Raw genomic sequence first — 66,250 nt, 5'->3', positions numbered from 1 at the left:
ATTCTGGCCTTATCCCCAAAAATTAGCGGCCATCCGGCAAATTTTTCCTACCACGGATCTTACCAGTGTTAGACCCTTCTTCGGGATGGTGGGAATGTTCCAGTCTCACATCCGCTCCTTGTTACACATCGAAAACCCACTCAATGACCTCAGAACCAAAGGGACATTATTTCCGTGGAATCATGAATGTCAAAAACCTAAATCACGCAAATTGCCAAGCTTTACACGCCGCCGACTCTCTCAATCTTCAATCTTCAATCTAATCTCCCCTCAGATCTGTAAATACATGGACACCTCTGCTCATGCTATCGGGGGAATCTTAGGTCAAGTTGACGATGCTCTAAGCATGCCAGTGTTCATTGCATTTTTCTCAAGACAGCGTTCCCCAGTACAGCAGAATTTTAATACAGGCGATCGAGAACTGTTTCGCACTATCTGATGTCTTCGAAAGTTAAGGTACACAGATCATTACGCGATATCATTTCACCTCAAACTCGAAAAGTCGAAGCTCCTAGTGGCACGGTGGTTATTAGAATTGCAGCAGTACTAGCTGGAAATAAAGTACCTTCCAGGAAGGCCGCATCCCGCGGACTGCCTCTCCTGAATTAAGACCACAAGTCCCCCTTATTTTGAGGACAGGTCCACCAGTATACGATACGTGCTATTACTCGAACAACCGGGCTTTAAGGCACAGTTAGCAGAGGAACAAGCCACAGATCCTGCTTTCTCCAACATTATCAGCTAAATTAAAGAACGGCCTCCCGAAACCTGGCACGAACCGCTTAACAATTACTCTTCCTAATTCAATCTCCTTTACTACACAAATCCGTACACACACCGCCGCGTTCTTTGCGTCCCCAAGAAATGTGTACCCCGAATCTTACAATTTTTTTACGAAGATATGTTCGGGCCCATTTCGGGTATTCTAAGATGCGCCACCATATTCAAAGGCACTTCGACGATATGACAAGACTGCTCAAATTATGGGTGCGGTCCTGCGAATTATGCAAACAACTGGAAAGTAGAACTAGTTATATACCGGGACTCTACGAACCTTTGGCCCTCAATTCCTCAACGACACCGTTCGAAACCGTCATGGTCGACCTTCTCGGCCCCGTCACTCCTTCTATGCCCGGCTGCTAAATTTACATAGCGCTGTGCGTCTAGTGAACTATGTGCCACTTTATCCTCAATCATGTTATACTTAGATACGTGGGCCCAACAGCAATTATGTGCGATCAAGCGTCCGTTAACAAAGCAGATCTCATCACCAACCTATAAAAATGCGTAGGCTTTAACATGCATTACACTACCGCACATATTCACAACTTAAACTTGGCCGAGTTTGAGATATATATAACGACTCTTCAGAAAGCAATAGTATCTCTGATACAATATCAACCAAGAAATTGGCATTTGTTCCTGCAAATCGCGACTCATACAGTCAACACTACCTTCAACGTGGCTCATGGGTTTACACCATTCTATCTACTTCACGGGTATGAAGCCCGCACCCCCTTGATCAATTGTTCCCACCCCCCTTGGTCTCCCCGATGACTATCTCGAACGCCTGAATTCTGCCCGCTCCATCGCTCGCACCAACATCATCCAGTGCCATGAAAAATCTCGCCATCGCTTTAAGTCACACAAACCTGTGACATACCGCCCGGATGATCTTGTTATGGTATCATATCCAAATCTCACTTTGCTAGGCGGTCGTACGGGCTCGCGTAAATTCGTTTTCACCCGAAAAGTCCCTTTTAAAATCATCAAAGCCCTCACTGACTGAAATTACGAAGTCTCCCCTCTCTTTCAAGACGGGAAAAACCAAGTTTTTCATGTGAAATGATTGAAACCGTTCACCCAACGGCCCCCTAAACTAACTTTCACTCCCACAGAAAACCCAGATTTGACACAGCAGCCTCACCCTCGCACGACAGTTGCTGACATACCGGACCCATTACTCTCCATCTCCGTCACCCCCTTACAAACCAACTTTTCATCCAACCCTCGTGGTTTAATATATCACCCCCAAATTGAAGGAATCCTCCGGCGTTTTCATTACCCGGCCCATCGTCAACCATTTTATTTGCTCCAAGCACGCCGATCTTCTTTTACGTCTCCCTATGGTTCACGGCAAAATTTTCTTACGACAAGGTTCAAACAAACTGCCTAATAAACCTAGTCAAGCCTCCATTCTCTCCGCTGTGCCCCTTCGCCCAGCAACTTCATCGACCACCTTAACACTCGGATCAATACCATCTTATTTTCCCTCACCTCTCATCATCTCAACTTTTTTGAAATTTGAATTGGATAAACCTCCAGACGATAGTGACGAACTCCAGGATGATTTCCTTTTCAACAGCGTTACCAACTTTTGACCACGACGACAAATTCTTGTCACGTCCTGCTTAGTTTGGGTTATAATGGGCTTCGCAACATCCTCACTCTTTGGAGAAAGGCCTTCTTTCTTTTTAGCCACACAGACTGATATTAACCGTAAATCCGCCATATCTACCACTCCTTAATCACCAAACTCAATAGACAAGCGGAAAGCAACAGTTTACTGTACATGAGCTATTTGCGGCAGGTAGAGCTTCACTTTTCCCTACTCATTTCAGACATGATACAAGAAATCAGCCGCCTAGCCGACGCTTTTATGTATCAAAGTCTACTTTCATCGTGTCAGCAAAACCAGATCCCCCGAATCTCCTTGATAAACACACGCTCATCAGGGAACTTGTCGCTCTCCAGCAGCATATACACAAATTAGGATTCGACCTCGTTATCCCACCTCCACTCATATCTCCTCTATACTTTCTCCCGATCACCCATTGTCACTTTCACCCAGACCAACTTCAAATGAACCTCATCCTGCACATCCCTATTCGACTGCAACGACAAACTGTCTCACTTCTCGACCTAATGTCCATTCCTTTTAAACTCCACGATCCTTTCTGTCAACTGGAATTAGCCGAAGATGCGGGCAAATATTAGCGTACGCTCACATGCAAAATTGGAGCACAATATTCCTCACTGCCTAGTAATACCACCATTGAAATTCTCTTCTTTCAACAGCCATTTGCTCTGTCCTCTCACACATCTCGAGCCCGATTGATTAGGGATTGGAGAACTATCTATAGTGCTCGTCCTCCACTCAAACCCAGTCAGTCTTACACATATTGTTAGATAAAGCGGATGAGTGTATGGGAATGAAGTGTACGCAATGAGTCGCAAACCAAGATTAACTTTATTAAACACCGGGTTCGGATATTCATACCCGACAATATGTGCAGCCATGCTACTCCCAACTCAGCCACATCAACAGTACACGGATAAATTCATATGAAAATATAGCCACCATGGTTAGGCTCGAGCTCGTCTTTGGCACGATAATATGCATAAGTGCAATGGATTTAGCACAGTAAGCCTTACGCTGCACTAGGTAGACCACAAGTTTTGCTTATAAGATGAACAATAAGCACGATACAGACATTAATTAACATTTCTCCAGTTTTATTCACATCTACAACTCAAAACCAATCCGGAAAAAATATGTAAATCTTACCCAATGCTAATGCGCGATTCTGCTGCCACTGGGCTACAAGTTCTCGACGAACTCTCGAACTTTCCCCATCTGTTAGCAGGACACTTACAGTCCCGGGTATCTTCAAAGGATCCTTGGTTATTACCCGGTAACATGTTATAGCACATCTCCTCATCCTTCGTTCAGGATTTCAGCACACCACCTGAGATTACCTTCTACATGCACTCTCTACTTATCCACCATAACAATTGGACGTAATAGCTCTACTATCCTTCGCAGCTTAAGTTTTTGATATAATGTGTCCGGCAACCTATCGAACCCGACATGCATACAAATCTCCAGATCAGAACATACCACGTGCAATCTCGCAAGGCTTTCCCTCATCTCGAGACAGGTAATGCACATTCCTTACTTTTCGACTTGCTTCAAATCTTCAAAATAGCGTTAAATACCCGTCAGTCACTAACACACTCTGACATTCATTTTCCGCCTAATGACGTTGGACAACATGGGTCCAGTAGTAATGGCGATACTAGATCTAAATATCATTGTAGTGTCGCAGAGGTCGGTTGTACAGCCACACAGAATTTGATCAATGCCAACTGAGTTAGTGACATCACAGGAGTGTTTATTCATTAGGGTGCTCTCTTGGTGAACTCTCTTTGTTGGTGCATCTAAAAATATTATTTATATCCATTACCATTACCCGTTCTTTAGATAAGAATATGCTATGATGCTAATATAAATGATAATTTAGAACGCTGACTAACGTTTATGTATGAACTGGTGCATATACAATCGCCACAATTTTCCGGCAAGTTTGGTTCGATCTGCCATAGCTTTTTCCTGGAAAGTTATTTTCGCACAAAAATAAACCGGCCATCGATTTTGCCCGTTGTGGATGCTGCCACATGATTATACGAATCACATTTGTAACAGTGTATTCCAGTAAGTAACCCAACAAATCACACGCAAGAAACCAAGCAACTTCTTGAAATATATTAATTGGTTAGTTACTACACATGTAGATGGTAAACCCAAGGCCTGACTTTTTGGAATTTTTGCAATAAATTTTACTGCATAGTTTGTGAATCTGGCTTTCAAGCAAAAGATATACTGGTTCATTAATTTGTTAACCCGAAATTTATAATCCAAAAATTTCCATTTATTAAACAATGCAATAATGATGTCAAACAATTAACTCAAGGGACAGGTTAAGCAGGAAATTGAAAAAAATATATACTCATGCCATGGACTGCATTCCTTGATAATCATTCCAATACATTTATTTTACATTTATAAATGTATGAGTATGATGCTTTATAGGTGAGCATGATGAGGATCATAAAATAGGTGTCAAAGCGATAACATTGTTGCCAGCATATGCACATGCTGAACTATGTGCAGTATTGGACAACCACAATTTCTAAAGAAGCATGCGTACCATATATAATTTCGAGAAAAGATCTCGATAAAAGTTTAGGACATGTGCTAAATTCATTGCACACCCGTAAACTTGACTATGGGAACCTAAGTTAGATGACCTGTTGCGATGCTAGCTGGCAGATTGTATAATGAATGGATGAGAAGATGCATACATGCGAACTTTCAATTGCATTCGCAAATATCAACAAGCATTCGCACGGCCTGGGGTTGGTTGGATTGTTTTTGCTAACGGCGTGGTTTTCCATAAAACGCTTGGACGTGTCCATATACATACATAGGTCTCAAAAATGCACGTTCAACACCTCTGACAGATTAAACTACTGGAGAGGAGATAGTTGCGGATGTAGAACTGGCAGCAATTCTGTTGGTTCCAATTTTCATGCTATGCAATCTCATGGAGGAGATTACAATCCTGAGAGATACATGTATGCATCAGGGAAACCAGAGTTTCAACTATTCCATTCTCCTTTAATAGGCAACATTAATTTCGACTTCTTCACACTTTTCAAGCAATATACTGCATACTATACAACGTTGTCATTGATTTTTATAATTCGAAGACAACTTTGTCAATAAATAAACAATTAAGATGTGACGCGTCATTTATCCAATTTATTTGTGTTTTAGAACCATTTAATTAAAAATGGAGTGCTACTTTATTATTTTTTTTATTAGATGCTGCATAAAATATTATTGCATAAATTCTGGTAGTGAAACTGGAGTAATATCTATATCAGTTTATTTTGGTATATAGTTATATATTACAAGTATGACAATAAAAATTAGTCATAATAGTGCATGATTATTTCACATGAAATAATCACTCATTAAGGTTTCACATCAGTCTTTTCTTAACTCCTCTGTAGCCAACTCTTTTCGTTTAATATTAAACAAAAAAATGAAAAAATACTTTTTAACTAAATTAGCAATAATAATAATTTATTAGCAACAAAGGTATCAGCCCCGCTAGTCATGTTATGGGGTCTAACCACCAAATCAGTCTGGAAGTGCAACAACAAGAATATCAAGTGAAAGCGATCCCAGAGAAGAAAGAGAGGCGACGGCCTCATACAACTTATAATTTTTGGGATCTTTATCTAACCTTGTTAACATGGTGTGACCCTTGTTTAACTAATTACAAAACAGTGCTAGTTGAAAGCTTCATGCATTTGTATACGGAAACCGTTGACCAAGGTTTTATTCTTCTGGGGCTTGAGGACAAAACTTGCACACATACACTGGAGAGCAAATGTGAACGCCCAAAACCACAAGCACAATTCGGATCATAGTTTCTCAATAAGTACGGGGAATTTTTGAAAGGTTGTTATCTCATTTTGAAGACAACTTAGTACACAAACCTTCACCAAAGTAAATTTGCTGTAAGATTATTTTTCACTCCGTACGGAACTTCGGCGTCAAATTAAGAAATGAGCATTGGTGCAAAAGTCATCGCCACAAACAATTAAAATAACAGCAGTTTTAAAATTACGAAAGTAGGATAACATCCTTTTTAATTTCTAAGTACACCTACTATTGAGGTATATACAAAATAATTCCTCTCCAAATAAGAAAATGTATGCGAGGAGAAAATGTGCAATAATGAAACAACAATCGTTATTCGGGATCTGGTCATTCAGCATTACGAAAATAGGGGGAAGACGCAAGAAGAATTAGCTCATTTGGTCAAAAAATCTCGTCAACTGTCCGTGACATCATTTCACGTTACAAATTAACGGGATCTATCGAAAACAGACAACGAGGAGGACGTCCACCAAGTTTCATCACGCGCGAGTAGAAAATATTTGCTCGAAAAGTGACCATAAATCTAAAACCTTCGTCTCCCAAGATTTCTGGTGAAATAGAAAATGATGTTGGAAAAGTATTTAGTGGTTGGGCAAGCTGGAGAGTATTGAAAAACAGTGCTCAAAAAAATTATGGAGCCAGGAGGAAGCCTACATATCAAAAACGCTCTAGAAGAAAATGTTAGATTTTGCAAGGCAACACACAAATAACGATTAAAAATTTTGGGAATCACTCTAATGGCTGCTAAGGGTAAACTTAATGTTTTAGGGTCGGATGGAAGGGTTCGAGTATGGAGAAAAGTCGGAGAATCTGACAAATTAAAAAATCACAACGACACCTTGAATGATGGCGGAGGATGCGGCATGATATGGGAGTGTTCAGCTCCGCTGGGGACGGTACGCACGAATTCATCAATTCACCAAGCACCAAATTATGTACCAAGACCTACTAAAGAGAAATGGTTAACAATTAGCAGCAAAACTAGACCTTGGATGGCGCTACACCTGTTAGTAGCACCGCGACCCTAAACGCACGGCCAAGTCCACCTATGAATTCTTTTGACCAATAAGATTAATGTTCTCGAATGGCCTCCACAAGGACTAGATCTCAGTCCTACTGAACATAGGTGCATAGGAACATATATTTAGAGATCCGAGAACGCTAAATTTCAAGCAAAGCTGACGTGAAATCAAAAATCTAAGCCTTGTTGAGTGACGTCAAACCTGGTGTCACTAAGACATTGGTTGCGTCCATGCAACGTCGCTGATAGGCTGTCATATTTTCTAATGGACGTCCAACAACATATTAATTGTTAATGGTTTACTTTAAAATTGAAAATTGCAGAAATATTAAATGTTTTATTCATTTTGGCGATCACTTTTGCACCGGCTGTTTTTACTTTTTATCAAATCTACTCACTTGTGATGAAAACTATAAACGTTTATGTAGACTATTTGATACAAATTTGTTGAATATTAAATTGTCTACAAAACGCAAAAAAAACTTCTGGAAAATTTCTTATTTTAAAAAAGTTACAAGCAATCTAACGGCAAGCTTTCTCTTGGGCGATGACATCTGCTCTCCAGTGTAAATACCAATAGGACAACTCACATCAAGGAGGCAATCCTGGATGAATTGGGAAATGCATCGCATTTCTTTCGTTGGAGCATGTAACGCGTAAGTTTTATTATAATACATAATTACTTAATTTTATTAGTTTTATTTTGCTATTATTATGAATATCAGTTACCTCCAGTAGTAGCTCCGCTTAACTTCATATGGTAATTAATTGTCAATGCTTATTGTTTGTTACACAACACTTTATCAGATATCGAGGAGTATGTACGAATAAATTGTAGTTTGGTTATGCAAATTTTACCTATGATTGAGGTATTTTCTATGTATACATACATGCGCAAGTAATCAACGTTTATTCAAACAAATTATATAAGTTAGCGTAATTTAACTTACGTAGGTGAATTGAGTAATAATAACGACTGTGTAAACACCTGTCAAAACCGTATAAGAGGAACGGTTTATCTACAATTCACATAACGTCGTACTAATTCCGAAAAGACGTAAGTGCACTCGATGGTTAATTCCGAAATAACGTAAGTGCACCCGATGTTTAATTCCGAAATAACATAAGTGCACAGGAAAAACTAGTAAAAAGACATATGTAAGTGCAATTCCGACTACGGCATGTAATATCGATATCGTTTTCGATATTACGATATTTCGATATTCAGATATAGAAATAAAAATATTGCAATTTATGAATTACTTTAATTACTTTTCGGGTTTGCCAACAATTCAGTTTTGGGAACCTTTGGGGGTATAACGAATGCAAATGTCAATTTTGCAAACTTTGTGGGTGTTACCAGGTGAAAAACCACCATTGAGAATTTTGGGGGTTAACCAATTCAAAATTCAATTTTGGAAGCTTTGGGGGGTATGACCATTTCAAATTTCAATCTTGGAAATTTTGGGAGGTGTAACCAATGTAAATTTCATTTTTGAAAAATTAGAGGTGTAGAACCATATTAAAAGTCAATTTTCGAAAATTCGGGGGTATAACCAACTCAAAACGTATTTTTGGAAACTTGGGGGTAGGTTTTAACCAAGGATTAGGGATTGGCCAATCTGGATTAGTTTCAGGATTGGGAATTACTCTCGCTTCTATTTTGTTTTGAACAGTTTTTTATGCTTTCACCTTACACAGAAGAAAATAAAGGAGAACGAAAAATTGAAAGAGAATTTGTTAAACTCATTAATGTGAAATCATTATACAATTACAATAGCACATTAACCAGTTCATCTGACACAGAGGTTAATTGTGCAAACTATATTTAGCAGATGTATTAACCAATATGGATTAATTTCAACTTTAAGGATTTTTTATAAATGTTTTGTTTTTAAATTGATTTTTTAACAATATTTTCATCATTTTACGTCAAAAAATAATGTAAAAGAAAATGGTTTAAATCATTTTAGAGCTGTAATAACAACAAATTAAGTATTTAATCGGTTCGTTTTTGTGTAAACATTTTTCAAAAGTCAAAGCGCTGGGTAATTTTAAGGGAAATTTGAAACACGCAGTTGTAAAACAATTCAAAACTAATCCATGGTGTATGACCAATCCAGATTGGGGATTAGCTTGGCAATATTTTATTGGATGGGGGATTGATTTTAACGAATCTATTTTCGGGATTGGGGATTAGTGGATTATTTTCAATATTTTCAAACTTGGATTGGGGATTAGGGATTGGCTAATCCCTAATCCGGATTACAAATCCACCAATCCCTAATCTGGATTGTCCCAGCTCTGCAGATTGTCCATATTTACAGAACAGCCCTAATGTGGACAATGTGGACAATTATGAACTGTCGATATTGTCCAGACAACATTTCCTAGTTTTATTATCAATTAATTGGTTTTGTGTTTATCTGTATTATCGTATTTGTTTGACCAAGAATGCATAATTATTTTAATACCCTAGGCTGATTATGTGTTATATAATTGTACTCATCTACGCACGAACCAATTGACCAGGTAGTATATATCACTGTTTGGCCAACTTCCCCATTCCGATATTGACCCTTGTCAAAATTACATGTACAATTACACGAAATAAATTTAGTACTACACATCAATTAAAGAGGTTTTACCAAAATGCCCATCAAGTCAGTACTGTTCGTACATCTTGCCCTACTTCTAATACACTGGACGAAAGCCGTAACAAAATAAATATTTCGCTAAAGTTAGTGATAATAGCTACGGCAATTATAAAAGTTAATTTTTAAAGGTTGACCAATTATCTGGAGACCAATTTAAGGGTAAGTAAATTACTTAAAGTAATCCATTTAAAATTAGAGACAGATACACAATAAGGTCAGATATTGTACTGCCACGTTCATAAATTCATAATTATTTAGTCCAAACCCAGACGGAGATCCCAGATGGCTTTTTGTACCTCGGACAATTTGGAACCAAGGCGTATTACTATGCAAAAAGAATTAATGTAATGAACATTATATTTAACTCTAAATATTAATTTTGATATATATTATTCCGAGTCGTATAATCTCACTAATAATCCTCACTCTCCCAGTGTTTCATGCACTAAACATTAAAATGTAAAATGAAATACGCGCCACCCAGCGGCTCACCTACATTAAATTGTACGGAATACCGCTAGTTGGCGCTTACTTGATTCATTTCTTTCACCGTCCAAGTAATTATGCCTGCAATTGTTTCTTGGGATTAGTCGAACGACAGGAAGAAATTTATGAAAAATTGTGCCTTTTACGAAGCATAAACTATGCAGTTCATATTTCATGAATAGTTGACACCAATACGAGCAAGAGAAAAATGCGTCGAGCTTGGCATGAAACTTGTCCGGATTGACAGCACCGAAAAGATTAATTGGCTTAAGGATATGATTAATGCGCCAACAAATAACCGTTACGGTAATGGTGCCACGAGCAAAAATTTCTATGTTTAAGCCCAGTACTCTTGACATATTTTTCATCAGAAGCAGTACATCTCGTAGCGTAATTCTAGCACACTCTTAGAAACCCTGTGCTAATCGTCGCCGAACGGTTGCAAATGTATGAAACTTCACCGCCCGGGAATAATGTTTCCCACCTAATGGTGATAACATTAGCACCAGTTAGTGACCTTTATCACCATTTGGTGACGTCATATATGCACACCGTTCGGTTAGATTAATATCAAATTTTTAAGAGTGTAACTACAACTTAGAAGTAACTTAATACAAAGCAATTTCGCTTCAAACATCCGTCCTGAGTACTACGCTTTAATTAAAGCCAACCACATAACAGTTTGACCCAAGTTGTGAATTTTTTCGTCAGACAACCCCTGGACGGATGGTGAGCTTATCTTAGATACACATTCTTTCCACTGGCGCACAGACCGCTCGTGGCTTTCACCAGATTTACAAATCGAGCTTGTGGACGATTTCTATCTTTGGCTGGAGTGCAATGGAACTAGGTTACACGGCTTTGGGAGGGATGTTCAGGCGGCTACGCTCTGTTATCTGGATATAGGTGGAGAGGTTATCAATCGACGAAGTAATAATGCACCTGGGTTGTCTAAACTATCCCGGGAGGATAATTTCCAAGAAGAGAAGGTCCTTCTTCCGGAGGGTGGAGTTCAAAGCGTGCATGCTGAACTTAATTATGTGGGGACCTACCACGGCAAGGAGTTCTACTTTGGGACTGGTTTCCGGGGCCAAGGGGTAAATTAAGGTTTTTGTTCGCAATCAAAATATTTAAACACTTATCCCTAGATTAATAGATCTCTTTTTCAAGCTCCGCCGGGATTGTCTAAAGAGTTGTCAAAAAATCAAGCCAAAAATTAGAAATAACATGGCGCTTATCATTCCATTGAATGGCCCCTATGAAGAAAAAGATTGGCGGCAAAGTTCAATTTTTTAGTAAATTTTCTCTCCCTTTTTATCCACGAGAAAACCAAGGTGGGTACTTTGACCCCCAGTATTTGTCTTCCAAGGGGCCATTCAACGGAATGATAAGCGCCATGTGATTCCTAATTTTTGGCTTGATTTTTTGATATAACTCGCTAGAAAATCCCGGTGTAGCTTGAAAAAAGGTTCCATTCTTAGAAATCCTGTCTTAAAATTTTGCCCAGCGGTACACATACTTACTAGATACAAAGCCCCCAGGACGGAAATCGTTTCCAAAATTTTTGGCATACTCGCCTTTCAAAAATATATAAAATTTTTCAAAATATATTTAGAATTCATCTTTCCGCGAGGAATTGGAACATGTTTATTTTAACTATTTTATAAACTTTATTTACATGCAGGGTACTCAATCTCTTGGACGACTTGAGTGTGTCGAGGCTGGCATGAATCTTGCAAAGATAGACACGCAAGAAGAAATGGCGTGGCTGACAAGGGACACTCACGACCTGTCGTTTGAGTCCAGGGTACCCACTATGTTTTTTAGAATCTACTAGGACCACAGATGAAGGATTCATTCATATTTCCGTGTAAAACTTATATTTGGCGCCATGGCGTGGCGCCAAATTCGCCAAATTTGAAGGATTTGGCATGATTTTCATTTTAAAACCGCCGTAACTTTTGAAATCCTGGACGGATTTTCAAAATTTTTGACAAAAATCATGACAAGGAGTTCAACTTTCGTATTCTATGAAATTTTTTCCAAAATTATCGCTTTTAACTTTTCGCAAAATTTCGAAATTTCGGGTTCGTCAAAAAAATGCTAAAAAATATCTCAAAAATTAAAATTTTTTATTTTTATTTTTTTCTCTAAAATTTCGACTTTTCTGATCATTTTAAGCATAAAATTTTAAAAATCCGACATAAACTGCAAAAGTTATGGGGGTTTGAAATTGGTCGAAAATGCAAATTTTTAAGTTTGGCGCCACGCCATTGGGCCAAATATGAGTTTTACACGGAAATATGAATGAATCCTTCATCTGGGGTCCTAGTAGATTCTAAAAAACATAGTGGGTACCCTGGACTCAAACGACAGGTCGTGAGTGTCCCTTGTGAGCTGGCTGCTCCCGGCTAGTAAGTATTTTCATGTATACGTATTTCTAGTAAAAGTATGGGAATAATGGAAACCCGAGTTTCTAAAATATTCTATTCTGATTTTCAACTACCTAATTATGACCCATTAAAGTCTAGCGTTTCTTAAAGTTATATACACTCTAGCATACGCAGAGTTAAATGAGTATATAACACCACAGGTTATTCATATGTATGTGACTCTACCAAAGTAACACCGTGCGGTAGCAATTATCACTCGGTATTAGAGTTTGACCATGTCGGTAGTGATCTCCTTTAATACGGGGAAATCAATTCCTTCCTGCCTATACCAAATTTCTTACTGTTTTTTTATTTTGGCGGACAAAAATGTGATCCTTGTATTGAGTATCCTGAATACTCCCTGATAAGAGTAAGAGCTCGTTAGTAACGTTTGACCAGATTTTATGCACCGGGACAATTTTAGTACCAAGTGGTAACAACTATCATATCGAGAAATCAATACTATACCAGTTTTCTAAGAGTTTAACGATCTATAAATAGCCACCTATTGGACGGACGGCGAGGCAAAATCGATGCCCACAACGTATCGCTGGGCGGCAGATAATAGTCCGCTCAACAGCGAACTTGACGTCGGGAGCAGCGACGCTGGTTTAGCCCTGGACATCGGAGCAGAAGTCAAGCTCGTCACGTATGACAAAGTTGAACACAAAATCTGGTATTTGTGTTACCAGCAGTGCCGTATCTGTCCTTGGTCCGGCCTGGAGAGTAAAATTCTGGTCCGGCCTTTTATGTGCAAAATTATTAAAATTGATTCAGCGGATTTTGGTCGCTTATTTCTTATCCACGGCTATCGTCACAAATACAGAGGGTGTCCCATTTATTCGTAGAAGGGTTGAATAATTTTTTTACCCCACAAGCGTATTTTCCTAAGGCGAAACTTGTTCCATATGACGGCCCTTGTTTTTAACTGTAAAAATGCATCGCCCTTTATCCCATAAAAAAACTTCCAAGGACTTTTCTTATTTCGTATATCTTCCAGTCATTATTTTAAGCGTTCCAACGTGCGTGAAAATTCCTAAATCGATTCGAAATTTTCATGATTGGTTAAGTCTATATTTTTGTAAAAACATTACCTTTATCTAGCCACAAATATTCCTAATTGCTGATATACATAAATATTAAATACCCGAAAATCTCAAGTTCATATTTAAATGTGATTTTAAATTAAATTATAGCTTATTACTGTCCGTGACATCATTTCACGTTACAAATTAACGGGATCTATCGAAAACAGACAACGAGGAGGACGTCCACCAAGTTTCATCACGCGCGAGTAGAAAATATTTGCTCGAAAAGTGACCATAAATCTAAAACCTTCGTCTCCCAAGATTTCTGGTGAAATAGAAAATGATGTTGGAAAAGTATTTAGTGGTTGGGCAAGCTGGAGAGTATTGAAAAACAGTGCTCAAAAAAATTATGGAGCCAGGAGGAAGCCTACATATCAAAAACGCTCTAGAAGAAAATGTTAGATTTTGCAAGGCAACACACAAATAACGATTAAAAATTTTGGGAATCACTCTAATGGCTGCTAAGGGTAAACTTAATGTTTTAGGGTCGGATGGAAGGGTTCGAGTATGGAGAAAAGTCGGAGAATCTGACAAATTAAAAAATCACAACGACACCTTGAATGATGGCGGAGGATGCGGCATGATATGGGAGTGTCCCATTTACAAATACAAATACAGAGGGTGTCCCATTTATTCGTAGAAGGGTTGAATAATTTTTTTACCCCACAAGCGTATTTTCCTAAGGCGAAACTTGTTCCATATGACGGCCCTTGTTTTTAACTGTAAAAATGCATCGCCCTTTATCCCATAAAAAAACTTCCAAGGACTTTTCTTATTTCGTATATCTTCCAGTCATTATTTTAAGCGTTCCAACGTGCGTGAAAATTCCTAAATCGATTCGAAATTTTCATGATTGGTTAAGTCTATATTTTTGTAAAAACATTACCTTTATCTAGCCACAAATATTCCTAATTGCTGATATACATAAATATTAAATACCCGAAAATCTCAAGTTCATATTTAAATGTGATTTTAAATTAAATTATAGCTTATTACTGTACTGAGAAAGTTTTTTTAATTCTAACTAATACAAGGCTTTTAAAAACGGTTTGGAACCGTTTTTCATAGAATAGATAACAGGGTTACTTAAATTTGCAACAACTCCATTTCAAACCGGTTTTCAAAATCTCCCGATTTTGGATGTCGCAGAGATGAGACTTGATTGCCAAATTTCACGAAACAGAAATTATTGAATAAGTTATGTACATTAAGACAATTTTGGTTATCGTTTTCAGAATTCAATTTCTACTTGTCCACTGTTTGACAGATGCGTATTAGCATTTGTAACCCCCCACTTTCGTGAATTAAAGCTCCTAGAAAAAAGGTAACGCATGCAAATCAGTTTTTTCGCTCGGAAATGCTAGAACGCATTCATAGATTTTGAGAAAATTAAAGAGGAAATGCTCCTCGCCATTGTTATGAAGACTTTAAAGGTCGTTTAGACAAAAAAATATTTGGTGAAGTAGGGATCATGTATTTACGCCAACATTTTGCATGAGTGGGTCGACACAGATAGAATGGTTAAGTTATTAATGCTCGATTGATAGTGCCACGCCCTTTTCAATTACACATGACAAATTGTTTGATAAGGTTATTAACACAAACTTGAAAATTTTTCAACTGCAGGATTATTTATCTTATGTTACCTCAACCGATTTACAGAAATCGTCACAGAAGGCTTAAGTTTGAGTATTGAATCATTTTGTGAGATCATTGAAACTTTTCAGAAGTGAACAAAATCAAGATTCAATTTATAACTATGTAAGCGTTGGTTTGGGACATTAGGTTCTTTGTATAAGTTAACATGTACTTCGGAGGGTCAATAATATCTAGTGTCTGCATCACCCGGCCGGTACGGCCCTTCGGGCCGTCCGGCCTGGAGAGTGCTCTCCACTTAAAACCAGTGCTCCTACGGCCCTGGTTACCAGTATCGTTTTAAGACGTGATTAAACGAAGAAAAATTTGAAAGGAGTTTAAGTAGCGGAGTCAACTTCATTTAATTTTAGGGTATGCCAGATTGTCGATTATGCAAATGAACGATGGATAATTCAATAAAAGAAATTAAGGTGTGACTAATAATTTGTTTACGGCATCTGAGAAAATGTGTTCTTTTAATATATGTATATACATATTAAATACAGTAGGTTGATTATAAATCAGCAAATTGGGCAAATTAAACGTATGTAAATTACATTTCGCTATGAAAGATGTAAAGCTCAAATTGGGTTTAATGTTTAGTAAATTTTGAATTTGTCTGATTAAATACATTTCGAGATAATCACTTGTGAGATAAAAATTTACGTGGCATAAGAGCATGGTGCTAATGCTTATTAAACAAAGAGCAATCCCAGTATGATCAAAATTTTATTGCATTTTCTAATCTACAGTTTTCCATTAACTTTCATAATTTGCATTTATGTAGCCTTCGAAGTTAGATTCAGCGCCTTTGCGACATCGATACGTCCCGATCCTCCGGCTGGGTATCCAGGACAGAAAATATCCCACAAACTACCCGCCGGTTTCACGGAATTGTCCGAGTTCACCAAACTTTTGACTACTTGGTCGTACGAGTAGTCCGGGTGGGCTGACAGGACGAGGGCGGCCGCACCTGGTTTTCCATATTTTTATTAAAATAGTTCATATGTATTCAACGGTTTCCCACTCTTAAAAATAATCTTCCCATTTTTGAAAAATAAATTCACTCTGTATTAGGCAAACTATACAAAATCCAGAGTGACGCTCACTTGATAAAGAGCAAAGTTTACTCTGGATTTGTATAGTTTACTTTGTATGAAATTGCGAGTCTGTTTACGTCTCAAAAAGGGTAAAGCTATTTCTTAGTGTACAAAATATTCTTGTCAAACTTACCCGCGAAGTGAGGGCAGGCCATCGACGTTCCGGACATTTTGACGTATCCACCAGTGTTCTTGGTGTCAGCAGAGACGATGTCTACTCCGGGCGCGGAAGTTTCCGGTTTCTTCTTGTAAGGTGTTCCTCTGCTGCTGAAGTAGGCGATGGTATCGTCCTATGAAAAATTCAGTTTTAATCAAAATTAGCGTTATCTGCAAGATTTTTCGTAAAAATTCAAATTCTCACTAGCAAAAAGTTGTTTTTCGCATGCATGATTCTTTGAACGAGGTAAATCAATATAACAATTAAGCGCCATCCAGCGAACAATCCGAATAAAGAAGTGACGCTAGATGGCGCGCAAAAATTGCTTATATATTTTTCTATGAGGATTTTTTTGCAGGCCAGTAAAAAATTTGCGGACAAATTTACAAAAATAATAATCATACCGGCCCAGTTGCTCCCACACTGATAAGTTTTGGTCGATCTCCCGGAGATCCGGCAGTATTGCAGAGGGGACCGCTATTTCCGATAGCTAAATAGTGACAAATTTGGTTAATACTTGATTTTTTTTGCTGGTCCAAATTTTTAAACTTGGTAAATTGATTATACCAAAAACAGGGATAATGTTAGCCGCCCGCATGGCCGAGATGACCGGGTCGTACCATCCATTATCACCTGGGGGCTGTCCACCCCAACTGTTGCTGACGATGTGGGGTCTGCCCACGCAACCGTTTTCCTCACCAGATGGACAGATCATAAATTGGCCACAGGCAGTCAAAGTGATGTCAGATCTGTAATAATTGTGTATTTCATCCATAAGCAAGATCAGGCTATTCGGCGAAAACAAAAAAATAGGCGAAAACTACTGCAAAATAAATTAGAGGGTAACTTTTTGAATGATTGCAAAAAATGCGTAACTTAAGCGCCATCCAGCGGACAATCCCTATCATGAAGGATTACATAGTCGCTAGGTGGCGTTAATTTCTTGCATTTTTTTGCATTTTTTTGAAATACAGTGCCAAAAATCTGTGCTATGTAGCACATTCTATTTAAAAATATTTAAAAATCTGACCTACTTATTTGTATATTAACATACCCAGAACCTCGATCGTCCAATCCCTTGCAGGCCATAATTTGCGCCTGTGGCGCAACCCCGATCCCGTTCGCGTCTCCCGCAATAGTTCCGGCGCAATGGGTCCCGTGACCGTGACCATCGTAAGGGTCGGCCTCTTGACCGACGGCATCCTTCCAGGAGTAAGGGCCCCCTCTGTACCGATTGACCAGGGCGACGTGCTGGGCGTTAAGACCAGTATCGATAACCCCAACGACGACGCCTTGTCCCGCAAAGCCAGCCTTCCACACGATGTCGGAGTGAATTTTTGCAACGCCCCATTGAAGGGTCACGTTTGCCGCGCGGGTCGAAACCCGGGTGGCTTCATCGATCGGGAGTGCGTTGACTTTGTACGGGGCGCGAATGGTGAATGCGCCAGGAAGAGCGGCGGCCGCTTGGAGGGGTCCTAGCTCAGCGTCTTTTACTTCAAACATGTTGTTAGCCCTGACAATAAAAATTTATAGAATTAGTCTCGCAAAATTCGAAGAGTGGAGGGATTCGCAAATTTTGATTTTGCACAGGTACGAACCCAAAGAAGTTATTCTACTTTTATTTCGTTTCAAAAAATTTCCTTAATTTCTGACCAACGGAATACTTTTGTAATTTTTGAAAATTTCTACGTTTCTGGGGGAATTTTGCAAAAAATTGAACCAGCCAAGTATCTATTCTAGCGTGCCGGTCTTGAAAAAAGCATTATTAAAGAATCAGTTTTTCCAAATTTCTTGCAAATTTCTCGCACCGTGAAATTCATCTCTTTTTTGCAGCAGGGTGTAAAAATGTGAAAAAATGTGCAAACAATCAAAGATTGACACGACACGTTGCATAAAAATACAGAGGGCGAGCTGTCCATTTCTTGCAGTTTGCAATTTCTACCATTTTTTACAGTAGCGTGCAAAAAATTTGGAAAATTTGCAATAAAATCAAACTCTGATAATTTCAAGAAATCTAGAAACAACCATCCTTACCAGAAAGAAGTAACCTGATCTTCATTGATCCCAAAAAGTCCAAGGGACGAAATAATGGGAGCCTGCATCGCAGAAGTCTGTTCTTTCAGTGAGGACACCATTTTACTCGCCTTATCATCTCCACTCAGCCCGTTCAGCACGCCACTACTGAGCACGTCCCCCATAACGTTGGGGAACTGGAAGACGACGTTCATCTTCTTCGTGCCGGACGTGAAGGCGGAGAGGAGACCCTTATCAAGGACTCCGGCATGGCTGGACGCCACCAGAAATAGAATGCTCGCAATTCGCAACATCTCTCTTCAATTGAAGTAGCTGGATGAATGTGAATTTTTCCAGGGAATCGGCTCCAATTTATATGCAAGGTTTAACCGGATTTTTAAAAATCCAGAAAGCAATTAGTACACACTTTTATTTTGTGGTTGGGATACATATGTTTGTAGCGACCTGCGTGTGGCTTAATTACTTACTTGTTTGAAGAGTATTTAATATTTTAATTTTTCTAATGGGTGTGTGGATCAATAACAATTAATAAATGACAATTAATAATAGGATGCTTGATTAAACTAAAAAACAAATTATGCAAGAACCAGATACTGTTTAAGCATACATATGTACATACATTCACTCAACGCATTAATCAATCAATTTCAATGTGTAATTAACTAATACCATATTTTATAAAAGGTCAAATTGAACCTGTACATACACATGTACCTCATCTTTAAATAATGTTGTTTAGCTAGATTTTAAAGTGACGTAACTTTATCAAATATTTAATCCTGTTCATACACAGGGTACCTACACTCCGCGACAAAAGGTTAAAGGCACCCAGAGTTATGATTATATCCCTTGACCCCATAAACCACGGTCGACGAATTGTATTTTATTTAGTACCTAACTAATGTAGACAATTAAATAATACTGCAAATCTACCAATTTAATTCGTACAAGGAGAATATGAGACAAATTTCAAAAATTGGAAAATTCAAGCGCGTCAAAAGGTTAAAGGCACCTCGTAAAAAGCACACAAATCACTTTTTAAAAAATAATTTAGTAATGCTCCGTTCCACCATGATTGGTGATGACTTCAAACGCCTATTTGGAAAAGATTTAAACCGCTTAGTTATCTCAGATTGGGCTATTTTTCGCCATACCTTGACAATAGCTTCCTTTTGGTGATTTACGGTCTTAAACTGATTACCATTTTTATGCCAATGTTCCCTGGAGATTCTCTATGATGCATATGTCTGGTGAGTTTACAGGTTAATCCAGAATCCTTATCTGTGTCGCAGGAAACAAATTTTTCGTTGGGTTGGCCATGGGATGCTAGCGTTTTCTTGTTCAAAAATCCTAACTGCACCACCCAACTGCTTTCATTCATCGAAATATGTGTTTTCCAACATTTCTTATAAGTGCACAGATTCATTGTTGTGATTTAGAAAACTGTGTCATTTATGTCTTGGATCCAATAGCCATCTATACCATCACGCTGCCTCACAGCATTTGACGTATTGAAAAAGTGATTTCATGTTTGCGAAGATCATGCCAGCAGCGGAGTAACGCATATGGACAATGTCAATTGAACTTGTTTGTGTCCCCAAAAATAACATTTATCCAATCGTTGTACCAGGACATGTGTTCCTTAGGGAATTTCGGTGTAGCAAATTCTCGAGGTTGCAACAACTACGCATCTCGCCGATTCTGTTGTGTGCTAGGTACGAGCAACTTTCTAAAACACGTTTAGCGGTTCGTAGGTGTCTAGTGACTCCTGCAGTGTCGAAATTTCCCTCGCGAAAAATACGTTGGTAGTCTTGGGTGAATTTTTTGACAAGAAAATACTGGTATCCACACATCGAGGCCAAGGAAAAATGAGTTTTCTGTGACACAGATAAGGATTTTGGATTACCCTGTAAAGTCACCTGACTTATTTATCACAGAGAATCTCCGGGGAACATTAGTATAGAAATGGTACGCAGTTTAAGACCGTAAATCACCAAAAGGAAGCTATTGTCAAGGTATGGCGAAAAATAGCCCAATGTGAGATAACTAAGCGGTTTAAATCTTTTCCAAATAGGCGTTTGAAGTCATCACCAATCATGGTGGAACGGAGCATTACTAAATTATTTTTTAAAAAGTGATTTGTGTGCTTTTTACGAGGTGCCTTTAACCTTTTGACGCGCTTGAATTTTCCAATTTTTGAAATTTGTCTCATATTCCCCTTGTACGAATTAAATTGGTAGATTTGCAGTATTATTTAATTGTCTACATTAGTTAGGTACTAAATAAAATACAATTCGTCGACCTTGGTTTATGGGGTCAAGGGATATAATCATGACTCAGGGTGCCTTTAACCTTTTGTCGCGGAGTGTAGCATACCTGTTCAAACAAAGTATTTGCATTCAAAAGTCAGTCATCCCGATTTCTGACTGAAGGTTTTCATTCACCGTCATTCCTTTTAGTTAAAACGTATTTCATTTCACTTCATCGAACTTCTCTTCTTACGTCGCCCATGTATTTGTATTAAGGATAGGGTGAATGAAGAATGAAAGGAGTGAGAAATCCATTCATTCATCTGAAATGATGCACTCATTCAGTCATTTTCATGCAAGTTACAGAAAATCCATTTCCATTCATTATCAGAATCAGTTAAATGAATGAAATTTAACACGTGTGGGGTTATAGAAAATCGCTATTCTTGCGCCATGTAATTTATGGACGGCCCGTAAATGTGGGCGTGTAATGATCTTAGTAAATAAATATGTACATAATAATTAATCATTTATTAATTAAAGTAAAAACAAATTATCCAAGAACCGGATATATTTGGGAGATTTTTCCACGAAACCAGTAATGAATCATGTTCAATGAGCAATAACATATTTTAAAAGGTCAGATTAAAACGGTATTTAATTATATTCATAAACGTGACGGATGTACCCAACCAGAAATGAAAGATGATACAACGTTGACCCAACGGATTTAACGTGCAGATTTTGCACTGTTGAAATAAGGTGCAGATTTTCGCAAAAGTCTTGTAATTTTAACGTTATATTTGTGTGATCATCACACCGTTATAATGAATTGTGCGAAGCACGGTAAACTAACAGTCGAAATTCACGTTAATTTTACTATATCGTTGACACAACGCTGAAATACCGTGATAAGTTCACGGTAAAACATGCACGAAGATTTAACGTGTCCTCAGCGTGAAATCAACGTGTTAAAGACATGACGCTGCACGTTCCCCCATTTTAGATTCCACCACTCCATTTCGCTCCAAATTTTCCACCACCACACCGGCAGCAGCAGAGCTCTACATTTACTTATTTAATATCTTTGTACTTTCCGAATTAATTATCCTGCTCATAAAATTTAAATATTTAGTAGTTTTTTTCCTCAATAACTGGAAATGAGTCTGGCTGTTATAACGAGTAAACCATTTGTGGTGTTAGAATTCCCCGAGGAGCAAACTGTTGAAGCAGTTCCAGCAATTTGGCTAACGTCTGACAAGACCGGATGTCGGTGGCCCAATAAAGTGACCCCTTCTTTTACAAACAAGAAAAAAGACAAGAATTCATCCCCTGGTGATGGTTGGACTGTCTACAAATGTCGAGTGCTGGGAGAATTTGGTAAATATTAATTTTAAGGTGTTTCATATAGTTTAAATTTTGTGTTTTATTTAAATTACTATAAGGAAATTACTTTGCAGATAACTATACTAGTGCCAACGCCGCCGCACACAAGGCGGAGGATACCTCAGAAATAGAGGTGTCGAAAGTGGACTTCTCTGCGGGAAAACGCACAAGGAGGACAACGCAACGTCCAGCGCGGTCATCGTCGTCTGATTGTGAGGACCTTGACAAACCAAGCCAGGCGAATTTGACTACCACAATTCCACAAATTCCAGTTTCAGTCTGTGAGCCGCATAATAATTTTATTGGTAAATGTTTAACTCTTAACAAACATAATAGCGTAACATTCATACTTATATAGTTCGGTGATTTGTAATATTATTATTTTTAGGAGGAGCGGTTAATGAACCTGGGGCTGCTGGCTCCTCGCAAAGTCTTTCATCATTGGCTGAAGACGAGAGAAACCAACTAAATTTTCAAACGGTGGAAATTTTGCCGAATTCTCAAACTTTCTTCATTGACTCCAGCGGAGTTTTATGCACATCTGGTCCTACAAAAAACGTGGGAACGTCAAAGTCGTCAAATTCAGGTTTTTCGGAAGGTATTTCGAAACATTTACGCACGATGTGGATTACCTACACATTTTTTTAATATTTCGTAGGCTTCCAAGGGGTAATCATTAGAGCGTTGGCACGTATTGAAGCCAATCAAAGGGACTTCCGTCAAATCCTGGACGAACTAGTCTTGAATCAACGGTCAGGGGCAACACCGCATGTGGAGGTGGATTATTCATCGCTACCAAAATTCCCTATCGAGAGTGAGGCCGACTTAACAGCATTTGATGTTCAATTATCTATTGATACGGAAAGGAAAGTATTTGTACGTTTTTATGATTTAATTTATCATCATGCTATATCTATACATATGTGCAACAGACCTATTTATTAATTGATTTTGGTAACAACTAACAGGAGCAGTACCTTGTTGGGATAGGAGGAACAACACTTCCTATTACAATCACCGAAATTTTGGAGAGGATATTTGCAAAAACACTACGGATCGGATTGACTTACACGGGCAAGGGCGATGGAAAAAAATCGTACATATCCTTCTCAAATATCAACACGGCTATCGTCGGTAAGATATTTAAAACCGCTTCAATAAATGTTCCACTAGATATAAATAAATTTAATGCATCACTGTTCTCCAACAGCTGCTGTGAAACGCAACAGAAAACTAGTCACGGTGCCGGATGATTTAGAGATTAAATCAATCATAATGGATAAGCTTCGATTTTGCCGGAAACCGGAGAAGAAATCGTCTGATGAATAATTGGAGAATAAGTTAATTTGCTAATTTAATTAATCTTAAGTCTAGATCGTGTAAAAAATTAATATGGCTTCTGACAGGACAAGATATCGGAGGATAGAAAGTAATGTACAGTTAATGTTAAGTGAAATGGAAACTGATGTACCAGATGTACCAGATGTAGAGTTAGGTCAGCCAGTAATTTCTAATGATTCATTATCTGAGTTACAATTAGTTTGTGATTCTGATTATGCCAACGGGATATGCTTAGGTTCAGATAAGTTATTAGAGCACAATATGAGTAATTTGAGTATTAAGGATAAATTAGCAAAATGGGCAGTAGAAAATAATATTACCTCCACTGCTGTGGATAGTTTATTAAATGTTTTGAGTGAGGAGTTCCCTAGTTCCAAATTGCCAAAATCATATAAAACTTTACTAGGAACTCCAACAAACTATAATATTTGTACAATAGCAGGTGGTTATTATTATCATTTTGGGTTACGTCAAAAGTTGCAAGTAGTGTCTGATAGTAGTTTTTGTACATTGTCAAAGCAGGGATTTTTCTCAATAACGACAGGAATTGATGGCGTTCCTATTAGTAAAAGTAGTAAGAAACAGTTCTGGCCTATTCTTGGTCGATGTCCTCACATAAGTAATAATATCCCATTTTTGATTGGATTATATTACGGCGAACAATCTAAGCCCATAGATGTAAATGAGTTTTTGGGGCCATTAGTTAATGAATTTTTAGAATTAAGAGCGAAAGGTGTAAATATTTATGGTGTTAATCTTGGAGTTAGGCTACGGTGTATCATTGCTGATGCGCCGGCTCGTAATTATGTAAAGCAGACTGCAGCTTTTAATGGTTTCCATGGATGTGACCGTTGTACATTAAAAGGTGCGTGGTTTGGTCGAGTTGTATTCAATGAATTTTCTTCCCCACTTAGAACAGACAAAGATTTTAACGACCAGCTAGATAAACTCCACCACCACGGAACTTCCCCTTTAGTTCCGTTAAACCTTGGTTTAGTCAGTTGTGTGGTGCTTGACTACATGCACCTTATTTGTTTAGGTGTAGTAAAAAAACTACTAAAATGTTGGAAAAGTGGACCTCTGCCCCATAGAGAAGGGAGACAAACAATTTTAATAATTTCTGAAAAGTTAGTTAGATTAAACAAATACGCAGCCTCAGAATTCAATAGGAGACCGAGATCTCTTTCAGAATTAGAATTCTGGAAAGCCACAGAATTTAGGAGTTTCCTATTGTACTATGGTCCAGTAGTTTTGAAAGATTCTCTGAGCCCCCAAAAATATAAACATTTTTTAAAGCTTAGCATTGCGACCAGAATTTTGCTTTCTAACAACAGATCTTGGTATCCATTTGCAAGACATTTATTTTTTGAATTTGGTAAAGATATGTCTACCCTATACTGCAAGGAATTTCTTGTGTATAATGTTCACTCTTTAGTTCATATCACTGATGATGCAGACATTTTTGGTTCGTTAGAAACAAGTAATGCGTTTGCGTTTGAAAACGATATGCAAACAATCAAGCGAATGATACGAGGTAATAGCAATCATTTAGCACAGGTGATAAGACGTATAGGAGAAAAAGAACGTGTTAAAGAGAATGCAAAAATTATTGAGACAATCTCCAGACAATTTAAAATTTCCGACAAACCAAAACAATGATATTGTTGTAGTCATTTCTATTGAGGGACAAAAGATTCGTATACGTAAATTTAAGGGAAAGTCTGATTATTTTACAGATCCATGTAAATCGACAAAATTTATGATCTGTAAAGTAACAGATCTTTCATTCACTTCAAAGTTAATTAATGAATTTGACATAAAATATAAGGTAATGTTGTTTCCCATAGCATGTAGTAAAAAATCAAGTTACATTTGTGTTCCTTTATGTGAAGAATAGATTACTAATCATAATTGACATGTATATTTACACATAGTTTATATTGTTATGTATTATTTTGTTGTGAGTAAGCTTTGAAATAAAAATATTTGGATATAAATATTTGCAAAATGAACGTTCAATTAACAGTGCATCACCGAGAAACCTACGATATACCATCGTGCGATTAACGTTGACAGAAAGATAATATAAGGTGCCATGCACATAAATTTTACCGTGCATTAACGTTGATTCAAGGTGTAAGTAACGGTGAAGTCACTGTGCGATTACCATGAAATGCACGGTGCGTGGGACGTTGAAAACACTGACACGATCACCGTGATTCAACGCAGATGAATTAATGTTATTTCATCGTTAAACTTCTGGTTGGGTAGGTATTAATTTATGTATGTATGCATGTCGTAATTAATTAACGCAGACAGTAATGTGCCCATCATACGATGAGGTAGTCTGAGAACAGTATTTAAGATTGGAGTAGTTACATCATTCGATTGGCATCTGCAAATTAATAACCGCAAAAAGTTAAAACACTCGCGTACATTAAACCAAACCCGTCGTCATGGGGAAATAAGTATGCGGATCTGCTTCACTGGGTTATGTATTTTAGTATTAAATAACACTAATTGTGGGATATTGCAGGGTTGATTTTGTAACATGAACACTCGTGAATTAAATTAACTTAAATGAATCATCCTGTTTAAATCAGCCCAATGAACTCAATAATTTACAAAAGATGTTACATATGTAAATATATTAAGGCATACAAAAACTTTTACGAATTTTAGTTTTCTGCTTTACACATTTGAGTGTTAAATAAATTCACATGTATGTAAATGTTGGTTCGGATTCATTGTTTTTCAAATGTATATTAATTATTTCTAATGGAGCACAGCACACATTTTAATGTTTTATTTTTTCGAGAATAATGTATGTGGAATATTTGAAATCTATATCTAATGTATGCTTGCATGGTCCATAAAAATGCACAAAGCGCATAAACATGTACAAAAATGCATAAAATAAAGAAAATTCTATTTATGCAGGGAATTTAAGATTTTCAAGAAGTTTTATATTTTTTAACCCTATCAAATGGGGGCAAGATTCAGTTATCTAAACCTCTAAAAAATACGTGTTTCAAAAATATGTAACCACACCACTTTATAGCCTTTGTCAAGACTTAACATATACCGTTCATAATTGTCTACTAAAACTCATTCTATATAAATATTAACGTTAAATTTGGTCTTGGCAAGATAATTTCGAATGAAGGATTTTTATAAAATATATGTAGGCTATTAAACAGTGTTCATTAAACTCGCCGAGTTCATTTTTATTTTCAAAACTTTGTGTCATTTTTCATACTGAGAAACCAAAAAACATGTACATATTTAGTTTGCCACTAAACTAATAAAATAATGAGGAAAATACCAGCACAACGATTTCCAAATTATTCAAATATTTAGAAAAATTGCAACGTTACAACATTTTTTGCACGAAAATGACTGTCCATGCACTTTTCCGGATTTTAGATGGGTGTTATTCAACATCTTTGTGCACTAATTTCATGCAAGTGTTTTTCATAACAGCAAAGGCACTACGTAAAATAAATGATGAAAAAGGATGCCAAACGTTCTTGATGTAATATATAGTTTCATCTCGCATGAAACAGAAACCTTACAAACTTGACAAAATACATATGTAAATCAATGATTAATTGATTATTAAGGGTTATTTAGTTTATTAATTCAATTCGAAATTTGGCATTTACATAAATAATTTATTAATGACGCAGATAGGTATACGTATCTGCACTTCCGCATTATTACAGTAATGGCAAAAATAAATCAATGGTTATATCAAAAAAGATTATAGCTATCAGTTGAGTAATTACATACATAAATTAAATTAAATTAAATTATTACATAAATTAAAATTGTCCATAATTTAGTTTTAAATTTATATTAATAAATCCAACTCATTCTTATTTTAGAGTGGAAACGACAATTTTCTTGAAATTATAATTAATATGTTAGAATTAGTTTAGAATATTGTATAAGTTTATTATTGTTCTTTCCATGTTCATTTTACATACATTTATTTCGAAAAAGCTAAACGACCAGCGCCGTACATAAATTTCCCTATCTGAATATTTAAAAAAATTCCTCTAATTGTTGTCGTCCTAAAGATAAAAGACCTCATCCAGCTCTCGTCCTGCTGGCAGAGATCCTAAAATCGCGGCCACATTTCCGCGTTGAACTGCAATACTAATTCTTTGGATGAGAAAATTCGTTGCCCTCTTCTCGTCCGTGAGGGCTGTGATCCTTGTCCCTATTTCTTTGATAAGGGACAGGCCCTCCTTGCCCCATACTCCAGTTGTTTCAACGGCTACGGGAACAAAGAGGAATCTGTCCAGAAGGTCTTCGTACCTTTTTGTCTTCCTGTCCTCCGCCCTCTCGGCTGCCGCACCAGGATGAACACAGGTTTGGGGGAGGTAAGACGGTGCAAAAGTGTCGACAAACGTAGAGTCCCATACCAGGGGCCGCCCTCTTGCCCATGGAACCAATGTCAGTCCGTCAGGGCGCTTCCCGTCTGGCCGGGAACAACCGGCTGGCTCTTTAATGGTGGGGGCTCCGGCGGAACGAAGAGCTCTCCAAATCACGTCATTTGCTGCGGCATGGCGGGAATGACGCCCCGCACTACTTTTGCAGCTCAGGCCATGGTAGCCTTTTGATGTGACCATAGCTCCGCATGGACATTTATGGGAGTGGCAGACGTCGCATCCAAGACGGAGGGCACAAGCGATGCGAAACGTCTCATTTGGGAGTAGCGTCCCAAGTTGTGGCGAAGGTACGGCATTGAGCCACGCCCCCACATGCGGTTGTCCCATGGCAAGGAGACGAGCTTTATCGTCTGGAGTAGATGCTCTATTTCTGAGGTGGTTGATAGCGGCCTCTTGCTGAGGCACCTCCCACGAGGCCTGAAAACCTCTAACTTCCGGCGGGGGAAATTCTTCGGGTCCCATTGGAAATTTCAAAGGTCATGAACTTCCGGGGTGGTAAGTATTTTTCGTTCCGGTACTTAATCTGCAATTATTTAATTAATCGAGCAATAAATGAATGATTGGTAGAATGTGCATAGTGAGTAAATAATAGGAAAAAATGGGAGGAGGAACTCACTTTCGTAGAGTTGGTGTCCAAATTGTAGGCCGGGTGTGGTTGGGGGAGGTTAAATTGCCAACGTTTCGAACTCTTGTTCTTTTTCAAGGCGGCGGAGGGGAAGAATTTTGAGAAGTTGTGACTTCACGTGCCGAATTGTGAGTGAGGAAGGAAGGGTAAAAAAGGGTAAAGGAAGACCGTTAACGCGTGCGTAACGGTCTTCCTTTACCCTTTTTTACCCTTCCTTCCTCACTCACAATTCGGCACGTGAAGTCACAACTTCTCAAAATTCTTCCCCTCCGCCGCCTTGAAAAAGAACAAGAGTTCGAAACGTTGGCAATTTAACCTCCCCCAACCACACCCGGCCTACAATTTGGACACCAACTCTACGAAAGTGAGTTCCTCCTCCCATTTTTTCCAATAAATGAATGATGACAATTTGGACTCAAAATTTTAGAGGAAAGTTAAAAAATAATTATTCCCCATTATCTAATTTTTCAGGATTTCGCCCCCCTTTCCGCGGTCCTGGACCCCCACCCGGTTTTATGGGTGGGCCACCACCCCCACGTCCCCCCTTCTTCGATGGTCCTCCTCGACCCCGCATGTTCCACCCACGTCACGGAAACTTTCCCAGATACGGTCCTCCACCCCCATATTTTAATAATGGACCTGGACCTGGAGGAGGTATGGACGAATTTTCCGGTCCACCCTATTTTGAACGGGAAATGTGCCCATCTCTCCCGGACGTGGTCATGCGGGATCCGTATGGTGACAATTTTCCTCCGCCGCCAACTCGTCGTCTTCCTCGATCCACACCGCAGTCACAGGCTTGGAGGGAGGACCGCGTTTTGAGAAATCCACACGCGCACACAAAACCGGAGCCACCGCCACCAAAACAACCCCCAAAAGTCAACAAGGTCCAGCCCCTCATGGACATTGTGAGGAAAAAACACTGAGCAATTCACGAAGTCCTTTGTAACCTTGTAATATTAGGAAACTTTACAGAATTTTAAGGATAATTAGGTCACAAATTTTTGTAAACTTATAGAGCCCCTTATTTTTGTAAAAGTTTGTAAATTGTTTTATCCAATTTATGAATTTTGCATAGTTACCCATGAATTGCATGATTGTTGAATTAAATTTGCGGTGCGAATTATAATTAATTTATGTAATTAATTATTTCAACAGGTAATGACGCCCCCGGTGGGAGTATCGACACCTGCACGAAACGAAACAGAGCGGCCCGTGTCCTCCCCAGTGGCCAGAGTCGGGCCGACGGTGGAGGTGAAGACAACGAAGCCAATCATACACCCGGCGAAATTTACGACACCGGTGGTGTCGCCATTATAGTTTGTGCCACCGAGTGTCCCGGCGAAATTGATGACACCCACCCCACCGGTTGTGGCGCCTGCAAATTTTACGCCACCGACTGTGACACCATTAAAATTAACTACTGCGACACCGGTGGTGGCGTCGCCAAAATTAACGATGCCTTCGATAACCGTACTGCCGTCGACGAAATTAACGCCACCACCAAAACCAACGACATCGTCCCTGCCCCCGTCAATAAATTCTGCTTCGTCTCCGGTGTCAAAATTGACCACAGCGTCACCGGTGACGACGACACAAAAAGAAGAGCCTTATCGCGTCGTCGACTATAAAATATTTTTCGATGTGAGGTAATCTATAAAACAGTATTTTTTTCGATAATTTAGTTAAAATTTTGTGTCTCGTGTCGGCTTTAATATTTTATTCTTAAAGATGTACGTTTCTTTCTTATTTTTAAAACGACATGTACTGTGTAAACTTCGTAAAAGTATGCAAAATTTTACGTAGTACGAAATACGTTTTTGATTTTACCGTTTTCTTGCATCTGTAAACTGTTTCGGGTTTTTAATTATTGCGTAATTTTCTAAATTTAGTTATTTTTATGTTGTCCCATTTTCCCTACAATGTGTGTAAATTTTGCTAAATAATTTTACAATTACAAACTTCCACACAACCTTATTGCTTAGTGGATTTACGAATTTTAAGAATTTACAAATACCGGACACAATTTTTAAGCACCTCCTGATCATTAGTTAATTTTTTTTGCCTCATTTTAGCATTTCATTATCCACGTTTTTATGAATTTTTATGCATCCACGTTTTTATGAATTATTATGAATTTTTATGAATCCACGTTTTTATGAATTTCGGCACGATTTCATGTTGTTACATTTACAAACAGAGGACATTTTCTTAGCAATTTTTGAGCTCCTCGTGATTATTAATGATTTGTTTTTGTCTCACTTTAGCACGATGGTTGGTCCGATGCCGTCCGTGGGTGCGTCCGTCGTGGTTGAGGTGGAACGCGTGACGGGAATGCCGTTCAAATTGATCGGACGTCGCGTCCAAGTCCTGTCCACGATTGAGCAAGTGCTCGGAACTGAGGATGAGGCTGATCCCCCGGAATTCGACACCGTTTTGGAGGAGGAGTACACCAACTTTAGAGGAAGCCAACCGCTACCGGGACAAAGCCCAATTTCAGTCGGATGTTGATACCTCGGCGCCGGAGAGCCCTCATTTTTCAAAAACAAAATCTCGTCGTAGGAAGATTCAAGCAAGGAAAGAATCATCGTGCTCCGATGACCGGAAATCGGATATTCTTTCATCTAATGAAGAAGGGACAGTTCCGACGTCAAGTTCTTTCATTTAGTTGGTGAGAATAATAATGATGATCATTTCAATATGCAGTTAATCAAGTTAGTTATGTGTAGGTATTTAAGTAGCACAACTTAATATCGCTAATTTTACTTTTAGATCCACCTAGGGTGATTTATAATAATCTTAGTTGCAATCCTAGATCAGACTTTTCATTTAAGCAAATGATGGACGAAGATCATCACAACGGGGAATCAGTTTTAAATGATATATCGATTGGTTTAATTAGTCAGGTCCCCCTGGATTACATGCATTTGGTGTGCTTAGGAGTAACTAGAAAATTGCTGAGAATGTGGGTCAAAGGGAAACTACCACACCGATTACCAAGCAGAGATACTTTATTAATTTCCCAGCGTCTAATTTCGTCTAGCTTTCAGGCGCAAAAATACATAGTTTGTGGTACGCTAGATGAGTATCCGATGGATAGTTCTTTGTTAGGAATTTTTGTTGTAGAAAAGCTTTCTGATAAGTTTACCATTGTTCTAAATTTCGGAGATATTGTATGTACATATTTTAGAATGAATTTATGCGAAAAAGTTGTTTGCATTCCACTTTTACATACAATAAAATAAAATGTACAACTATTGAATTTATTGTGTACACTTATTTCCGAATTAAAACCGCATTAGCATCGCATTCGACAAGCAATATGAGAAACGCATGCATTTTCCCGTACACGAAACGAATTCGAATTCCGCATGCGAGCCGAATTCGTACATCGTATGCGGGCCGTAAGTTCCGAGGCGACAAACCCGCAAACTTATCGAATGCGGGCGGTTGAGCAATCCTTCACAATTTGCAAAATGTTGACGTAAACTGTGCCGACGCCACTAATTTAAGTTTATGTCTGGCATACGAATTTTTTTTAAATTTTGTAACCTTTGTAAATATGCCTACGCAGCGACAGAATTATACCCCTTCAAAAACGGAAAAATGAATCCACACTTGTGATTTCGATTATGTGTAAACTGTGCATTTATTTGTAAACATTTTTCATTAAATACAAAATTACATGACATAATTTTCTAATTTATTTATTAGTTTTCCCCAATTTACAAAACTTTCGCGACTTTCACTTTACAAAAGAATTATTGATTTTCGAAAAATTTAAATTTTTAAAAGGTATTGAAATTTGTTAAAAATTATTATAATTATGTATTAATCTTCTCAGAACCTGGTGACCACGTGACATCATTTCCCACCCCCACCATCCCCGCCGTTATTAAGACGCCCCCCGAAGACGCGGAGATCGAGCGCCTCGCCGTGTTCCGTTCGCACCTCGCGCATCAGCACAGGACGCTCCAGTTCAACCTGGAAAACGCGGACCGGCTGAAGCGCGGCCTCCCCCCGCTTCCCAAACCAAAGGAAAAGAAGCCGAAAAGACTGGAACGCGATATAGCTCGGTCACTCGAGCATAATAAGGCGTCATTATTAAACTCCTTAAAAATCAAGAAGCCCCAATAAAATAGGTACATAATAAAATTTGTCCTTTAAGTCATTCATACCGAAGATGCGGTCAGTTTTATAAATAAAGTGCAAAGCCAAAAAGTAACAAATCTCGAAATATATTGAAACACATTGTATTTTTTACATACCTAAACATTTTTGGAATGTTATAGTACATATTCATTCACTTCTGTTTGAAGTTACAAGGGTCTTGTTTTCAAAATTGTCCTTAACTTTTTGACGGATTTCGTCTTAGTTTTAAGTTTAAATTTGCTCTTAGCAAAAACTATACCATTTCCTATAGTGTGTTTTAAGCTTGGTAGTTTAGACCTCCAATCTACTCTCTGTGGTGGTATTAATTTGAATATCACTCCTACCCGATTGGTAACAGTTTGTTTCTGGGTGGTAAAGCTTTCATTACCTCATCATTACTATACCATAATTCTAGTTATTTCAATACATGTACTCCGGTCGGTAATCATTCAACACCATTGTGCCAGTCCTAAGCGTGAACTTATTTCTGCCCAACTTTAACCCATCTGGTTACATATAGTTCCTAATTTTTTAGTGAATGCGTACTTTACAGTGAAGGTTATTTCCTTATGCGGAAAAACGTGTGCTGGATTGTGACCACATTTCATTAGTGAACGAGTTAGTAGTACATCACTGAATGTCGTTATATTTTGTGTGTGAAGTTCATTCGCAAAAATGCAACGAATGTATGTATGTACAGTGTGTCCACTTAAAAACGAGTCCACCAAACTACCATGAGCACTAGGTAATACAAATTGGCATAACTTTTTTCTTTGTTTATTTACACAGGTGATTTTTTTACAAAATGTATACCAAGTATTTATATAACAGAATACGGAAAAGAATAGAAATTCAAACACTATTGGAGGAGGGATACTCCGAGAGAGAAATTTCCGAAAAAATCAAAGTTGCAAGAAGTACTGTCCAGCGTTGGAAAAACCGAGAGTCAACAGCTGACAAAAAAAGGCCTGGACAACCCACCATACTGTCACCTACCACTAAAAATATGATTAAAACTAGAATGTACCGAAAAACTGGCAGTTCCACTCGAAAATGTGCGGCCGCCATCAATCTCATAAATCGATTCAAACGGATGGATAAAAAGATTAGCAAATCTACCATTCAAAATCATCTAAAAACCACCACATGGGGAAATAAAGCTTTCAAGAGATCTAAAAAACCACTTTTGTCTGCCAAAAATATTGAAGATAGGTTAAAGTTTGGTAACTTTTTGGACGAAAACGGCTATTTGACAGAGGGTGAAAGGGGTGAAGAAAAACGTCGACATATACTATTTACCGATGAAACTTGGATTTATCTTCACCCTCGGGGGAATCCTCAGAACACAAGGTACAGGACAGAAAAAAGAACGGAGGTTCCAACAACATCTACACCGAAAAAAAGTCTTCAGATTATGGTTGCTGCTGGGTACTGTTCGAGGGGCGTCTCTCGTTTGCACATCATTCCGAGTGGTCAAAATGTAAACGGAGCCTATTACCGTGACAAAATTCTTCCTACTTACTTCGAAGCCATGGACAATAAGCTACTTTTTCCAAGTAAGAAAAAAATAACTTTCATGCAGGATGGGGCACCAGCTCACACTGCAAAAGAGAGCATGCGCCTCCTAGGGGAGCACATTTCAACAGTCTGGGGGAAGGGGACTTGGCCAGGAAATAGCCCGGACTTGAACCCAATCGAGAATCTGTGGCCCTATCTCAAGAATAGCGCGTATGAGCAGCCAATTCCACGAACCCGTTCTTCTTTAATTCGACGCTTCCAAAAAAAATGGAAGGAAATTTCGGTTACCGTTTTGGAAAATCTGACGCAGAGTTTCCCTAAACGAATTAGAGATATGCAAATTGCGTGTGGAGGCATCACTAAATACTAAGGTATTGTATACCAAAAGGATTTATGTTAAAAAAAAATTTTAGTACAAATAAAATCACTTTTATTACCCCCCCCCAAAAGTGGACTCGTTTTTAAGTGGACACACTGTATGCAGCAAGGAGTTGCTGTTGTTGGAATGAGTTTGGTACCATAGCTCGCAATGGACCATGGTCCACTGGACCAAAATGGTCCATCATGGACCATGGACCACAAAAAAATTTATCCATGGATGGACCGTGGACTTTTTTCAGGTGGTCCATCGATGGATCACCTAAAAAGTATGGATCACCTAAAAAGTATGGATCACCTAAAAAGTATTCCATGGTCCACATTGGTCCATGGTTTACTGGACCATGGACCACAAAAAAAATTGGTCCATCGATGGACCATGGATCAAATTTCAGATGGTCCATCAATGGGCCATGGACCATGGACCACTTTCAGATGGTCCATCGATGGACCAATTTATTGCGAGCTATGTTTGGTACATAGGTACATAATATTTATCCGCACATATAATCACAGATGTGAATATGTATACATACACTCTTAGCAATCCGGAATAGTCACGTAGGTATTGATTTCTTGGTATAAAAGTTGCTACCGCTTGGTATTAAAATTGTACCGCACCGTAAAAATTTGATACCAACATTGTAAAGCTTTAATACCGGCTTATTACTACACAGTATTATTTACAAATACCACGCCGGTAGAGTCATATATGAATACCAGCTGGTATTATTTTAATACTGGATTTCTAAGAGTGTATGTACAGGCGCATTGCTATGGCTTCGTACATATTTACAGGTAGGTATGTATGTCTGTATATACGTCAAATTACAGTCTGTGCTGTGTGAATTTGTATAAATCTATGCTATATTCGGGCGGATACACAACAGTCATTTATGTAAATGTGTACATGTGCAAATTTACATGCAAATTATTTCGGATTTAACGTGACGACTTGAACTACATTATCTTTGCGGTGAATTCGCCCAATGTATATATTGAATGCTTAGTTATGCATATATTATGCTTAGTTATGCATATATATGTATTTATTTACATAACAATTGCTTACTTACATACGTATTTATGTAAATATGTATGTGTGCAAAACAATGTGCAAATTCCTGGAGTAGTTTTCATGAGGACAAAAGAGAAAGAGAATTTTTTTACTTTTTTAGTAACCATTCCCATTTATTTTTGACTGTTAGAACATGACAGACATGACAGATTTACAATATTTGAAAAATACTATGTACAAAATCATGCCACATTTAAGTTTGCCGTTTTCGCGGATTAATCCCAGATTAGAATCTCTAATCCTAATCTGGTGCACGGTACATTAATTCAACGCTGAAAAACGAACCTACACGTCGCCTCTGTCGACATGGCGACGAGTTGTGATCACCACGTCGACAGTGGCGACGTACAGGGACTGACCAGGGTGAGACTTACGGGCAGGATGTGATGCGGAATTTTTCGGGTATTTTTTGTGGGAACTTTACCCCCCAATTAATCCCCCTCAACACCCTCGCTCCGTAGAAGGGTCTCTGAAACGAGGGGCTTAAACACACTCGGAATAAAAAACTGTGGAAAATTTTACTCAAGATTTTAAAAAATTAAAATTTTGTATAAATTTTTTCACAATTTTATCCTCAGAGTGAACCGTGTCTCGTAAGAGGTGAAATGACGCTTGTCATTTTAAGGTATCTTACGAATTTCCTCTTAGTTTCTTGAAATTTGTGCCGTTGCTAAAATTCGAGCCTTTAAAAGCTTCGATTAGTAGGAACGTTGACAAATATGTGTACGCTTCCCTCTGAACCCACGGGAACATTTGGATAGAAATATGCATTTTTTTGGGGGAAATTTATTGTTTAAAGCCAGTATGGCGATATTGTCTAGCAATTTTTGCAACATCTTCCAGCCAGGATGGCAGTGTTGTCTAACAATTTTTGCAATATCCTCTAGCCAGGTTCGCAATATTGTCTAGCAATTTTTGCAATATCCTCTTGCCAGGTTCGCAATATTGTCTAGCAATTTTTGCAATATCCTCTTGCCAGGTTCGCAATATTGTCAAGCAATTTTTGCAATATCCTCTTGCCAGGTTCGCAATATTGTCAAGCAATTTTTGCAATATCCTCTTGCCAGGTTCGCAATATTGTCTAGCAATTTTTGCAATATCCTCTTGCCAGGTTCGCAATATTGTCTAGCAATTTTTGCAATATCCTCTTGCCAGGTTCGCAATATTGTCTAGCAATTTTTGCAATATCCTCTTGCCAGGTTCGCAATATTGTCAAGCAATTTTTGCAATATCCTCTTGCCAGGTTCGCAATATTGTCTAGCAATTTTTGCAATATCCTCTTGCCAGGTTCGCAATATTGTCAAGCAATTTTTGCAATATCCTCTTGCCAGGTTCGCAATATTGTCAAGCAATTTTTGCAATATCCTCTTGCCAGGTTCGCAATATTGTCTAGCAATTTTTGCAACATCCTCTAGCCAGGATGGCAGTATTGTCAAGCAATTTTTGCAATATTTTCCCAATAGTGTTTGGAAATTTTCCCTTAAAAAAATGCGACTCTACCAACGTTCCAATGGGTGGGAAGGGGTCAGTACAAACAAATTAAATAACATCACAGTCGTAAGGTTATTAAAGATGAATGTATCTAAAAAGATGTATTTTGGCGACCATAAATTGCGTAACGGGTTTAAATTGAATTTTTAAATCATACTTATATAAATTGTTTAAAGCTATTATGTAAATTGAATATTTGAATTTTATGGAAATATGTACATAAATTTTACCGGGTTTTGAAAAAAATTCGTAATTTTATATAATTTCTACCGGGTTTTAAAAAAAATGCGTTACACAATTTATGACACACCTTCTAAAACTACATATTACTAACTTCGCACAGCCCGACTCAAACGTTCAGAATTTGATCGAGTCCCATTAATTGATTAATTGATTAATTGATTCAATTCTGGGAATGAGTCGCAGCCCTCAAAAGTATCGTCGGGTAGGGATAAATACGTCGTTCCTTGGCTGGAAGTAATATCAGCGCTGGAACACGTGTCATCCACGTGGTCGACTTGAAAAGTTTCGTCGGATGAGGAAGAATATGTCGTGCTTTCGCCATCGGCGATTGACCACGTGCCATCCACGTGCTCGACTTTTTCTCCCCCAACCGACGCATTTTTCAAAATTACGTCTAATCGCTTCCGGTAATCGGAATTTTGTTCCGTTAGCAGTGAATTTTTTGCGGCGGACTCTTTCTTTTCGACCAAAAGGGTGACGACCTGATTTTCTAGGGCCAATTTTTGCGCTTTTAAGGATTCGATTTCGGACTCCATTTTTGCAAATAGTTCCTTCTTCAGGTCACGATTTCGTTTTGCACCGATCGCATTGCGGACCGCTTTTGTTGTTGGGGGTTCCTCGTACTTTTTCGTTCGCTTCGTGACCCGGGTGATTTTCGGGGTTGGATTTGGCGGTCGACCGCGTTTTCGTTTTATCGGAGGTGGTGGATCAGTAGGAGTGACGTCCACTTGAAGATTGGGGTCATTGACCTCGACTTCTACCACGACCTGTGGGAAAACTACCAGCTCGGAGAACGGGCCCCCAACGTCATGGCGAAGGTCGTTGACCTCATTAAGATCCGTGACCTCAAGATTGAATTCTGCATCACCGGAAGTAACAGCCAGACTCGAGTCGTTCTCAAATTTCAAGAACGATTGGAGAAAGTTATCACTCGGATCGAGAAGTGTTATCGTGGTGTTCATAAATTTGATGTTCTCTGTAAATTAAATTTTTGATGGATAAGATTTGACAAATGTGGAATAAAGATATGTTACGTAAAGTTTTGTAATTAAGGTAAATCTTGTGTAATGTAATGTTTATGCATATGAAATAATCTATAATTTTTTTGCTTCTGATAAAATTGTGGATAGATATTACATAAATATGAAGTTTCATAAGTTGTGGGTAAAACGATCCAATCCTCGCAGGGATTGGTAACTTTGTACATAAATTCACGAAATCCATAATCTATTGGCAAATTTTTGTCAATATTTTTGTGAGAAATTAGCGTACAAATTTCCCTTAACCTACTCCGAGCGTCTTTTAATTATGTAAAAGCTATGGTACGAAAATTAAGGATTTTACAAGATTACCAACAACAGCGTGAATTGCCTCAGGGATTTACACAGATACAAAACCTCGCGTAAGTGAAAATTGGCTTAAATATTTAATACCCTCACCTTTAAGATCTTATTTTTTTATACCGTCCCTGGGGGAGGATATTGATTTCGCACTGTTCTAGATGTTACCTAAAATCAAATTGTGAAAATTATAAGTTCGAATTTGCGAATTTTTTACCTCAAATATTATCGCAAAACTTGGACCAGAATTTTATTAGAATTATTTGAAAAATTATTAAAATTATTTTCTCGTACTTTGCGTCTCGTTGTTCTGACTTTGACCTGGCCCATCGGGCCCCTTATTGCTCCACCCACATTCTTGCTAAAAAATTCGCTCTACGCGAATTAAGATGTTATTCCATTCCTTCTTTGTCTAGGACTAACCTCAAAGAGAAGGTTGTTTGGTTGCAAGGGCAAAATTGCAAAGAATTAAAAGTACGTGGATTTTGTAGAGGGATGTTGTCAAATTTGACGTCTTCATCGAGAGGACATTCATGTGGGTTATGATTCCATGCAAATTATTTTGCAAGTTGTTGATTAATGTGATACAGATATTTGCCAATAGCAATTTTGCATGATTTGCAAAAAATAGCAGGTTTCGCATATGCATGAAATGATTTTAGTTTCACAAAATGTGTACATACATGTAGAAAATGTATGTAAATATCGTATGTAAAAACTCATACAAATTTTTAAAAATAAAAATTAGAAATCCACAGAAAACTTGAACATATTTCCTAAATTTTTTTTTTAATCCTCAAATTTCAAATTTACATATGTACAAACTTTATCAAATTACACGATATTACTGGATGCCACGTTACGACGTAAATGTGGCATCGAGCCCTCTCTGAATTTTGACAGCCAACGTTCATCTCTGGTATATGGTGAGGGGTCGAGATTGGGCCCGGGTGGCGAGGTGTACTACGGAAGGTTGACCCTTTGTAAACTTGTTGGATTGGATTGAAGGCTCACTGGATTTTTACTCGGACATACACCAGCTTGTTACTTGTGAAGTGTGCTTTGTAGTGAATGGAATAATAATATTATGAATCTTCTCGAAGCGAATGGAACCGTGATACAATTCTGGCAGGCAATGGTAACATTGTAAAATCTGTAAAGTCTGTAAACTTAGAAAAGTTTTTTCAAATTTCTGCTCACATTTCGAAGGAAAATTGGGTTACAAATTTTTTGTAAACTTACTTAAACCATGGGTGTTTTTGTATTTTGGAAAATTATGTAAAATTATGGCAAAAATGCTCGGAATTCTTTATGTACATAGTTACGACGGCGTGAATCGTCTCGTATAAAATTTAATTAAAAGCTGTGTTACATGAGAAAGAAAATTCCAGATTTTGATACTATTTTCTTAAATGAAACTCATACTGTACTACTATAAGTTGCGTCTTATTTTTGCATGCAATTTAATTAAAGAAATTTGTCCTGAAAATAATAAGAATTTAATAAAATTTGCAGATTACACTCTTAAAAGAATACCCTTTTAAAAAGCGAGTGCAGTTTTAAATTCAGCAAACTAAGAAAATCCTAAGTAATCTTTACTCTTTATCAAGTTAACATTACTTTAGAATTAGCATAGTCTACTTAATATAGAATTCAGAGGATTCTGAATTTCAGACTGCATTTGTTTCATAACTGGAACAGTGTTTTTTAGAGTGATGGATATACATAACTGGGCTAACACGAGATTATGGTGGGATGACAGAAGTGCAAAAAAATTGAGACAGATTTCTTTCTTGTCTAAATGAGGCCTTAAATTTTTCGCTTCATTATGTAATTCCAGTTTGCAAAAGTAAAAACAAAAACGGGCATTTTGGAATTGCATAAATAACAAAAATATATACGTAATGTTTCAAAGTTTTGTGAAACATGAAAAAAATCATAATCATGCATCCGGAAAAGGTTCGAGTAAAACACATATACAGAAATTAGGACAATAAACCTTATCTAACTGATTATCATGATCTCATCTTTACAAATAAAAACGGTGCAAGGTTAATATTATTTTTTTAAAACAAAGTTTGTATCAAACCAAACACTTCTGACATTCATACGATTTCATGAAAATCATACCCCTCATTCGAACCTGATGTGGTGAGAAATTTATGAAAATACATTTCCTAAAATTCCCTTATGCTTCCATATTCATACAAATGCTACCCAAAAGCGGAACAAAGGGTTGAACAAAGGCTAACTTCACGCCATCCAGCGTGCACAGCCCCCACCTCTGCAAACTCTCCATCCATCCACCGCCCTTCACTTCACATTCTATTTTGTCCAGTTAATAATAAAAACAGAGGGAATAAATTTCTGAAAAAAATAAATTCCCGACGACATGACTTGTGAAAAGTGTGTCGTTTGTACGGCCCCGGCGAGCGAGACTAATCGGAGCGTCGGGGGGGAGGACTCGATGGGGGACGAGATTAACCTATTTTTCTTGACGGATCTCCTCCCCCCGCAGTTTTTGGTCCATTTGGGGGCCCGGAGGGGGGATATTGTGAGGCAAAAAGAAGCCGGGGGGTTGACCAAGCTGCTGGAAAGTTTGGTTAAAAGGTGAGGGAGGTTTTTGGAAATAGAATTTTATGAAAAAAGTTTTGAGAAATTTTGATTTTGAAGGTGTCAATTCATAATTTATGGAGGTTTTTAAGCACGAAGTTTTGCGGATTTGTTTACGTATTTTATTTGAAATTTATGGATGCTTTACCTACATAGTTATGCAAATTTTTGTGCATTTTTAACTTCAGAGGTAACACTTTATGTATTCTTTTAACTCCAATAAGGTTGCCAAATTTTGCACATTTCTAATAATTAAGAACTTGACAATTGGTGCAAGTTCGAGTTTTACGTGTGCCTAATTTCAAAAATTACGTTTTTTTAAAGTAGCCAATTTGTGTATATTTTAACAAAAGTTGACAGGGCTTGATTAAAAAGATTCCAGTGTTATGAGAATCTTGAAATTGTATACGATTATATATTTAAAATTTGTATTTTGTCCCCCAGCCAAGCCGCGCCGTCGACGTGGGTCTCATTCTGCGACGATTGCACCCTGATCGTCGCCGCGCGACAGCTTCGCCTCCAAATTGACCTCTGTCAACTGCAGTTGGACGGACACCGGAAACGAGTACGTAAATTCATTCGGATTTTTGCAAACCGTGTAAAATTCTGGATTTTACAAATCCTTAATTTTGCAATGTTCCGAGTACTTTCTAATTAATTAAACTTTTAATGGAGTTAATCATATTTTAATCATTATCCTAATTAATTAGGTTTTGGCCCTCGTGGAAGGCACGTGGGAAGAGACCACTGACGGCGCCGCCACCACTGACGCCGAGGGCGGCGCCACCACCACCAAGGGCGGCGCCGCCACCATCAACGCCGAGGGCGGCGCCGCCACGCCCAACGCCGAGGGCGCCCCTACAATATTCGACCGCGTCCGCGCCGCCGTGATCCGCTCGACAAAAGCTAGCGACGAGAAAAGTACAAGAAAAGGCGAAGACGGGGACGAAGAAGGTGCAGGTTGGTTAATGAAGCGAATTATTGATTACATAAATAACTTACATCATAATTTGCATAATTTACTAATTTTTTCAAAAGTAAGTTAGCAAATTTTGCAATTTTTTAAAAAGATAATTCACGAACTGCTTTGTTGCTAACAGAGTCATAAAGAAAGTTTACAAAATTTTATGAAAAACCTACCTGAAAAATTCAACTACGATTCTTGACCACATTTTTTTATATATACAATTTTTTCAGTTATAGGTTTCGAAATTTGTAATTAAAAAATGATAATTTAGGCACTGTTTTTTTATAAATTTTACAAGAAATCTATCTAAAAATAATCAATTATTCCTGTCCACATTTTACATAAATTGAATTCTTAGCATTTTGTTCAATTTTGTAATCTCAGGTCACATCAAAGCAGAAGCCGAATCTGATGCTGAAATAAGTTTCGATGACGATTTAGACCTCGAAGATCCCCCTCCGTCACAACGGCCAAAAAGTAATCGTCAAAAATCTTAATTCATTAAATCAGACAATGTCACCAATTTTATTTCAATTTTCACCCAGAAAGAGGCCGGAAACCCAAAGCCGAACGGACCCCACGTGCCAAGCGCGTGGCCTCCTCGGCGACGACACCGTCATCCTCCGCACCGAAGAAGAGATGTGTCAAAAGACCCATAAAATCCCTGCTGGACGGAACGGAACAGTCCGAGGCGGACGCGGACGCCGAGTTGGCGGACGAGCTTCTGGAGGAAATCGGGCGTGACGAGGACGAAGGGGGCGAGGGGACCAAGAAGGAGGAGGTCAACATGATCCGGACGCATTCGGGGAGACGGGTGACGAAACCAGACTACAAAAAGTTGCTGGGGGAGGACAGCGAGGACGAGGAGGAGGCCCTTCTCACCGTCAAGGATGAGAGAGAACTGCTGGAAGTGGAATGTTAGTTTTTTTGGGAAAATTTTGAATGGTTTTTGACAAATTTTAGAAAAACTTTTTTATAACTTTTGAGGATTAAAAAATATCTTGATGAAATTTTTAGAAAAACTTGATATTTTTGTATAAAATTCTTCTCGGTGTGGAATATTTATTAGTCGTGTTTTTAAAGAAAAAATTCGAATGGTTTTTCACAAAGTTTTGTAAATAATGTGGATTTTTTATAATTTTTAAACGAGTTTTTTAAATTGACGAATATTGTAGTAGTAATTTAACGCAATTTTTTGTAAGCGTTACAACTTTTTGGTAAAATTTTCCTCAAAGTGGAATGTTTGTAGTGGTTTTTTGGAAAATTTTGCATGGTTTTGGCCAATTTTTGTAAACCGTGTGGATTATTTTCATAATTTTTAAACGGGTTTTTTCAAATTTCTAATTGTTGTACTAGGAATTTCACACCATTTAAAGTTCATAATTTTTGGTACAATTTGAAGTCTACAGATTTTTTAAACAGATTTTGGTACACTTATCAATGCAGATAGTGTTCACGTCATTTTTAAACTTTGAAATTTTTTAGAAAATTTAAACTTTTTAAAAGAATTGTAAATTTTAAAAATATCCAGTGCATTTTTAGCCTTTTATGATTTGTTACACATCTGTAAAGTTTACAAAAATTGCAAAATTTAAAAAAATAGGACGCTACAAATTTTACAAAATTGCAAATCTTTTTTCCAGATTCCGAGTCTGAAGACGAAGACTTTGTGACGGAGGCTGACCAACTCTCCGACATTGAGGAGAGCAGCGCCACCTCCGACACGGAGGACGACGAAGACGACGACGCTTCCAATGACGACGATGGCGCGACGAAAGATGACGACGACGACCTCCCGCTCTCCGCGAGATTAAAGAAGCGCCGAAAATCTGCGCCCGTCGTCCCCCGAATTTCCTGCTCGCATCCGACGTGTCGCAGAACGTTCAAAACAGAGCAACAAAGAGATACACATTTCGAGAAAAGTCACGGCCCGGGATCTGAAGAGAAGGAAAAAGTGCAAAAAAGTGGGCAAAATTTCGCGAATATCTTTGCTAATTTTTTAAGAACGGATTTGCTACGTTATTTATTTTAAACTTTCGTCGTGTAGCTGGCTAAGATTCTGCGGAAAGATTGTGTTAATCCTGGGCATTGCAAATTTATCTGTACATAGTCTCAATTTATTTGTCATAAAATCTCGCGGTTTCCACCGAGTTCGCACCCACTTCCATTCAAAAACTACACTCAAAATAACACATACGAGAGAAGCCTTTGCATGGAAGTGGGTGCGAACTGCATGGACCCGGTGGAAACCGCGAGATTTGATGACAAATAAATTGAGAGTACATTGATTGAGCTATGCAATTTTGTAAAACTGGCGAAGGAATCGAACCATTGCAAATTTTACTGTTTAAATTGCTAAATTGTATACCTAGAAATTCCTGTATAATTGCCAAAGTATTTAATTTTGTGATTAAGAAGCTGGCAGATTTTGTATGACTTGGCTACTATTTTGGAAAATGAGTAGACCCAAACGCAAATTTTAAAAGGTTTTTTGCCAAAATGTAATAGAACAGGCGAAACCTTGTGAATTCCTGGCTTCAATTTGCTAACATTTTGTAAAAATGATACCTTGCTAAAATTTGTGCCAATTATTTATTCCTGCGAAACAATACCTTGCCAATTTCACACGTCTGCTCTTGCCAAAATTTGTGAAAACTATTTCATAGAGACAAAAAAGTTTGCAATTTTTTATTTTGCTAAAACTTAATCAATTTAAACTCTTCCATTCATTATTTTTTATATTTAACACTAAATAGTTTTTAATTTTTAACAATCGCAAATCTTAAAATATGAAATCTACACGATTATAATAATTCCGCAAATTAAAATCTTCCAGGTGGCAAAAAGCGATATCCGTGCGAACACTGCGATGAGCTCTTTATCCGCAAAAAGATCCTCGTGGCGCATTTATTCTCCAAGCATGGAATCGCTCCAAGAAAGCGAGGAACTTACGGTACACACGCACTTATTATAAAGTTTGAATCTCCGAACATCCCGAATTCGGGGATTCAAATTCTAATATTTAAATTACCTTACACGTTAAAAGAGGCACCTAATTCCTAAATTCCCGAAGCAAAAAAATCCTTCAAATAATAAAGTCTCAATTCCCGATTTCATAAATTTCCGATTAAACAAAAATCTGTCAAATAATAAATTCCGGTTTTCCTCAATACCTAGTTTAAAAAATTATCTAAAATCATAAACTCCCGAATAAGTAAAACCCTAATTTCCTTCAAAAATCCTCCAAACCACTAATTTCCAATAGTAAAAAATCCTTCCATTCATAAATTCCAAATTTATAAAAAAAATCTAACGCCCTTTATTTTCTCCTCTCCTCAAAAATCTCTACTTCATAAATTCCCCATTAAGAAATCCTCGCATTCATAAATTCATATATATTCCCAATTAATAAAATTCCCCATTTATATTTATCCAAAAACGTCTCTCCCCTTCCACAAATTCTCAATATTAAAAAAATCATTCCCTTCCTAAATTCCCAATTTATAACAACCAAAAATCTAAATCTTTTAATTTCTTCTCTCTTCAAAAATAAATTCATAAATTTCCAATTTAAAAAAAATCGTCCCACCAACTTCAAAAATTCCCAACTCACAAAAAAACTAATCTCTCTTCTCCCTTCTCTTTCCAGCCGAAAAACGCCACGTCTGCCCCCTCTGCTCCCAAAAGTACCGGAACCCCGCGGAACTCGCCCTCCACCACCGCCGCACCCACACCGGCGAAACCCCCTTCGCCTGCCCCCACTGCGAGTCCGCCTTCATCACGACCGTCTCCAGAGAACGCCACATCGAAAAAATGCACTGGACGGAACCCCCCCTCAAGTGCACCTACTGCCCGAAAGCCTTCTTCCGCCACCACCGCCTCACCGCACACATCGGGACCCACACGAAACAGAAAAACTACGTGTGCGAAATCTGCGCCCAGGCCTTTTCGCAACCCACCTTCCTCAAATATCATCAAACGACACATCCCGAACTCAATTTAGAAGCGTATCGCTGCACCGCCTGCGACAAAATCTTCTCCAACCCGACCAAGGAAGTTGGCGCGGCATGAGAAGATTCATAGTGGGGAAGGGGGTGCGGGAGGGGGTGGGGGGCCCCCAGTAGTGAAGAATTTGCCGTTTAGGTGTGAGTTTTGTGGGAAGGGGTGTGCAGAATTGCCGCATTTGGCGAGTCATAAGAGGTACTGTAAGGTCAGGTTGGGCCATCAGCAGCAGCAGCAACAGCAGGTTGTGCAACAGCAAGTTGTGCAACAGCAAGTTGTGCAACAACAACCGCAACCACAGATTTCAATTCCTCCCGGAGGATATGTTGGGGGGGGAGGGGGAGGAAATTTGGGACAGATGGGACACTTAGGAGCAGCGATTGGGCACGTGTTGGGGGCAAATATGATGTAGGAGGGGGGAAGGGGATTAATTTGAGGTTTTTTTTAGGAAATGTCCTATTGCGAAAATTGTTTTCCGGGATTTTCTGTGACCACGCATGCAGCGTTTACGTAGGGCATTTACATAGAGCAGCGATGGGACACTTGCTGGGGGAGATATGATGTAGTTTTTTAGGGAAAATAATGTATAGCGGTTTTGTATGCAGGTTTTATTGTTTTTGCAAAAACTTGACGGGTTTTGTGCATTTAATAATACTTAAGTTTCCACTTTTGAGAAAAGACTTTATTGCGTGTAAATAATTTTATTAAATTGCAATCCTAATTTAATTTATGTATAGTTTTATGAACCCTTTTTTGGCAAAATTTTGGCCTATTTACATGTGGATAATATTTAGAAAAGTGGTATGCACATATTTGCATATTTAACCAGTGGCAGCTCCACGGCTTAAAACTGGGTGCAACTTGGGACTAGATGAAATCTTAAAATGACGCATTTTTCGGGACGTACTACAAGTTTTTTACTCTAAATATTGATGTTAATCGTATATAAATATGTACAATAAATAAAATAAATAAGTTTTGTAGTTACATACGAATACATGAAGCACACACTTAATAATCCGGCAATGATTTCTCGGTAATAAATTTGGTAATAATACTTTACCAGGTAGTAAAAACTCGTTACCATGATGGTAGAACTTTACTACCAAGCAATTCCCGCACGGCACAACTTATCATTACCGTATTGGTAGAGCCATATACTTATGCCTTTCGGTAATGTTTATTACCAGATTATTTGCAGTGTATTTGCATACATGTATAATTTGAGTACCAAACTCACAAAATTTCAGTCGTCACTTAATAAAAAAGCGCTGAACTTTTTAACCAAGACATCTCAAGAATGCCTTAACCATAGGCGCAACTACTTGATGGTCAGGGTGAGCATGTCATAAATACCTGTTCACTCTCACTTCATTCACGTGATTAATTATAATAGGGAATGATAGTGAATGCAAATGAATTTCCTGTGATTTAGTGAAATACAGACATTCCGTCATTTCAGCTGAGTGACTGGGAATGAAAGGATTTTTCACTCCCTTCATTTTTCACCCGATGCTTCATGCAAGGGGCGAAGTAAGAAATCCGGTCAGGTGAAATGAGTATGAAAGAAAATGAGTGAATATGAACTAATCGGGATAACTGACTTTTGAATGAAAAAAGTTTTTTTAACAGGTACACTGCAAATAATTTGGTGTAAATCCAGTGCGGTGTAGCCACATATGCACACCGCGCGGTAGCAATCCGGGTAAATTAACACTGGCGGTGTTGATATGTGGCTACACCGCACCGGATTTACACCAAATTATTTGCCGTGTATAGTACTACCAGCCACAGCGCTGTGGCGACGGTGGAGACACGTGCAGTGACACTCTCTAGGCCGTACGGCCCGGACGGACCGTACCGCCAGGGTCGGTAGTAGAATACAGATAAAATTAGAGTCACCAGTAAAATACGCTAGATAAAATTATGACTGATTATTGATTAAAAAAAACTTAAAACTTAAAACTTAAAACTGATTATTGTACTGGTGATATTTTACTGGTGATATTTTACTGGTGAGTCACCAGTAAAATTCACAAGATAAAAACAATCAAATGATTTTTTGAGGGATATGTATGAGGCCGTACCACGGCCAAACTCTCCAGGCCGGACGAAACATCGCTACGGGCCTCCTACCAGGCGTGGGAAATGTGTGCATACATAGGTTTTTATGTAAAATAAGTTATTAAAATACCCTCCACGTGGTGAGACTAACCGACGGAATTACCCACGAGGTTGCGAAATATGAAATAGTTAAATAAAAATAAGAAATAAGAAGAAGTAGTTCTACGTCTTAATGTCTTAATTTTATCGTGACGAAGCACCTTGATCACGGTATTGATTGATATCCTACCGACATTTACACTCTTAATAATCAAGTAAAGTCAGGCAGGGAATGATGTCTTTGTAATAAATTTGGTAATAATGTTTTACCAGGTAGTAAAAATTCGTTCCCATGATAATAGAACTATATTACAAAGCTATTACCTCACGGTACAACGTACCATTACCACTTTGGTAGAATCATATACTTGTGCTTTGGGTAATGTTATTTACCAGATTATTTACAGTGTATGTATAAAACATGCAATCTCGTCTTTGGACGAAATATGCAAATAAACCACACTCTAAATAATGCATTAATCCTCACCCGCGGAGGTACAAATATTTATACTGCTTTGTTCTGCTTAAGCGAACGTTTTGTCACCGAGGGGAAAGAAGTCAAAAACTTGATGTTTATCAAGTTTATGTCAAACAAAGATGTTTATGTTTATGTCAAACAAAGATGAGAAACATCCATTTCCGGAGGTAATTTCTTACTCTGAGAAACCAAATTTATAATCGAAATAAAAAATCTTCAGAATTATCGAAACTAATAGATAGACATTTGGTTCCCACACTCTAAATAAAAATAACTAAAATTTACTCAAGGTTGAGTAAAAAAGAGGATGGCACAACCGAAAGGTAAAATTTACCCAACCGTTGGGCAAAATTTGTCCAATGTTGTGCAAAATTTACACAACGGATGGACAAATTTTGGTATTTCCCACAAAACATCTCCTAAATCATTACCAAAAGATAGTACCTCCGCGGGTGACAAGTTGTGACAAAATTATTTACAGTGTACATAAATACTATCGCTGATGGTAATACGTAGTCATCACGATTACTTGTAAACTTATTATTTCTTACCACGTGATTGAAATGAATTTTAATTTTTACTTGGAAGTTTAAATTTTAATTACAATGTAAAACCAGCTCCGAAAAGTAAAAGTGGATAAATTACCTCGTACATATTTAAGGCCATATTTTTACCATTATTATTTTCATAAGAACGCGACCCGATGATGATTTACGAAACCGGTCGTCAGCGTTCAAACCGAATAAATTTTGGCTAACTCGGAAAACAGTTGTGACGTGTGCTTCTTATTTTTTTGCGGTAGGACGTATCATCTTATTAAGTGGCAAATTTCAGCTTAATAAGTGAGGCGTTAAATTTAACCCTTTTTTGCATGTTATAACACACAAGCGGTATTAAGAGTTTATTACTGGATTTTTGTATAGTGTACTGTACATGTCGGTCAAATCATATTCACATCCTGTAGTTTGTTCGCACGTATTTACATATTAATTTTTGATTGGTTGGCTAAGTAGTATTTCGCAATCTGGGCAACCTTTGCAAGTATGTAGGTACAAGGAGAAGGTTGAATTTTTGTTCCAGATACGCATGAAAGTCTTAAAACAGGAGAGAACTTGAATATTTTACATATTGCGAGTTCTTCCTTCCCAAGGGAACGTACATTTATGACGGCATCTTTCCATAGTGGGTTTAGTTGGCATTTTAAAATTCTACATGTACATATTTTCTTTCGAAATCATTTCATTTCACTTCATCTGACTTCATTTCTGAATGTATTAAGAATAAGGGAAAAAATAAAGAGTGAAAAGTCCTTTCATTCGTCCGAAATGACGGAGTCTTTCAGTCATTTTTATTCAAATGACAAGAAATTAAATTTCATTTAGTATCATACTCAACCAAATGAATGAAAGTGAACCCAGGTAAAAATCGTATGTCGAATTTGACATAATTCTACACAAGTGGTCGGCACAATGGTTTGTGCAGAAAAAGTGTGAACGATTCTGCATAAAAGGTCTGACCGGTATATTCTGCAGAAAGGTTTAGCACAATTATGCGTATTTTGTGCATAAATTATTTCTGCATAAATTTTTCTGCATAAAATCCAACCAATTCTATGCGTAAAATCCCTTTTTCACCTGTTCACAGGAGGTGTAGAATTTTTTGGCGCGCCGTAATGTATGAATGACCCCACAATTTCAGTACGTGTGTAACTAGATAAATAGCATGTTTCATGTACGCGTGCATAGCCGTCGACATTTTTTCCCAGTTTAACTAACTTCACACTATTTATTTGCAAACATCGCGTCCTTGAGTGTTCCTTGGGCGTGTGTACACTCTTAATAATCCGGTAAAGTCATGCAGGTAATGATTTCGCGGTAATGAATTTGGTAACAATATTACCCAGTAAATAAGGAAATTTAGTTTTGGGCTGGTATGGTATGATTCGCTTCAACAGTCTGCGTCAGTGGCCGCGGAAGGGTGCGGTGACAATGGCTGGAAATCAGCACGTTATCAAGTTGTTACACTGTAAATAATCTGGTAATAAATATTACCGAGAAGCACAAGTATACGACTCTACCAGAGTGGTAATGATAAGTTGTACCGTGTGGTAATGGCTGGGTAATAAAGTTTTGCCATGATGGTAACGAATTTTTAGTACCTGATAAAATATTATTACCAAATTTATTACCGGGAAATCATTACCTGCGTGACTTTACCGGATTATTAAGAGTGCATCCGCCATGTTGTGTAAACCCCTGCCTCACCCTATCCAGAAATATTAATGTCCCCACGACTTCGGCGGCCACTGCGTTCGTAACTTTACATATATTCATAACTACTAATTGGTCGTGCTTAGTCGTCGGTTGGGGAGAGGAGAAGCACATTATTCAAAGTCCCGCAGGTATTAAAAGAATTTTTGACTTGTGATATACAGGGTTTGAAATGTTTCGGAAACTTATTTTTCCCCGAGGAAAATTTCCATTTCATACACTCTTAGAAATGGGGTTACGATTATAACCAAAAAGTAAACGTACATGACTCTACCGCCGTGGTTATGAATTTATCATCGAGTGGTTATGATTGTCACCGACTAGTTATAAAGTTTCATCGATTTGGTATTAAATTGTCACCAGAGCTGATACATTTATAACTAGTTGGTGACGAATTCACAACTACGGCGGTAGCGTAATATACGTTTACATTTCGGTTATAATCGTAACCCCATTTCTAAGAGTTTAATGTTAATATTTGTTTTAAAAAAAACTACTAATTTCATAAAACGATCGCTTTCCGCGTTAAAATTACGCAAAATTACATTAAAATTACGCAAAAATTACGCTTCATTTTTGAAATTGGGTAAAAATTACAAACGTTACGGTGTTTTAAAAAATCCAGAGCTTTAAAAAACGCATTTTACAAGCTTGTAATATTTCTATAATCCATTTATTTCTGAGCGCGACCAATTTAAAATTAGACGTAAACCTGCTAAAATGATGACGTAACGTATGGACGTCCTCTTTCATAATGATCTTCGTACCGATGGGAAATTATATTGAAATAACAAAAAAAGAAACTAATGTTTTGATTAAAATTATGCAGGCAGTGAGCATCCCTAGCAAAAAATTCATTAAATTTAAAATCGCCACACTTAAGGAAGGCCAGGCGAAGTCAAAATACAGAAGGACAACCACCTGCGCGAAGACGTCTGAAAGAATTGCCGGGCAAAAAATATCGACATGATCCTGGATACTATTAACCAAGGGTAAATCACAGTGCTCGCAACGGGTCCGGGTCGTAAGACCCGTTTTCTCCGGTTCCCGGGTCCGAGTCCGGGTCCGGGTCGGGTCCGGGTCGGGTCCGGGTCGGGTCCGGATCAAAAATTTCAAAGACCCGGACCCGGACCCGCCGTGTCCGGGTCACAGACTTTAAGCCCTACACAAACGGGTCACGGGTCGGGTCCGGGTCCGGGTCCAACGGTAAGAACCGGACCCGGACTCGGACCCGAAACACCGGGTCCTTATGATAACTTCTACTACGGGGTGAAGAGAGGCAGAATATTTTCCGGGTCCTTAAATTCATGTGGTGCGTAAAAAGTAGGCAAAGAGGAGTTGTTAAATTAATTTTCTAGTTGTTAAAGTTGAAAGAAAATGGTAATGGAGCCGTCAAAATAAAGTCATGACTGAAGATGGAAGTATTAATTTATTGCACACATGGATACTAAACTATTTAAACTTTTAAACTATTAAATGTCAAGACACTAAACGTTCAACTTGGTAGCTCAGGGGCTATTAAAATAAATTTATTAATAGGAAGGGGACCCGGGTCTCGGGTCCGGGTCCGGGTCCTGAAATGTTCAGACCCGGACCCGGACTCGTCGGCTCCGGGTAAGCGGTTATGGGACCCGGCTTCGACCGGGTCCTAAGACCCGTTTCTAAATACGGGTCCGGGTCCGGGTCGGGTCCGGTCCGGGTCCGGGTCCGGTTCCGGGTCCGGGTCCGGTCCGGTTCCGGGTCCGGTTCCGGGTCCGGGTCCGGTCCGGTTCCGGGTCCGGTTCCGGGTCACACCTAGGACCCGATCCGTTACGAGCACTGGTAAATCAATTACGTAAATATCTTCATTGAACGACAGTCCAGACGGTAGTTGGATATCCGACTTACAATGGAGGTCTCCCAACGTATGCTCTCAGATTTGGACCAAATTAGTGTCAATCGATCAAAAATATAATTAGTATGAAATTTGCAAATGCAACTATTCTACCCACCAATGCGCAAGTTTGGCGGAGATATTTCCATTTAATGGAAGGCAAAACGCGCCCAGAGGCATGCAGGCAACAATAGTTGCATTTGCAAATTTCATACTAATTATATTTTTGATCGATTGACACTAATTTGGTCCAAATCTGAGAGCATACGTTGGGAGACCTCCATTGCTAGCTGGATGAATCCAATTCAATCCGAGTCCGACAGACTGGGATTGGATCGAATTTATTTATGACCCGACAAAGTCGGATTGAATTTCAAAAACATCAAACCGACTACACTGGTAAACTGAAAATAAAAATTTATCGAATCAACACCACCGGTGTCAATAGGGAAATTATTAACGCACCCAAAAAAATAGGGAAAAATCCCCAATAGAATAGGAAAAACCGTCCATAGTAACTTTTCCCCAAATACCTAGTTTTATGGACCCAATAGTAAAGTAGAAATGCCCAATAATGCAATTAACCAAAAAAGCTTAACTAAGTATTGCCTGATATTCTAATTCATACTGGCATGCATATACAATAATATACATACCATCAAACTATGATGCATAGCTAAGATTGTATGGTAAAACTCTTTTCACGTTGGTTGATATTGTCTTCACTTTAGTGAGTGTTGGCAGAGAAGGACATTTCTTTACTCTCTGTTATTTAACTCTTGGGAATTGATTATGGCATCAGCTTCCCAGACTGTGCGTTTCGACACAAGTGATTCGGAATCTGATTTAGAAAATCAACCGGAAGCTAAGCGGCGAAAATTGAGCACTTGGGAATGTTGGGATACGTTTGAAAATATTACTGAGGCCAAGAAGTATCTGAAGGATCGCTCTGAGTGGGTATATAAAACCAAATACGCCTCCAATGACGGGGACATAATTGTTTACAACTGCCGCATTTCGCCGACCTGTTCTTCAAAATGCAGAATAATTCTGCCAAGTTCCACCCTCGAAGTTAGGATAGAAAAGTCCGTCGCAGTTCATGATCATGTGCAAAAGGATAAAGGTGAATTATTTTAAAATATTACGTGTAATATGATCATTGCGCTATATTTAACGCAATTAAAAATTTAGGTTTATCTGCCGAAGTAAAGGAGGAAATCATAAAGCTTCATCATTGTGGAACAACAAAACCAAAAGCTATCATCGGAGGAATTGAATCCAAAGGCATAAAAACACCAACAAAAGGTCAACTTGACAACTTTCTAAAATATTGGCGTAAACAGCAAGCTCCTCAAATTGTCTCTCTTGGCGCATTGGAGTCTGAGTGTCTACAACTTAAGGAAGACCAGCAAGATGTGGATAAAGCATTTGTCCTGAATAAGGATATAGATTATGAGACAAAAACTTTTCGAATATATATTACTACTCGGAGACTTCTTCAGATTGCCGAATTATCAACAGCGGTGCATTCTGACGCCACGTATAAACTCTGCTGGCAAGGTTACCCAGTAATTCTGACTGGAGTTTCAGACCAGGACCGAACATTCCATCCAACTGGAATGGCTGTGACCTCGGCAGAAACCTCGGCTGACTTCAAGTTTATATTCGAAAGCTTAAAAATGGGAACGTCCGAGAAATACAAGCCAACTATCTTAATAGCAGATGCTGCAGAATCCATAACAAATGGATTTAAGGAAGTTTTTGGTTGTGATATTACTCGTATTTACTGTTGGTTTCACCTATGCAAAAATATCGATGCCCGACAATCCACTATTAAAAACAAAGAGTTATGGAGAAAGTTGAGAGGAGATGTGAACGAACTTCAGCTAGCAAGAAGCCCGGAAGATTTCCTAGCTGCTAAGGAGTTGTTTTTAAAAAAATACAGAACAGAAGCCGATTTAACGCAATTCATGGCATACTTCAAACAAGAACATCTTGACACCCGCGATGGATGGTATGAGGGGCATTGCATGGGATTTCCAAGTACCAATAATGGGATTGAAGGTACAAATGCATGGATAAAACGACAGGGTACCTTCAGGGAGCGACTTTCAATTGGCCAGTTACTTCAATACATGACAAATCAAACGGAAATTTGGTCAAAGGAGCGAATACCTGGGATACGTGACGCAAAATTATTTCACGAAGAACCTTCTTTATCGCTTGCATTGCAAACATCTGCATTCAACTGGGTACAAAATAAACCGGATATTAAATATCATACTTGTGATGACAATATTACTACCTACTTTATCTCTGCTGCAAATCAGCCAAAACTTAAAGAGGATGATATAAATAAATATTTACGGTTAAGAGAACGTCGAAGTTGGAAGACTTTTGACACGTATAAAATGTGCTTAAATAGACTTTGGTTAGTTAAATTTAATGCAAGTCGATGGATTAAATCCTCGTGCTCTTGTCCTGTATTCTTAAAAATGTATGTTTGTAAACACGTATTGGGTATTGCAATTGTAAACAAACAGTATGAAGTGTGTCCAGAAGCTAAAACGGTCCCTATTGGCACTCGTCGCTGCCCTGGACGCCCATCAAAAGCCAGGAAGGCATTAATTACAATGTAAAAATTCGTTGTTGACAAAAGGATCAGAAATAAAAATATATTTCATGTTTGTAATTTAAAGTTTTTACATGTACCTACATTATTGGGCATTTCTACTTTACTATTGGGTCCTTAAAACTAGTTATTTGGGGAAAAGTTACTATGGACGGTTTTTCCTATTCTATTGGGGATTTTTCTCTATTTTTTTGGGTGCGTTAATTACATCCCGTGTCAATATATGACTTAACCTCAGTGGTTACAATTGTGATTTCGAGTGGTAATGAAATTTTTCCGTCCGGTCATAACCTTATAACTACCGGTATCAAAGTCATCATAACTCGGATACATTTTAACCAAGGCGGTTAAGTGACATATTTATTGACACCGGTGGTGTTAACTTGACAAATTTTTCTTTCGAGTTTAGTTGGATTTAGGATTTAATCGGATTAATCCAATCTAATCCTAATCCGGCAGAGAGAATCGGATTATTTTCGGATCCGACCAAATTGGATTTGATTAGATTTTAAAAACCAAGCCATTACCACACGGTGCAACTTATCATTACCACTTTGATAGAGCCACACACTTATTGTACTTTTCGGTAATGTTTACTTCCAGATTATTTACAGTACCTTAAAAACTTTACAGATTCGTGACCCTGGTCGTTTTCCTGTGGGACACATTAATTCCAATTTTTCGTAAAATCCGATTCTTCATCCTCCTCCCGTTCACCCCGATTTTGAAACCCCTCACGAAACACTTGTTCAGCTGTATCGACGTAAAGGTCGACTCCGACGTGAAGTCACGACCCGACATTTGCATCCTGGATGACCGATTTTACGCCCGATTTTGGGCCGACCAGATGATTGGTTATGACGAAATGTATGTTGAAGGGTGGTGGACGACGGAAAATATGACCGCTTTGTATAAAAAAATCATGCCCTTTTTGAGCCGGCGTCCATGGATAGTGAAGGTTTCTATTTCCTATTGGGAAGGGATGCTTAGATGGGGCGTCTTGAACACGGGGCGGGAAGGGCACAACTTCAGCGCGCCGCCGGAATATGATTTACGTAAGTTGACATCAATACTAACCAGGGTTTCGTTTTTCCCGTGCAAAACTATTTTTTACCACGGCAGGTGGGAAAAAGTGGGAAAAACGGTTTTTACCATGGGAAAATATGGCTTTCCACGTATTTATATTCCTATGGGGATAGCTAACTTCTTCAATATTTTCAGAATTGGACTTCATATTCGTGATCTCCACGAAGTTCTGAAAATTTTGATACAGGCACTTTTGACCAATTTTGATTGTTTTTCTAATTTTCCCATATGAATACATATTAATTTTAGAGATTTTTTCAAATTGGACCGTATTAGCAACTAATTTTCTCAGAATTTGATGGCGAATCCGAATATGAAATCAAATTTTGAAAATATTAGAAGTTTTTCGAATTGCCCCAAACCGGAATTTTTCCCATTTCGTCCATCTTTCCCATTTCCCACCAATTTTGGGTGGGTGGTAAAAATGCCGTTTTCCCACTTTTTCCCGCTGCCCTGGTCAACGTGGTTTTTACCAATCGAAACCCTTATACTAACAATGCGATGGTATGAAGTGTAACGCTCCGAATTGGCTGAAATTTTAAAATTACGTGGTCCAAGTCAATACAACCATCGTTTCTTGGCGCAGTTTGTGCGATGGTTGGAATTTGTCAAAATATTTGAGGCCCAAGTTGCAAAATGGGCGATTTTGAAGGGAGTCGGGTTTGCTTTCTCCGAATCGAACATTTTTTAAACTTTGACTTAAAATATTTTGACCAAATCCACATACAAAGGCGGTTAAATCATATATCCACACGGGCGGTGTTGATTCGACAAATTTTTGGTTTGAGTGTACGTATCTACATACGTATTTATTTAATGGGATTTGTTTTGTTCAAAATTTTCGCTATTTCAGAAATCAAATGTTTCATAACAGCGGGCAATTCATTCATTGGTAGCTTGTAAAATCTAACCGTTTTGTAAAATTATTTTATACACTCAAAACAAAAATTTGTCAAATCAACGCCGCCCGTGTCTATATATGTACGACTTAACCGCCTTGGTTACAATTGTGATTTCGAGTGGCAACGAAATTTTTCCGTCCGGTCATAACCTTGTAACTACCGGTATAAATGTCATCACAACTCGGATACAACAAGGCGGTTAAGTCATATATTGAGACGGGCGGCGTGGATTTGACAAATTTTTGTTTTGAGTGTACATTTTCACGAAATAAAAGCAAGTGACAAATTTACGTGTTGAGTCTACCAATTCATGTTTACTGCTTACACACGTAGCCGTGGAGTACTTCAAACTGATCACGGACAAGGCCCACATGCAACACTCGTCGGGCTACTATGCCCACGGAGCGAGGAGCTATGCCGAGGCGCAGGTCGCAAAACTGCACCTGATCGCGGCCAAACTCGAACTTAAAGCGGGCATGACGCTGCTCGACCTCGGCTGCGGGTTTGGCGGGCTGGCCAAATTCATGGCGGACAATTATGGCGTTACCGTCGTGGGAGTCACGGTCTGCGAGTCGATGGCCAAAAAGTCCGCGGAGCACTGCAGGGGGAGCAAGGTGACCATCAAGGCGCAAGATTGGAGACGCGTGGAGGGAAAATTTGACCGCATTACGGTCATTGAAATGCTGGAACATGTCGGGAAGCATAATTATGACGAGTTTTTTGGAAAAATTGAATCTCTCTTGAAACCTGGTAAGTGCAGGGGAGAGGGTTAGAAAAAACCGTGGGGTTTTGCTATACCTGGGGGGAAGTGGTTTACCCGGGTTTTCGGGGAAACGCTGAGAAATAAGCTCACCCCCATTTGTTCGTTTTTCTGGACGCGCATTATTTCGCTCGTGGAAAAAAAACTTTAGCCAAAATCCGGATTTTTTAAAACGCTCGAATTTTTCGAATTATTTGAAATTAGAAAAATTGAATACAATTTGTGCTCAGAATTAGTTCCCTGAAAATTTAAAAATTCATTTTTAAAAAACTTTTAATTTTAAAAAAATTATCGTTCTTTTTTTGTGAAGAAACCGCATGAAAAGATTGAGTTTAACAATTTTTGCAACATTCCAGGTGGTAGGATTCTGCTCCAACATTACTTTGTCAAAAGGGGTGTGCCCAACTTTGTCGAATTTTTTTGCAAGTACCAATTCGGGCAGGTGTATTTCCCCGACATGCACGAGTTTGTGGAGCCCTGTTGCCGTCACCTGCGCTTCGCCAACACGCAGGACATCACGCTGGACGCGGATTTGACGTATCAGCACTACATCGACATGCTGGAGGCGAATCGAGACGAGATGGAGGCCGTCGCGGGGCCCAAGGTTTGGCGGGCTTGTCGGCTCACGTACGCCACCGCGGGCGCCATGTTGACCACGAGGAACTTGCTGGTCTATCATACCGTCCTCGTGCGAAGGGATGACCAGACCAGGGTGCCCTTGGCGCAGTGAGGAGGAAATATTATCACAACTTGGTCAAGTCATGTGGGCTCCCCGTTTGGTGATGATTCAATACCGTTTTGCTAAGAGTGTACACTCAAAACTAAAATTTGTCACATTAACACAGCCCATGTAAATGTATGACTTAACCGCCTTGGTTGCAATCGTGATTTCGAGTGGTAATGAAATTTTTCCGTCCGGTCATAACCTTGTAACTACCGGTATCAAAGTCATCACAACTCGGATACAACATTGTTACCAAGGCGGTTAAGTCATATAGTGACACCGGCGGTGTTGATTTGACAAATTTGTGTTTTGAGTGTACTTGGCAAATTATACATAACAAGTTGTGTCATCCCAAATTTTACGCGGCCAGAATCAAATTTATTTAGGGTGAATGTGCATATATATTTAGTTGAAATCTTTTTTATGTGAAATGAGTCTCAGATGTATAATAAAATCGGATCTATTTGATTGGTGATGGGGAATTATGAGAAAATCTCAGAAACTCTAATTTACAAGGAGATATTGTGCGAATGAATAAGTAGCTTTAGTTTCACTTCACCCCACGACATCGCGGGAGCATTTGGTTTCATTGCATCTAATTCAATTTCAGTGAAAATCTCATTTTAACCATACCATAGCACAAGTATATGACTATGCCAAAATGATAATGATAAGGTGCATCGTGTGGTAATGGCTTGGTAATAAAGTTTTACCAACGAATTTTTTCTACCTGGTAAAACATTAGTACCAAATTTATTACCGAGAAATCATTACCTGCGTGACTGTACCGGTTTATTAAAGAGTGTACATATATCTAAAAGAGTTGTTTGCACGTATATATTTGCATATTTAGTGGCAGCTCCACTTATGTTAAAAGTGGGTGCATTTACTTGGAACAAGAGAAGATCTGAAAATTATGCATTTTTCGAGACGTGTGTACATATTTGAAGTTTTTTTTTACTATAAATATTTTTTTTATTGTACATTAAATAAGATAGCAAAAAAGTGAACAAATTTTGTAAATGAAGCTTTTATTTAAAATTTTTTATACTATACAAATGTACGTTTTGCATGCATATAAAATTAACTGCAGAGAGGGATTTTTATATGAAATAAATAATTTAAAACAATAATTTAGTTTTTTTTATGTATAAAATATGACAGAATTTAAATAACTACGCAGCCATTTTTCAAAAATGATTTCCTGGTCGTGCAGCGCATAAAAAAAAATACTCCAAAAGTTGTATATAATGGAAAAAGTGGCAAAAATTCCTTCCCGTGCCGGGAATCGAACCCGGGCCTTCCCGGTGAGAGCGGGAGATCCTAACCACTAGACCACACGGGACAAGTTGTTAAGCAGACTGCTCGGGAAGCTCGACTCCTTTTGCATGCATGATCGGACAAAATGTAAATTTCTGAATGGATGAGATGCCAAGCTCAGAAACTGGTGCACTCTTAAAAATAATGCTACCCCTTTTGAAAAGTAAATGCACTTTCATTTCAATATTAAAAGTAAACCGTACTACTAAAGCCAGAGTAAAGTATGCTTGACAAAGAGTAACGCCTATTGTTAACTTATGCTTTCTCCTTTCTCGTTGCCATTAACTTTCACTTTACACTCCAATTACTTTCCCCTTGGTAATTTTAAGTTAAAGTGAAAACCAGTACTTTCACTTTTTACTTTTCCTTATGCGGCAAACTAAAAATTACAAGATTTGGAATAGTAGCAAAATTGTTTTCTTAAATTTGTTGCTATTATGAAAATGGTGTTGGAGAATTAAAAAATAATCTTTCGACAGGTTTGTAAAAACCAGCGAAATATCAAAATTAGCTGGGCTGATGAACAACTCGAAAATGAAAACCACAGGTCTTGATCACCAGACGTCGGATATGAATGATGAATAAAACCTTAAAATACCGTTTTGCCAAGAGTGTCCTTATTTTCAAAGATTTTTGTCCAGATGAAGCGCGTTTTGTTTTGTTTTATGAAAATTTATAAATTTTTTTACAAGATTTTACGAACTACCAAGGACCGCATGTGTACATGCGTACCTATGCAAACCGTCTAATTTCTGAAATAGCGGAAATTTTGAATAAAACAAACTCGATTAGAGAAATACATGACGTACGTAGATAAATATAGGTAGCGCTATTTTTGTTTGGAAATATGTAGGGAATTGTGTCATGTGCAGACATTTGAAGAATACATATTTCAATATTGATTTAAATTCTACTTTCCCAGAGTATTTATTACATCGAAACCCAGTCATTTATAAACGAATTACTAATTTAACGACAATTTCACCAGAAGACCAGGGTTTGGATAATCATATTTATGAATCAAAATGCGACTCTATGTACATGTGATTTCTGAGGAATATGTGCCTCATAGGATTTCTGTGATAGTGTATGAGTCAAAATGAGACAACTTGTGGATTGAAGATAATATTCTGAGCTCATTTTCATTGGCTCCTTAAAATAAATACAATCCCAAACCAAATTTTGTTTCCATTGTATTTTAAACAAATTCGCTTCCAGGTTTTTCTTTTCTTCCCGTAGTTCTCAAAATGCGATTGCGCCATCGGTCTCGGTCCGATTTTGACGAAACTACGATAATTATGTATGCAGCCTTAGATAAATGATTAAACACGTGTTTCAGGATTTTTCATAATACTCATTGTCAACATAATCGAAATTATGAAATCCGTGCACGAGAATTTCTATATTTTCCGTCGCGAGAAAAATACAAATTCTCGCTCACGGATAAGTTCGTGTAAACTTCACATTAAGAAGAATCCTGTGTTGAATTATTTATCCAAGGCTGCATAATTATTGTGGTTTCGTCAAAATCGGAGACCGCTGGCGTCAGAATACATTCGTCGCACGAGGATAATTTTACATGTTTCGAAAGTTATTTTCATGAGTTTGCCTACATATTCTGAATCTGTCTCGCGAAAAATGCAAAAAATTAGCAAAGTTATAAATCTATTTATACCAATGATCAATTATACAGGGTGTTAATAAAGTCCGATCCCATTTTTCCTGTAAAAAAGTGAAGGCTAGTATAAAAAAAAACTACCCGTGATACTTACAAAAAATGTTCGACATATTTACCTTAGTATTTGGTCTTGTTACCATTTACTTTAACCATGCCCTCAACTCTTTGTTTAAGGCTCTGTGCTAATTTTTCCAATGTGCCTCTGGAAATCGAATTCCATACATCTTGAACTTTTTTTTACTAGCTCTTCCCTCGTCCGGGGTTGTGGCTCTTTGTATACATTTTCCTTAAGTATGGACCACTGGTTCTTCAGGGGATTCAAATCTGGGCCGTTAGCGGCCCACACCCCCTTGCTCCAGACCGTTGAAACTTGCGTCTTGATGAGACTCAAACTCGCTTTTGCTGTATGGGCTATAGCACCATCCTGCATGAAAACTATTTTTCTTTCATTCGGAAATATTTCCTTGTTCCCCATGCTATCGAAATAGATAGGTAATATTTTTTCCATATAATGCTTTGCATTGACTGATTGGCCTTTTGGTATGATATGTAGAGGGGTCACGCAACGTGCACAAAATCTACCCGCTACCATAACTTTAAGCCCGAATTTTGGGATCGCTCTTGATGGTACATCCGATTTGTTTTCTGTCCTGTAACGAACATTTTGTTGGTTCAATTTTGGATATAGTTCAATAATAGATTCGTCAGTCCAAAGGATGTGACTGCGCAATTCTTCACCAAGTCTTTTTTCACTCAAATGGGCACTTTTCTGAAGGAGTTCTTCAAATTTCAGACGGTCATCGATATATTTTTGTGACATGAGAGGTTTTTTTGGTTAGTTTGTAAGCTGTGTGACCCCACTTCGTAGTTTTCACAAATTTTTGCACGGTCACACAGTTAATTTGCTTCTTCTTCTCTTTATAGCGTTTTGAGTCATTTAACTCCCTTGCTCAATTACGTAATGAACTACCGGTTTTCTTGCAAAGTCTGTTTTTAATCATTCTTTTTGTGGTAGGTGACACCTTTCTGGGTCGCCCTGGTCGCTTTTTGTCGTGGACAAAATTTTTATTCTTCCATTTCCAAACCGTTCTGCGGCTGCAGCCCAATTTTTGCACAATTTCTGTAGGTTTAAGCCCCTGCTGATGCAATGTTTGTATCTCAACTCTAAGATGCTCATGACTTACACGTTTAGTTGTTCCTCCCATGGTAAAAATTTGAAATAAATAACTTCACTGGTTCAAAAGTTCCAGCTGAATTTGTAACAACCACGCTCCAAAAAATGCATGGGATCGGACTTTATTAACACCCTTTATATGTATATAAAAGTTTTCGAAATTCCTTATTTTAAAAAATTACACATTTTAACAAGATTTTTTCTTAACTTCACAAATTCTACAAAACTCATTTTGCAACCAATTTTTCTGTACACGACTTATAAAACTTTAGTGAAGGTACATACATACACATATTTTCCAGGACTTATACACTTTACAAATATTGAACTGCGATCGAAATGTATAAAATTCGGTGAAATTATAAAGTTTACAAAGTATTTATATATCAATCTCCCACCAAATATTTCATGCAAATTTGTACATTTCAATATTACTTATTTCATTTGTTTATTGTTTCATTTCCCCTCTATAAAACTTGCACACAACATGTATTTTACACAGTTTACAAAACCTTCCGTTAAACAAGTAACTCACTAAATTTGCCATGCAAACAGGTCGCTCACGCCCCGATCAGCTTGATCGACCCGAAATCCTTCACCCGACTGGATTCTTTGCAATTTTTATCGCTCAACGTTCCCATAAATTGTTGGAACGACGACGTCATGACGCTCCTCTGGCATACCGGCGGCCCCTTTCGCCTCCACCTCGCCAACGTGCAGGACCCCGACGTCGCCGCGGTCGACGAACTCGTGAACCTCCGAATTTTGGGAAGTTTCCAAAACCTGGATTGGATCGCGCATAAACGCGACAGGATCTGGATTGAGGTCGAATTTGCGAATTATCAGCAGGAAGATATCCATGCCGAGGAGAGGGCGACGGTTTCGCAACAAAGCAAGAACTTCAAGATTGACTGGAAGAACGTTCACGCCGAAATAAACGCCGCGAATGAGGCGGAAGATGACGAGTATGGGGAAAAGAAGGAGCCGCTACCGGCAAAATGGGTGTTAAAAGCGGTGTATAAATGCAACTAATATGTAAATGTCAAAGTTTGTGTCAAAATTGAAACATGATAAAATAAAGTTAGGTTAGATTTTCATTTTTGTGTTTTTTGCTAGTTTCCAAATTTTGCAAGAAATTTCATACTTACTGAAATTACTTGGCAAAATACGATCTAGTAGAATAATTGCATACATACATATATATATTTAAAGCAAAGTACTAAATACTTAACCTTTGCATAAATACGCCTGGATTGCAAATACAACGGCCTACTCGTATGCATATTTGTGAATATAAGTGTACATAATTCGACCATTTAACCGACAATAAATACTTCAGACTTGCTTGGTTACATGATTCCTACATGTTCATCTATCCTCAGGATGTGAAACTCTTTTGCTTCACAAATTTATAATTGATGAAGCTTCCCTGATATTTAAACAAGATAGAAAATATTTCTCCTGGCTGCGAATAATGTGCGTAGAACTGAAACCTATAACGGATATGATTCATGATTATGTAAATATGCAAATATTTAGTCCAAGCAAACTTATCGGTTATCATCAAACTATGTACATCCTGTTGCATACTAAATTTATCTAGATAATAAAATTTGAAAGCGAATCAAGTCATGCAGATTATCGGCACAGTACGACAATTAATTTATTGTTAGAACCTTAAGTATTTTGTAAGCAAAAATGTTATCACTGTTGGTTTTGAACTTGAAAATTTTATCTCTCCTGACAGGAATTAGGCCTATCGTGTATAATTTAACTAAGAAAAGATTTCTTGCTTCGATCCATCTAGGTCGTGGGAAAATTGTTGTATTTGTTCTCACCATTACGGCAATTTCAGTGAATGGGATAGTTTCCATTATTTGTGGGAATTTGACTCGCCTTCGTGTCATGTTTTGTGGAATTTTTATAGGAGTTTTTACACCTTCGCTGGTCGCAGGGTGTAAATTTCTGTGGGAACCGAGTCCATTCGTAACTTTGTTAAATATGATGTTCGCTTTAAAGGATTCACTTTCAGCAGGTAGATAAAATATGACAAAAAGTGTACATCTGGAAAATCATTTATTAGTGTAAAATACATATTTATAATCAGTAATGTACATACGTAAGTATTTTGAAAAATCGATAAAATACTAAGGAAAAAGTGGGAATATGTTTACCAAAATTTTCAATTATTTCTAATAGGAAAATATTTGAATATAAATTTTTGCAAAATTTATATTTCCCAGTCTGGATTCTTATGATCTTATTTTCGTTAAGCCAGCCTAATTCATCTCGCACCGTTGAAATATTTCAATAATTTAAATATTTATGTTCGAAAACATTTTCAAACTATTTTGAAATTTGAGTGATTAATCAGAATTAGGAGACCCATAAAATTTGACCGTTGACCGTCATTGAATAACTAATTTTAAACTAAATGCGTATCAA

The 66,250-nt window shown here is 38.1% G+C and overlaps 6 protein-coding genes and 1 non-coding gene across 7 annotated transcripts; 4 read left to right on the top strand and 3 right to left on the bottom strand.

The window, feature by feature from the left end:
- Positions 1-16,324: 16,324 nt before the first annotated feature.
- LOC110854682 (subtilisin DY) lies at positions 16,325-19,236 on the bottom strand. Its single transcript, XM_022103147.2, has 6 exons — positions 18,906-19,236; positions 17,926-18,384; positions 17,439-17,620; positions 17,276-17,361; positions 16,848-17,004; positions 16,325-16,587 (listed from the first exon to the last, which is right to left on the bottom strand). The coding sequence occupies exons 1-6, from the start codon at positions 19,196-19,198 to the stop codon at positions 16,394-16,396; spliced, it is 1,371 nt and encodes a 456-aa protein (XP_021958839.1). The 5' UTR covers positions 19,199-19,236; the 3' UTR covers positions 16,325-16,393.
- A 3,078-nt stretch (positions 19,237-22,314) lies between these two features.
- Positions 22,315-24,406, top strand: LOC118436818. Its single transcript, XM_035855444.1, has 6 exons — positions 22,315-22,534; positions 22,615-22,845; positions 22,929-23,138; positions 23,199-23,416; positions 23,509-23,674; positions 23,751-24,406. The coding sequence occupies exons 1-6, from the start codon at positions 22,315-22,317 to the stop codon at positions 23,867-23,869; spliced, it is 1,164 nt and encodes a 387-aa protein (XP_035711337.1). The 3' UTR covers positions 23,870-24,406.
- An 11,766-nt stretch (positions 24,407-36,172) lies between these two features.
- Positions 36,173-39,617, bottom strand: LOC110854687. Its single transcript, XM_035855398.1, has 3 exons — positions 39,458-39,617; positions 39,263-39,331; positions 36,173-38,799 (listed from the first exon to the last, which is right to left on the bottom strand). Exon 3 carries the CDS (start codon positions 38,783-38,785, stop codon positions 37,967-37,969), a length of 819 nt encoding a protein of 272 aa, XP_035711291.1. The 5' UTR covers positions 38,786-38,799; positions 39,263-39,331; positions 39,458-39,617; the 3' UTR covers positions 36,173-37,966.
- Positions 39,618-41,245: 1,628 nt separating this feature from the next.
- Positions 41,246-47,742, top strand: LOC110854681 (myoneurin). The gene is made up of 8 exons (XM_022103146.2): positions 41,246-41,773; positions 42,221-42,341; positions 42,487-42,736; positions 43,128-43,220; positions 43,289-43,660; positions 44,387-44,707; positions 45,580-45,696; positions 46,393-47,742. Exons 1-8 carry the CDS (start codon positions 41,556-41,558, stop codon positions 46,812-46,814), a joined length of 1,914 nt encoding a protein of 637 aa, XP_021958838.1. The 5' UTR covers positions 41,246-41,555; the 3' UTR covers positions 46,815-47,742.
- A 3,949-nt stretch (positions 47,743-51,691) lies between these two features.
- LOC118436792 (cyclopropane-fatty-acyl-phospholipid synthase-like) lies at positions 51,692-60,115 on the top strand. The gene is made up of 5 exons (XM_035855396.1): positions 51,692-51,787; positions 52,486-52,648; positions 56,795-57,216; positions 58,483-58,899; positions 59,266-60,115. The coding sequence occupies exons 2-5, from the start codon at positions 52,623-52,625 to the stop codon at positions 59,637-59,639; spliced, it is 1,239 nt and encodes a 412-aa protein (XP_035711289.1). The 5' UTR covers positions 51,692-51,787; positions 52,486-52,622; the 3' UTR covers positions 59,640-60,115.
- LOC118436791 lies at positions 53,840-56,284 on the top strand. Its single transcript, XM_035855395.1, has 2 exons — positions 53,840-54,652; positions 54,721-56,284. The coding sequence occupies exons 1-2, from the start codon at positions 54,322-54,324 to the stop codon at positions 56,166-56,168; spliced, it is 1,779 nt and encodes a 592-aa protein (XP_035711288.1). The 5' UTR covers positions 53,840-54,321; the 3' UTR covers positions 56,169-56,284.
- A 791-nt stretch (positions 60,116-60,906) lies between the features above and the next one.
- Positions 60,907-60,978, bottom strand: Trnae-cuc. The gene has a single exon. It is a non-coding gene; the product is annotated as a tRNA-Glu (tRNA).
- Between the last annotated feature and the right edge of the window lie 5,272 nt (positions 60,979-66,250).

The sequence above is a fragment of the Folsomia candida genome, unplaced genomic scaffold (assembly GCF_002217175.1).
Source record: "Folsomia candida strain VU population unplaced genomic scaffold, ASM221717v1 Fcan01_Sc010, whole genome shotgun sequence".
Lineage (NCBI taxonomy): Eukaryota > Metazoa > Arthropoda > Collembola > Entomobryomorpha > Isotomidae > Folsomia > Folsomia candida.
Note: the sequence above shows the minus strand (reverse complement) of the source record. Positions and strands in the feature narration are given on the sequence as shown.

Coding starts and splice junctions, on each gene's coding strand:
- LOC118436818 (XM_035855444.1), top strand. CDS start 22,315: ATGAGTCTGGCTGTTATAACGAGTAAACCATTTGTGGTGTTAGAATTC. Junction 22,535..22,614: donor TCGAGTGCTGGGAGAATTTG/GTAAATATTAAT, acceptor ATTACTTTGCAG/ATAACTATACTAGTGCCAAC. Junction 23,139..23,198: donor AAATTCAGGTTTTTCGGAAG/GTATTTCGAAAC, acceptor AATATTTCGTAG/GCTTCCAAGGGGTAATCATT.
- LOC110854687 (XM_035855398.1), bottom strand. CDS start 38,785: ATGAACACCACGATAACACTTCTCGATCCGAGTGATAACTTTCTCCAA.
- LOC118436792 (XM_035855396.1), top strand. CDS start 52,623: ATGATCCTGGATACTATTAACCAAGG. Junction 52,649..56,794: donor CTGGATACTATTAACCAAGG/GTAAATCACAGT, acceptor AAAACTTTACAG/ATTCGTGACCCTGGTCGTTT. Junction 57,217..58,482: donor GCCGCCGGAATATGATTTAC/GTAAGTTGACAT, acceptor TTACACACGTAG/CCGTGGAGTACTTCAAACTG.
- LOC118436791 (XM_035855395.1), top strand. CDS start 54,322: ATGGCATCAGCTTCCCAGACTGTGCGTTTCGACACAAGTGATTCGGAA. Junction 54,653..54,720: donor TCATGTGCAAAAGGATAAAG/GTGAATTATTTT, acceptor TTAAAAATTTAG/GTTTATCTGCCGAAGTAAAG.
- LOC110854682 (XM_022103147.2), bottom strand. CDS start 19,198: ATGTTGCGAATTGCGAGCATTCTATTTCTGGTGGCGTCCAGCCATGCC. Junction 18,385..18,905: donor GATCAGGTTACTTCTTTCTG/GTAAGGATGGTT, acceptor TTTTATTGTCAG/GGCTAACAACATGTTTGAAG. Junction 16,588..16,847: donor GGCCTGCCCTCACTTCGCGG/GTAAGTTTGACA, acceptor ATGGAAAACCAG/GTGCGGCCGCCCTCGTCCTG.
- LOC110854681 (XM_022103146.2), top strand. CDS start 41,556: ATGACTTGTGAAAAGTGTGTCGTTTGTACGGCCCCGGCGAGCGAGACT. Junction 41,774..42,220: donor CTGGAAAGTTTGGTTAAAAG/GTGAGGGAGGTT, acceptor TTTGTCCCCCAG/CCAAGCCGCGCCGTCGACGT. Junction 43,221..43,288: donor TCCGTCACAACGGCCAAAAA/GTAATCGTCAAA, acceptor ATTTTCACCCAG/AAAGAGGCCGGAAACCCAAA.